This window comes from Elgaria multicarinata, chromosome 6 (genome assembly GCF_023053635.1).
Source record: "Elgaria multicarinata webbii isolate HBS135686 ecotype San Diego chromosome 6, rElgMul1.1.pri, whole genome shotgun sequence".
Lineage (NCBI taxonomy): Eukaryota > Metazoa > Chordata > Lepidosauria > Squamata > Anguidae > Elgaria > Elgaria multicarinata.
Genome location: NC_086176.1, coordinates 56,731,607 through 56,799,090, shown reverse-complemented (window position 1 = coordinate 56,799,090; position 67,484 = coordinate 56,731,607). Strand labels below are relative to the sequence as shown.

The window sequence follows — 67,484 nt, the reverse complement described above, 5'->3', positions numbered from 1 at the left end:
AGGACATGGGGTGGGGATGTCCCTTCCTTTATTGAGAATAGCAATTGGTTTGGGCAGCTGCAATCCCAAGGTTTGTCTCCAGATACTCACTGCACCTTCAGATTCCAAGAACACTCACTCTTTCTGGGTGTTTTCTTTTTCTGGTGGTATACTCAATTGAATTTAAGTGGCATGTGCACCTGTAAATGAAGCCACGTATTGATAAAAGCAAACTACAGGCAAGCACTATTTTGGACAGTGTTTGTCCATAGTTTGCCTGTATAGTTTGGCCGCCCTGAGATCCTAGTGATATAGGGCGGGATACAAATGTTTTAAATAAATAAATAAAAATACAAGGATCATTGCTCCATTTGTGGAGCCTATAGTCTATAGCAAGACCCTAGCTTCCTTAGACCACCTTTCAGCATGAGGGCCAAATTCCATATCAGAGAAGCTCTCAGGAACTGCATTCCGGTAGTGGCTGTGACCAAAGTCAAAAGAGTCAGACTAAAATACATAAAGTATGGAAAAATACTAGGGATGTGCTCCGCTCCGATTAGGAGCGTAGAAGCAGTAGCGGATTGGCCTGCTCCGCCTTACCCAGAGGCGGAGTAGGAGCGGACCGCGGACCCCCTAGAAGCAAGGCGAAGAGAAGCGCCCATTTTTCGGAGCTCCGAGTTCAGGCGGAGCGCTCCGGTCGCCATCTTGAAAACATTTCGCCATAGGATTGCATTGCGGCAAATAATCACGCATAACTAGGTTGTTTTTGAAGCTATCATTCTGAAAATTCTTGTGCACAGAGAGTCGTGGATGGGGGTCATTTTGAGACCACTCTCACCTCTCTGCGTTGTCTGGGTCGCGTGCTATATTTTTGTGAAAATCGGGTCAACCGCGCGGCTCAAACGGCGTTTGGCTTTTCGCCCATAGGATTGCATTGAGGGAAAGAATCGGGGATAACTGGGGGGGGGTTTAAGCTATCATTCTGAAAATTCTTGTGCACAGAGAGTCGTGGATGGGGGTCATTTTGAGACCACTCTCAACTTTCTGCATCGTACGGGTCGCGGGCTAGAAGTTTTTAAAAAATCGGCGGGAAAAATACCTTTTTCAAAGGGCTGAGGGGCAGAGTCAGCTCCCGGTCATGATGATCCCAAAGTTGGAGGAGGGCATAGGCAAAACAGGTAACTTGGGATTCTGGGAAACTTCTCTTTCTTCATCTGAACGGGCTTTTCCCCGTGTTTTTTAACACAGTAGCCCCACCAAATGCACAAACACAACCTTAAATCATATACTAAGCCAAGAATAAGAGATAGAAACACAGCACTGCTCCCCACCCTAACCTTGGTGAACAACTGAATCGATGTGGTGCAAGGGGATGAGCTCCCCTAGGGCATCTCATCGTGGACGTGCCCCCACTCTCTCCTGCACTGGAAGGCCATTAGAGCCTTCCAAAGAGAGTAAAACGGTGGAGCAATGCCTATCATGAGTTGAAGTGAATGGTCACTTTTCAGTGGTGGAGCAATGCCTGTTATGAGTCGAAGTGAGCGTTTTACTTCTTCTCAGAGCTGTTGGTGGCTGTCAGTGTCTTGAACTGGCAGCTACTTCCCCCTCCCCCAGGCACGTCCCCCTATTGCTGGTAAAAGACAGATATAGCCTTTTTAAAAAAAATCTTCTTGCTGTTTATTCAGCAACACTGCTGCTTTTAATTCCACCCCTCCTTTGTTTATTGATTGATTTATTCCATTTTATATGCATTACTGGCTTATCCTTGGCTCACTTCTTTATGCCCCCAGAAATGCCAGCTGCATGCCTGCCTGCCTTCCCTCCCTCCTCCCCTGCCCACCTCGCAGGGATGTTGTGTGTGGGGTACCCGATTTTCAAAAATTCGCCAAAAATCAGGGGATGATGGGATTGCTTTGAAACTTGGCGTGCGTGTGTATATCCCCATGAGGTGTCATGGTGCCAAACATGAGGTTTCTAACTTGAACAGAAAAAAAGTTGTATATTTTTTTAGCTTTCAATGCAAGCCTATGGGGGGGGGGGGAAACGGAGCTCCGGATCCGGATCCGGAGCTCCGGGCGGAGCGGAGCGGAAGTGGGCGGAGCGGGGGCGGGGCGGAGCGGCCCGATCCGGAAAATGGCGGATCTGCAAGTGAAGCGGAGCGGGGGGTCCGTGCACACCCCTAAAAAATACTAACACGTTTTAGCTTAAAGTTCTTACTGACAGAAACTAAGCCTTAGGAGAGGCATTTTTAGAATGGGGCGACACCGATTTGGAAAACCACCAAATGAGAGGTGGACAGGAAAAAGAGGATGTGGCTATTTGGAGAAGTCTGGAGGGGTGGGCTGGGATTCGGGTTGGGCTAGGGGCAATTTGTGGCCCACCAGATGTTTTGGCTTTCAATTCGCATCAGCTCTAGCCAGCATTGTCAATGGAGAGGGATGATGGGAATTGCATGCAAAAAACTCGAGGGCCACAAGTTGCCCACCCCTGGTATTATGTTTGCCTCACTTGTGAGAGTGGTGAGAAGTTCTAGGGATACAGGACTTATTCAGGTTTAGTTTCCTTTGGAGGGAGGGTGCTGGAGGAAGGATGCATGGATGTTGTTAAATCAATTCCATTTGTGTTTCATGGTTTGTCAGAAACTTTTGTTTTGATGTCCACTCAGAACAAAAGTGATGGATTTAGTCCCTGTTTCATTTGCGAACAGCTGCTGTTTGCATTTAGTTCCTGTTTGCAAGTGCACATTTACGCAAATGAGTGCATTTACGCAAATCACCCCCAAAAGTAGCCCCCCCAAACAACCCCTGGTTTGCAACTCTGCAGAATCTGCATAACTTGGAAAAAGCCTATTGTGGAATCTGTTGTGGATTTCTCTGACGGCCCTAACTGGAGGCCTCCTATGGCACTTTGTAGTACTTCAACTGATTTATAAATATAGAGGTTGAGAATTGGTGGAGGCAAATAGCTTAAAACCAAATAGCCACACACCCTTTCCCTGACATTTGAAATTGAGGGAGATATGTAAGCAGTTTGTAATCAGACATGTTGGGGGAGAGGGGACTACTTCACCTCTTGATATTTTAGCATTCAAAAAGTATCCATTCAATCTGTTTCCCTCCCCCCACCCCAAGAATAATGCAAAAGGTAGTCACAAGCATGACATATGTGGGGGCAGGGGGACAAGCCACATGTGTGACTACCATGCCACGTTTGTCCAAATGTGCTTGATGTCGGTTTATTTAAGATCACAATTGGTATATCAGCCGATAAATGGTGTCTTGAACCTCCATAGCCATTTGTAGCTCTAATGCTTGATCCAGGAGCACCATCAAATGTGAACCTGATCTTATAGTTGGATCGTGGTTTCCTACAGAACAGGTTGAACAGCACTTAGCTAAGCAAATGAATCTTTCACTATTAGTATCTCCATCTGTCTTGATAGTCTCAATTTATTGGCCCACATCCAGTCCATTAACATATCCAGGCACTGATTTAGAACACCCATGGTCTCACCTTGGCTTGATTAAAGGCATACAGATGGGTGATGTAGTCTGCATTTCTGGTTTCATGTAGATGTTAAACAGCATAGGGAATAAAAGAGAGCTATGTGAAACCCCATAACATAACTGCCAAGGAATAGTGTATTAATCCCTCAGCACTACTTTCTGGAATGGATCTCCCAAGGAGTGGAACCACTGCAGCACAGTAGCTCCAGCACCCAACTCAGCCTATTAAGATGGCTACTGCAGCTAATTGTTTAGAAGGCTGTGTAGAAGTCCAAGAGAATGAACAGGGTCCCACTTCCCCAGTCCCTTTCTCAGCAGAGGTCATCCAACAGGACAACCAAGGCAGTTTCTATTCTAAAACCAAGCCTGAAGCTTGATTAAAATGGATCTAGAAAATCAATTTCATCCAAGAGTCCTTAGATGAATGGATAGTTTTATCAGTAAAGTAAATTTCTCCTCATCTTTCCATTTGCCCATCCTTTGGCTCGTATTGCTAACCACTCTCCACACTAGTTAAATAACCCTCACATATAAAACCGCCAACCCAGAATATATATTTTGGTTTAAATCAATGGAACTTGGTTCTAATGGGTGTTCTTAAGCCTGGGATATTAACAGCCTTAAATCCATGTCATGTACCTGTGTGCTGGATATTAAAGTGTCACAAAACTATTACTAAAATTATGCTTTTGGGATAAACAGGATCTAAAAAGGTAGAAATCTTAGAAGAGAAACGAAAACATTCTAACCAACACAGGGTTTATTTAGGCTTAGAAACTGAATGCTGCACTAAACAAAGAGAACAGACAATTTGAGGAAACAGATGCCTTTGAAATACACTAAAGAGGCAGGGTGCCAAAGGGGGAATGCCATGTGTGCTGCTTGTTTATGAATGATTGATAACAATTAGGGAATATGTTTCTGTCATAGCATTGTTTAAACAAAGAAAACAGGAGAAGACATTTAAAAAGCTTGAAAACAGGATTGGGAATGTCATTCCCAAGGCAATAAAATATAACTGAACACCACAATAAAGAAGAAAACTGCACTGTTATACTTCCATGGCAAACATCATCAAATACATCCAATACACAAAAGCTCCAGGTAGGTGGTATGTTACTGAGAACTTTCATGAGCATACCTATTCGAAAGACAGCTCCTGGAGCCCACTGATAATAAGAAAAAAAGAACCAAGAAAGTACAGTTTCACAAAGGCATTGAATTTACACACTGTGAGATATGCATGAGTGGCTTCATCTGAAAAGCAAGGACTATGACTCAGAGAGTAAGCATTTCTAGCGATTACACATTTTAGAGGCCTTTTCTCTTTTCAGTGTCTATTAACATAATGTGTGTTCATTAAAAGAAAGAATTATAGCCGTGTTGGCCCCAAGTGCCATTGACTGGAATGGAGAAAGCTGAAGAGTCTGCAACTATTAAAAAAAGAGGAAGAAATTGAGGGGAACACTTGCCCGTCTCCCCAGATTTTATTTACCTGCTTCACACAATCATTTTCAGCCACCGTGGTTTCTGGCAAATGCTGGCAGACACCTGTTCTGTAACCCAACCCTCACTTGTAGGTTGCCATGGGTTAATTGTAGTTAACAAACCACCCAGAAAACATGAGATGTTTTAGGGTTGTGGATGGTTTGTTAACCACACCAACACTTTGCCCTCACTGGTTCAGGCAACAAGACAATCTACGAGTGGCACATGGCACATGCCGCAAACCATGGTGGCTTATTTAAGTCACCATGATGGACAATGAACGTGTGAATCTGCCCATTGTTTTCAAAGCCCAAGATGGGGGTAAGGGTCTCCTCAAATGATTCACTCAACTTTCTTGATCCTGCTGCAATTGTTCCCCATCACAACTGCCCCCTTGGCTTTCTGTCCCTCAGTGATCACATCAAAAGATCCTCTTAGATATAACAGAAAAGGTCTTCTTTAGCAGCCACCCTTCTCACCTCATTTGGTGGGGGCACCTGGCGGAGAGCATCTGAGGACAATCTTAGGGTCCAGGTAGGTACTTATCATGCTTATTGGATCTGTTTTGCTGTTTAGTATACTGCATGATTGGTTTTAAACTATGGTTTTAAAGTATGCCATTACTAGCCACATCGGGCATCTCATTATGAGCTGGAATGGCAGGAAAAAAATATATTAATTAACAAATAAATACATAATGTAGGATTGTAGGTCCTTGAGCTTAGGGAGAAAATGGGAAATGTTTCATTGGCAGGAGGTGAGCTGATCAGATGTCAAAATTCCTATGTTCACTTAACAGGGATGAGTGAGTGGGAGAAAGGATGAGTAGCAGTTGGAACAGAACATGACAGGGAGTTGCATAGACTTTAACTTTAATTTACAAGCCACATGACAGATATATATTTAGCCAGCAAACTTTCCTGTTACTGTAGCAATGTGACTTGGACCTGCCACATGCCTTTTTGCTGAAATAATTAAACATCTTCTTGGGTCAGGAGCTGGCAGCTCTAGTATGGGCACCTGTGGTTTCTATAATGCTTTAAATCAATTTCCATAACTTTGAAAGTATATCCAACAAATTCATATTCAGTTCTTTCTGCTATTCTGGCTCTTAAAATGAGTGGGATGAAATAAACCACATTGAACAATGAAGGAGTTCTGTATATGGAAAACTTTGCTTTCATCCAAATCTTCTGACTCATACTTGAAATGCCAGTGCAAAGGGAGGAGTTGCTGGGCATTTTGAAAACTGCATTGTGACACTAAAAACAGCAACATGCAACAGGACTTTCCCCATGGATTATTCTGTCACAAAGAAAAGTCTTATTCAGAGAGAGAATGCACATCATTATCAAAAAAAGCTACGTATAAAATATACAATATTTGTTTTATTACATTGTTATAAAACAATTAATGCATTATTTATTTAATGTAAGTATAACAATTGTTATACTTACATTATATAAATAATGCATTAATTTTCTTAAATATTGCAATATTTTTAGGTGTAATGAATCTTTTATACTGTACATTCTTAGATGGATTTAAAAATGTACAATCCCATCAACACCAAACAAAAAGCAAAGAGAAATGGAAAGGAAGTAAAGAGTCCCATGAAAATCCATCAACTTTCTCACTGCATTACTTTCTCAATGTATATTCCTCATTTGTTATTGGGCAGATTAAAAATATAATCAATAAATACAATTCTGATCCACCACCCTGAACACACCCAAGTTTATTTCTGTGCAAAAGGCCAGATTTGCTCGGACAATCTAGCAGATGTCTATGTCTACCTTCTTTGCTTCCCTTCTCCAAGTGCCCTATCTGTCTCTAGGAATATTTGACAGTATCCAATGTAACATTATTGCTAACGATGTCTAGCACAACACCAAATGGCAAAAGCGTCTTGCATTGGATCCTCTCGACTGTAATAATAATAATAATAATAATAATAATAATAATAATAATAATAATAATAAATTAATTACTTGCCTCTACCTCTGGATCAAGGTGGGGAACAACGTTAAATACAACAATGCAATACATAAAACTGGTTAAAGGAGCATATAATAATAATACTGTCAATGTAAGTATGGCCACCAGTGGGGGAGGAAGCAGCAGCCAGGCACCTCTCCATCATGCCTGGATCCAGCTCCAGCTGAGATCCCCTTCCCTCCTGCTGCCAACTGTTTCTGCAGAGGCCACCAGTGGGGGAGGAAGAAGCAGCCAGGCACCTCTCTATCATGCCTGGGTCCAGCTCCAGCTGAGAGCCCCTTCCCTCCTGCTGCCAACTGTTTCTGCAGAGGCCACCAGTGGGGGAGGAAGCAGGAGCCAGGCACCTCTCCATCATGCCTGGGTCCAGCTCCAGCTGAGAGCCTCTTCCCTCCTGCTGCCAACTGTCACTGCTGAACTTTGTAACTAAGAATGTAGTGCCTGAATTTGCTTCGCTTTTCCCCCTTCCTCCCAATCCCTTTTCCTTTTGTGTCATGTTTTTTGGATTGTAAGCCTGTGGGCAGGGACTGTCAAGCAATATTTTTGTAAGCCACCGTGAGAGCCTTTTTTGGCTGAATGGTGGGATAAAAATGCTTAAATAAATAATAAAAAATAAAGTATAATTTCACTGTCTAGCAAGTTCTTAACCTTTTCCTCAGTAGCTGAACCAAGTCAGGGAGGCCTCATTTCAATATGCCAGAGCATTTACAGCCAATACTTAAGGAAGTTTCAAAGACTGCAGCCCATCTTTGAAGTTTCTTGTGCTAGAGTGCAAATTAGTAAAAGGGTTATTCTTCCTGAAAATATAAACACTTTGACCATTCTAAGGGCTCTTGTGGATTACCCAAAACCAGCATTGAATTTGTATGCATCTGACAAGTAGGATTTACAATAAATTGCAGCTTGGGAAGGGGCATGAAGGTGGGAATTTTCTTTCATATCCTTTCTTCCTCTTTTGCTCATACATACAGATGCTCAAGTGCATACACCCTTCTCCCATTCGATATACACTTTCTCGCATAAACAACTATGAATACATCTAATCTTACCTTTTATGAATGTACACGTGCATGCACACACATATACACACTCTGTTCAGAGGGAATTTCATAGCAAGCATCAGAGTACCATCTTCACCTGCTTGGTTGGGACCCTGGCAGCTTAGTGTACACCAGATTTTCTCAGGTCATCTCAATTTTGAGGTGCAATATGACACCCATGCTATTATGTTTTGCTAGAATAAGCAATGGACTGCTTTAAAAAAGTGGAAGTCTTTCCCAAGTAAGGAAGTAAGAAGGAATATAAACTGTGGCAAAACAAATGTAAGTCGAGAGTAAGACAAGTAGAAAAAATATGTATTTATATTTACAGCATTTATACACAGCCCTCTAGCCAAACAGGCTCTGAACGGCTTGCAGAGACACAATCATGTGTCCCTGCCCTCAGGCTTATAGTCTAAATGCAAGACCTGACACACAAGTAGTAAGAGAAAAAGAGGGAGGAGGGTTTATATAAAGACCATTTTTTTTTAATACAGCACAAACTGGAAACCAATAAGGGAGGTGGTTGGACCATTGGCCAAAAAACAGAGGGAAAGATTGCTAAGGGAGATTAGAGAGACTGCAGAGAAGCTGAGTTAGCTAGGACTTTATTGATGATAATATTAGAAGAACATCCATGCCTAGATCTTTTAAATTATTTTTGTTGGGAAATATGTCCAAAAAATAACAAAACCCTAAATGAAGTTGTACGGCTAATTCACAAATTAAAAATTAACAAAACCCTGGGTCTAGATGGTATACACTGAAGAGTTTTTAAAGAACAGAAATGTGACACTGATATTCCAGGAAAATTATGCAACTTCTCCTAAAATCAGCCTCCATGTGGGCTGATTAGAATGCAACTAATCAAAGGCCAGTTTCTTAAAAAAGGGAAACCAAGATGTACTGAGAATTATGTTATTTTGTTTATTCATTCCAGAATCAGTAGTAAACACTGAGGTAGCCAAGTTTGCAAATAACAACAAATTTTTCTGGATGTTGAACCCAGACTGTGAAGAGCTGTGAAAAGATCTGTCCAACTCAGGTGAATGGGCAACAATATGACAAATGAAGTTCAATGTAAGTATAGAGTTATGCAGATGGATGCGTTGAACACAATAGCAACAAAAATCACGATGCCACATATATTAACTTGAAAAAAGGTATTGAAATTATTTTGGTCGGGGAAAGACAAATTCATACTAGGGATAATTAGGAAGGGGACTGAAAATAAAACTTCCAGTGTCATAATGCTGTCATCTATGGTGTAGCCACATTTGGAATATTGTCTAGTTCTGGTTGCCACATATCAAAAATAATATCATAGAGAGCTAGAAAAAGCACAAAGGGAGTTTGATCAAGGGTTTGGAACACTTTCCCTGTGTGCAAAGACTAAGAGCATATCTATACCTTCAGCGTGTAGAGGTAGGTAGGGGGGAGGATCGCAGACTTATCTGCTTCCATGATCCTCCCCTATGTCTTGATGGCTGCATGATGTTCCGGAAGGATGTCAGGGCTGCCATTTTTTTCCCACGAAGAGGAGCGCAATTGCGGTCCTCTGCAAAACAAGGTTAAAAAACCCCAAAACCCGAACCCGCTCCCCACCCCTGATGGGCATGGACTGCCCCCGTGCAGCTCCATGCCCATTTTAAGTGCCCCGCAAGAAAGGGACAACCCGGGAACAGCAGCTACATGGCTCGCGCTCCACTGGATGGTCCCAGGACCGTGGAAAAATCAGGTTTTCCATGGTTCCAAATATCCTGGGGCAAGTCCCTGGTCTTCCCGGGTTGCCCCCAGGATCACCTGTGTGTCATTTGGATGCACAGGGACGATCCAGGGATGACCCAAGGATATAGGGCTTGTGTAGACATACTCAAAAGCGTTTGAGGAGTGGTTTTTTTTTTAACTCCACCTTGATTAAAGCTGCAATTTTATGCTCACTTACATGTGAGTTTATATAGTTCTGACTAAAAATCTGCACTATAGGATCAGAATACAAATGACATAAGAGGTTTACAGAATTATACATGTGGCCAAATTTGGGTTCACTCAAATTGATAAGATTCTGGACAGGCAAGAAGTGCTATTGTATACAACGCATAACTATCTTATAGAATTTGTTGCTACAAACTGAAATGGCTAGTGGCTTCAATGGCTTTAGAAGAGGCTTAGATAAATTTATGCAATGACTAATAGACATGAGAGTTAAATAGAACATCCAGAGGCAGTGTACCTCTGAAGTCCAACCACAAGGGAACAAACTGGGATTAGAAATGTTGCTTTCACATTGTATTTGAGATTCTCTTGCTCAAGATTCTGGATGACACTTGGGGGGAACAGGATGCTGGAAGACTGAATTGCTTGTTTTTCCTCCTAAACCTTCTCCTCATCTCTCATTCTCTCTTACTGTCAATGATGTTACACTTACTCCAGTCAAGGAAGCTCGTAGTCTTGGCTTTATATTTGATTCCTCGCTCTCCTTTATTCCTCATATTGAGGCAGTAGCTAAATCCTGTCGTTTTTTCCTGTATAATATTGCCAGGATTCGATCATTTTTGTCTGTCTCTTCTGCCAAGACTCTTGTTCATGCATTGGTTATTTCTCGGTTGGACTACTGCAACCTTCTTCTCACTGGCCTTCCTTCTTCTCACATCAGTCCGTTGGTTTCTGTTCACCACTCTGCTGCTAAGATCATCTTCTTGGCTCGCCGCTCTGACCATGTTACTCTACTTCTGAAATCTCTTCATTGGCTTCCAATTCACTTCAGAATCCAATATAAACTTCTCCTGTTGACCTACAAAGCTTTTCACTGTCTAGCTCCTTCCTATCTTTCCTCTCTCATCTCACACTATTGCCCCGCTCGTGCTCTTCGCTCCTCTAATGCCATGTTTCTCACCTGCCCAAGGGTCTCTACTTCCCTTGCTCGGCTTCGTCCATTTTCTTCTGCTGCCCCTTATGCCTGGAATGCTCTTCCAGAACATTTGAGAACTACAAGTTCAACCGCAGCTTTTAAAGCTCAGCTAAAAACTTTTCTTTTTCCTAAAGCTTTTAAAACTTGATTTTGTTCTGACTTTATACTGTTAGTTTTACCCTACCCTGTGCCTGTTTGCATTCTCTTCCCCTCCTTATTGTTTTATTATGATTTTATTAGAATGTAAGCCTATGCGGCAGGGTCTTGCTATTTACTGTTTTACTCTGTACAGCACCATGTACATTGATGGTGCTATATAAATAAATAATAATAATAATAATGGCTCTCAGGTGGCCTTCAGCAGAGCTCTTCATATGCACAATACAACTTAAACAAGACTGTAGAAGAGGAAAAGCAGGATGGATATATTTACAAATCTGAAAAAAGGCTTGCAGGGACAGAAAGAACCTGTTGTTGAAGATCATCGATTTATGGACTGAAATACAGGAAAGAACCTCCCCAGTGCAGTGGGACTTACCTCCAATGGTATATGTACTTGCTTTTGATAAGGTAGGGCTAAATTTTTGGTAGATTGTGTTCACATCCTTATTTGCCCATCCCTGCAAAAACGAAAGGTGTGTGCAAACAGCCGTGATCAGTAAATGGGTAGCTTTAAAACAACAACAACCCTGCAGAGGAAAGAGTAATGTGGGTCAGGACAGTGGAGTGAGTGTCCCTGATCCAGATCGCCCTCTCTACCGCTATTTGCAGCGGGAGGGAAGCGGCCATCGGTTCTAAATAGAAAAAAGTTTTTTCGTTTGTTTGTTTATGGTGTTAAGGTGGTCAAAAGACCCCCTTTCTGGGGGGAAAGTGTACACCAAGCACACAAGGCTCTGCCACCAGACCCCCTCCTCCTTTCCCTCTGTTCATTAATAAAGAGTCATCAGAATGCAGTTGGCCAATTGCTCAAGGTTGCTCTGCACTTTCTACCCCCGCAGGGCATGCCCCTAATCTGCCAGGTCAAATGTAGCAGTTTCCAAAAACGCAGTTGCTAAGGCTTGGATCCCGGATCTAAGTTGCCATTATCCCAGGCACGTTTGCTCACTGCTCTTTGTTATCACAAAAACCACTCCAATGGTCAGCAAAGTTAGCTTTGCCCGCCCTTGCATGGGGGGCTCATCTGGTACAGTAAGTTACATAAACAGGGCATAGTTGTCACAATATTATGTATTGTTAGCTGTCAGAAATAGTTTCATTTATGGAAAATGTATAACTCTGCAATCAATAAAGGATGGGAGGAGGGAGGAGCCATGAGCTCATTAGGAGGGGCATGGAATGCTATAAAATATGTTGTGGATGATGGGTGGAGAATCTCGTCTTTGATCCGTCAAGCGTGAGTTTCCTTCTACGCATATAGTTCAATAAAAGAAGTGGTCACTGTATCTGGATTTGTTTGGTTTTCTTGTTCCCTCTCTTCTGGTTGGGGTTTTTACCCTAACAATGGGAACAGGGAAGCTTAACTTGCCACTACTTTATTCTGAGTTTTGTCAAATTTGGCTTCTGAAAATTTCTTGAAAGAGGGTGGGGTGGGGAGAGAGAAGCTTCCACAGCACGGACTGTGAGTGCAATGCGCACACCTTCTTGCGAGGAAAGAAAGCTCCGTCCAATACAGTTGGGACTTACTTCCGCGTGCGCAGGAAACCTGTCAGGGACGCCTAGGCAAGCGCCACTTGCACATGGCAGGGCTTCTGGCTTTCCGCAAGGATTGCGAAGGACTGGTGCCCGGAGAGGCGCCTCGCCTTACTACGTGAGCGACACGCGGGCCAGTTCACCCTCGCCACCTCTGCCCACTCACTGGCCCGCGAGAGCCCCGCCGTGAAGCGTCGCAGCGTCTGTCCGTTGGGCTCTCGCGCTCGGAGCGGACTTCGCGCGCTGGGGGTACCACGTGCCCTTCCTTCCGAACACACTGCGGGCTGGATCCGTGCCGCCATCAGCCCACGGGGGGATCACGTGACACTTCGTTCGGGGAAGCCGGGTGGTGGCGGGGGGGGGGGGTGACTGCTTGGTTTGGCGCGCGCCTGTAAACAGGCAATATGGCGGCGGCGACAGCAGCGAGGACGGCTCTCGGCCTCCTTCAGCGTCGACGGGGTCTGGCTACGGGGGCGGCCGCCGCCACGGCCTCTATTTCCTCCTCCACCGCTCTGGGCCGCTTGAACCTGCGCGGTTTAGCGCACGGGCACTGCTTGGCCCTGTCCTCTGCCGCGAGAGGTTACAGCTCTGAGGCGAAAGGAGGGGAGGAGGAGTTGCGGGTTCGGTACTTGGACGACGAGCATAAAGGTAACGGCAGCGGCCTCGGAGCGGAACTTCTTATTATTATCATTATCATTTGTATATCGCCCCATAGCCCAGGCTCTCTGGGCGGCTTACCTCCCGGCGGGCACGTGCCCTGTTACGATGGGAGTCCCCTCCCCGGGGAGGGTCAGCCGCTATCCTCCGCCCCCCCCCCGCGCCCCAGCCTGTTAGAGGGAGCCGCGTCTCACCGGCTCGTCCTGTTTGCCGGCTGCGGAGACTCCTCGGCGTGACGCACCCGCGCTCTGTCAAATTAGCTGGCGGTTTCCAAAGAAATGGTGACGTTGCGCCCTTGCCCTTTAAATCCGCATTGAGCGAGGCGCGTTGCTGCGCATTGTCTCCAGTGCTCATGCCAAGGGGTCCCAGTAGATGTTGATTAGTTCTGTGAGGTTTTCTCTTACTCGCCTCGCTCGCTTGTCTAGGAGAGGGGCGAGTGACGGGCGAGTGAGTGGGTCGTGAGTCACGATGTTAGATATATTTGAAAGTTTAAAATGCTGCCTTTTATTTTATTATTATTATTGCATTTATATCCCGCCTTCCCCCCCTCCAATCAATGAACCCAAGGCGGCGTACATCCTCCTCCTCTCCATTTTACCCTCACAACAATAACCCTGTGAGGTAGGTTGGGCTGAGAGTTTGTGACTGGCCCAAAAGTCACCCAGTGAGTTTCCATGATCGAATGGGGACTAGAACCCAGATCTCCCGACTCAAAGTCCAACACCTTAGCCACTACACCACACTGGCTCTAATTTTATAACATTAGAAAGTACTGTATCTTATTTTGGAACATTAGAACCTCATTTTGCTTATTTTGGAAAATCGTCAACATAGTTCTAGCCTATGAGAATACAGTGGTTGTCCCTATTTCAAACATTAAAAAAAGAGTCTTGCAACTCCCAGCATTCCCCAGCCAACTATGCTAGGGAATGCTGGGAGTTTTTTTAAAAAAATTATTATTATTTCTAAACATGTACCGGATTGTGCCCTAAAACTGTAGTCCTTTCGAACTCAGTGGAGTTTAGTTAGGCTTGTATATAAAATCTTGATGGCATTGCTTATGTGTAAAAGCATGATCTGGAACCTGATACAAATATGTGCTTGTGAGAGTCTTTGCTCTGACAATGAATGCTTGTTGATTTCGTTTGGTCCACATTTTAAAGCGAACTAGCCTGATCTGTGCTTCTCAAACTAATGTGCCAATTGCAATGCAATTATCCTTCGGATTCAGATCCGTGAATTTTTGGATGCAGTTTTTGGCTCAAAAAACCAAACAAAAACAAAACAAAAACAAGGTACCAAACTATGTACTAAAATAACAGTGTATATTTTAGGATTAAATACATTTGAAAATGAGTACTTTGAGCGAAAATACATTTAGAAATAGGTATTATGAGAAAATATGGTTTAAAATACTTAAATACAAATTTAGATGTGTATATGTCTGGGGGAGTTAATTGTAGTTTAATGTGGAAATGAGATGGAATGGACTTATGAATGAACATGTGCAAAACTGACACAGACCAGATTGATCTGCACATTCCTATCCATAACCAGTGTGGTTGAACTAGGACCAAGGAGATCTGGGTTCAGATCCCTGGCCAACCATGAAACTCATTGTGAGGCTTTAAGACCATAAATATGACCTTCCTCAGAGGATATTCAACTATGTATGCCTTAAGCTCCTTGAAGGAAGATGAGAATGTTTAATAATAATCTAAGGCTGTGAGCTTCATGATTCTTTAGTGGTATTACTCCATTTCACCACAATATGCTCTTAGTTTTCTCCATATGGCGTAATGTATTCTCTTTCTCCTTTTAAATACTGTAATTGTTCCAGGCACCAGATTGAGGCAGCTCACGGTTCTGGGCTTATGCCATAGTTAAAAATTCTATGGCTTTAGTTTTCCTCTTTCCCTGAAAGACCAGACTACACATTTCTATACCACCCAATATACAAAGCTCTCTGGGTGGTTTAGAAAGTTTAAAAGCTTAAAAATGCAATATTGTATATAATGTAAAAACTGTTTACATGCAAATATATAAACAGACATCACATGCACACACATAGCTAAACAATTTAATAATCACCATTACAGGATCCAAATTAAAAACCTGATTAAACACTGCCAAATGCCTGAGAGTAGAGGAAGGTCTTAACCTGGCTGAAAAGATAATAGTGTTGGTGCCAGGTGAATCTTGCTGGGCAGATTGTTCCATAATTGGGGTGGGGAGCACCACTGGGAAGGCCCTCTTCCTTGTTGCCACATTCCAAGCCTCCCTTTGAGGAGTCCTAGAGGAAGGCCTTAGATGACAAGCATAGTATATGGGTAGGTTCGAAGAGATGCTCTGTCACGTACTACAGTCCCCAGTTGTGTAAGACTTTATAGGTCAAAACCAGCACCTTGAATCGGGCTCAGAAACATAGAGGCAGAGAGTGCAGTTGGGCTAGAATTTGTGGTATATATTCAGACCTGCTTGTCCTTGTTAACAATCTGGCTGCCGCATTTTGCTGCAGCTTCTGAAGCACCATTGCAATAATCTAATGTAGAGGCTACCAGAGCATAGACAACTGAAACCAGGTTTTCCCTGTCCAGATAGATACATAGTTGGGTCACCTAACACAGTTGGTAGAAGGCGCTTTGTGCCACTGAAGCCATCTGAGCCTCAAGTGTTGGCTCCAGAAGAACCCCAGTGCTATGAACTTGCTACTTCAGGGGGAGGGCAACCCCATCCAGAACAGGTTGAGCACCCTCAACAGGGAAACTCCTCTTAGTTGGTTCAGATTAAAATGGAACTTAATTCTCTTCTGTGAGTTGGTTATTCTGTACTAAAAAACCTATGTGACATAAAAAGGCAAGTGGCAGCATGCATATATAAGTGACCCTGCTCCATCAAAGCAACAAAACCACACTAGGGTTGGTGAGAAGATTTCAATGAATTTTTTAATGACTAAATAGATTGATTTTGCCTTTTAAGACTCATAGCCCAGTCTCTCTAGTCTTCCTGCATGTTTATCAAAGGCTCTTAATCCGACAAAGCCAGAAAAATGGGTGGGGGAATAGAATCACATCCACCAACTTTGCTCACTACTCAATTCAGTTGAGGAGTTCTCTTACAAGTCAAACTAAAGTTTCCATTTCTCCTGTCAAGTGTGACAGGTAGCTTTCATCAGGGAAGTTATTTGACATTAAAATACTTCTATATTTTAAAATAATGTGTACACATGTTTTATATACAACCAGTGTGTAGCGGTTTAATGTTGGTTTAACATTGCTAACAATACAATTAGTTCCTCTAAAATTATATGCCAAGTATCCTTGTCATAGTGATTTCCAAATCATTGGTATTTGAGAGGTATGCGCTTAAATATTTTTGTGAGCTAATTTGCAGTTCTTGCATATTCTAACTTTATTTAGTCCAGTAACAATGTGTTTACTTACTAGCTCAAGCAGCCTGTCTAGAGAGGGTGCACTGGCGGGGGCTGGGATGGGACTAGAGAAGCCACAGGATTTCTCATATCTTGGCCTTTCCCCTCTTCTCCTACCAGAACGCCCTCTTTTCTTTTCCTCCGAAGCCATATTTGCAGCTTTAGGAAGCAGCCAGCATGGTTCTTCCCATAGCAGCTGCAAGGGGGATTGGAACTCTGGAGACTCTCTCCCAAGGTTGTAGCAGTTATGGCCTCAGAAGGGGAACTCTGAACAATCGTTTGGTCCCTGGGATGTTCTCCCAGGGACCATAGGATTGCTCTCTCCAACTTCTTATATAGACAACTGATTTCTTGTTATTTTTCCTCCTGTTTATAGGAATTGTTGTACTTGGAATAAACAGATCACATGCAAAAAATGCACTTAATAAAAATCTTGTAAAAATGGTAAGTGGATGACTCTTTAACCTCTTATTAATCTGAAATACTGAAAATAAGCATTGATAACTTGCACTTCTTTTCTCTATAGATAACAAAAGTTATGGAAGCTTTGAAAACAGACAAAAAAGTACGGACTGTTATATTCCGAAGTGAAGTTCCTGGAATATTTTGTGCTGGTATGCAACTTTAACTTTTACTATGCATTTGGAAATCCATATTTTATCAAACTCAGTAGAAATGACTTAGAATCCAAAACTCATTTCAGCAAATAAATATAGATAACTTCTATATTTAATAAATATCTGTTGTATTCCTTAGAAAAAATAAAATGTTATAATATGCAGGCAGTTACATAGAATAAAGCAAGAGACCTGAACAAATAGTCATATGTGTATTGTGTGTAATTTCCAAAATTTGGTACTATATCCAAAATTAAGTTTGGTAGCATGTTCTGAGAAGATCTATGACTTGATCTTGAATGGTTCTAATCTAAGCGAATCACTCTTGATTGGTAATATCAGATATTCTACATCTTTTCTCCTGTCAAATTAACATGGGTAGGAGGTGAAAGGCCTGAAAGTTTAGCAGTCATCTGTCTGCTGTGGTGTTACTGAACAAGTCTGGAAGCTGTCATTTGCACAGTGTTTTGCACAAACTGTCCTTGTGGCCTTCGTTGCTTGAGTGCACAAAGAATATAAAAGATTTATACTCTACCATCTTTGTGGTACAGGGATTATAAATAGCCATTTGCAAGATTACTCTGAAGTAGATCCCCTTGTAGAGAGCATCTCAAAATGTATGTGTGAGTGTGGTTGCTTGTCAGTTCCATGGGATCTTTTCTCTGGGATCCTGCAGCATCCATTCTCGCACTTTTTCAATAGGGCTGTTGGGCAAGATCATGTGGCATTTTGGGGGACTAGTGGGGGCGGGGTGGTTATCTCAAGTATTAGGACATAGTTCTTTCACTTTTCCATCCAGTGAAAATCCTCCCATCATAGGGTACACCCAGTTTTGGACCATAGTAAGGTACTAAATTTGAGCTAGTTAATTGAAGGCTAATCTAGCCAGCGCTTGAAGTAATGATGACTGACGATATAAGAAGCAGACTGTTTCTCACTGCTTGTGTTAAAGGCGCATGTGGAGTAGATTTGCTATGGCATGAGCGGGTAGCTTATTATATTTTAGTTTTAATTTATTTTTTAAAATATTACCTATCCCAAGCTCCTGATGTGGGTATGATGCATTATTGAAAATCTATATAAGCTACTTTTTATTCAAGCTCTTGACACATGGCTTTAGTTTTATTATATATTTTTTCACTTGTTAAACATTCTTTTTATGTTCTCTTGGCAAAGGAAAAGCATACTTAGTACATCACTAGATTTTTGTCATCTTTGTTTTTTAATATACGTCTTAGCTATTTCTGTAATATGAGTGGGATGATTAAATGAAACGTTTGAGTCACATTTAATTATGCATACACGTGCATTTGGTCTACAAAGCATAACACTTTCCTTCTTTATGTAGACAAGTGGTTTGTTTTTAACTAGGTAAAAAGACTTAAATAGCTGGCTTTAATTTTCGTGGGTTCCTCCCCCCCCCCTTCATATTCGTTGTAGATATAGAGGTCTGTAACAGCTGTTATGGAGTCCTTTTCCTGAGGGAAAACTTGAAATGTGAGATTTGAAACAAAAACTATTCCGTTGTTGAATAAATTCTGCAACTTTGACACACACACACACACACATTCTATAAGAAAGACTTGCTCTTTCCCGTTTATATTGAAAACAAATTATTTTCTTCACAAGTATACTTTCTTACATTATCCCTCTACTGGGAATATATGGCTATGTTTATGCTATCAAGATACAGAGGTTGTTTTTAGGACTATACTGAATTAACAAATCTTGTCTATGTGAACAGCTGCACCTATGTGGTAACGAGCTTGGCTCTTGACACTTTCCCCTTCCCTCTGACTTGCCCTTGTAAAAACACAAATGTGAAGTGCTCTGTCTGGATGTCTTCTTTAAATCTGTCTCTCCCCTCTTAGTGCAGGTAGTAAGTTAGTTTTGAAATCTTGGCATAGGCCAACCAAAAAAGTTGGTGTCAAATAATAATAATAATAACTAGTAAAAAAGGGAAGAGAAGAAGGTATGACTTCTAATAACTATACTTCCTGAGTAGTACTTTTGGAACTGATATTGTTTTATAATGTAAGCTTTTATCCGACATAATGATCATTGTGGTCAAGAAGCATTAAAAGACTTGTATATTTGCTTAGGCCTTCCCCATATGATTTATCCTCTACCCCTTTTTCTTGGTCCAGTGTCGACAACATTCCTGATCTCCTTGATTGCAAACTCTGGTTTGAAGCTAATCATGGTTAGTGTTAACATCAGTGCAGGTGTAACGCCGCACTATGATTACCTACAAAAACGGAAGTGTGGAGTGAATTTGAGAGGGTGAAGTGGGAGGAGGAAAGAGTGCATGAAACAGGATGCTCTCAATATCCTAACCATGTTTAGGGGATTTGGGTTATTATGTCTGCACTAGGCCTTTTGTATTTCAGGTTTCTTCTTAGATTGTCCATTTAATCTCTCTGTAAGGTGTCTTGTATGTTTTAAGAGCTTGGCAAATTATTTGTATCACTATTTACTTACACAGTATGCATGTTTTTGTAAAAAGAAGCTACTCAGGAACTTCTTGCCAGATGCTAATCATACACTTACATTTTGCTGCTAACACTTAGGTTGCTCTTCCTGAAAGTATGAATGATACCATTAAGGTTTATATGTGCTGATACAACTATAAAATTTGTGTATGAATATAACCAGAAAATGCCATTTGCAGGTGCTGATCTGAAAGAAAGAGCCAAAATGCACTCAAGTGAAGTAAGCTCTTTTGTCTCAAAAGCAAGAGCAACGATTAATGAATTGGGTAAGTGAAAATCCCATTGACCATAAGCAAAATTGTATTATTAATAGTTGACCTCAAATCTTGGGCCAAGCAAAATATCAGCAGATTTATTTACCATTTATAGAAATTTGATTTTCAAATAAGGAAATAATGATTAGGACATTTATAAAGAACAATTAATTTAATTCAGTAGTAATTTAATTCTTTGAGAGCATGTGTTTATAGAATAAGTAATTATAATATGCATTAGGGAATGTGAAATACTTTGTTCTGTTTTCCTCTCCCATTGTGTTCAGTGCTCGTTTGCTAGTTCTTTCTTCCAGAAGCAGGAACTTTAAAAAAAAGGTTTGGTGGGATCTGTGAGGATGTAGCATTGGGTGTTTGCTTCAAAAAGGATGTTCAAGTCCTTCTGTCACTATGCTCCACATCTATCAGCCACCACTGTCCAATTGGACTTTCTGTGGCTTTGGTGCCAAATAAACAAAAAAGTCTTAAATTGTTTTTCATTCATCATTAACTCTCAGTCACTGCATCTATACTTCTGAAATTTTGCAGGGTTCTTTTCTATGGCCACCCTTTGCTATATGTAATTTTATAACATTCTTTTTTTGAAAATACCCAAATTGTAATGGTTCCTCCTCTACAAATCTCTGCGCATTTATTCATCTGAAACTTGGTGGGATTGATCCCCTCAGAAAGGGGCAATAACCTCTGCAGTTTCTGTCCAATTCTGCCAAGAATTTTTTTCAAAGTTGTCAACAGTTCTCTTAAATCAATCAATCACAATACAACAACTCCTGTATTTTCTGAAATTTGGCAGATGTAATCTCAATTTTCATCCAATTAAGATAAAGGCTATGTTCGGACAACACGATAGTTAACTGTGGGGTAATAATCAACTCAACAGTTGTTTATCTAGAGCATACTCCCCACATGACATGATAATAATCAACCATGGGGTGGATTAGGATAAGCATTGCGTTGACTATTAGTTCACACTGAGTTGACTCAGTCATCCCCCCTCGATAGGCTGATGTCATGTCATCTACCATTGCTGCCAAAAATCTATCCTGCCAGCTGGACTAGAGCGGCAGCCACCGTTTTGACTGCTCTTGCCTTGTGACTTTGTGGCTAACGAAATTACCAATGGTGGCCGAGGAAATAACCAACAGTGCCCTCCACACAGCATGATAACCAACAGTGGTTCAAATAATCAACTCTGCATAGCGTTGGTTATCTGCGTTGGTTATTTTGGCCAAATAACCAATCGGTTAAAAAACTCCCTCCACACAATGCAATAAGCCATGGTGGTTTAAATAAGCCATTAACTATTTAAACTACCATTGGTTATTGGGTTGTCCAAATCTAGTCAAAGAAAAAAGGGTTATAACCTTTTGTTTATTTCCAATAAGAGTCAATGGACGAGGTATGAAGGTTTGGCTTTCTGAATTCAAATTTGGATTTGGATCTGAGTTGAAGCATATGAACGCCAAATTGTTCTGTGCCAAATCTGGCTGTTTTCCAAATCTTGTGGTCAGTGCACACCCTTTTGTCTGAGTATACATGTATTGGATTAACAAGGTCGTTGTGTTGTCCAGACCCAGACTGCTTCCCACAGAGTGGCTTATTTTTTCTCAACAAGCAACCCTGACAACACATGGCTTGATCTAGGGGTTGTTTGATCTATGATGGATTGTCGTGTCCTCCGAACCTGGAAGAACAATTTGATCATTGGTTACAGAGATCAGCTACTGAGCCACTTGTTGAGGAAAAGCCACAGTCTGGATTGGGGTACCTTAAAGACCATGAAGTGCCCCCATGGGCTAGAAACTTTGTCAGATGCTGAGAAAAATTAGAAGAAATATTTCAGAGATAGGGTATTCTTTCTGTTCTTTGAATGGATCAATATTTTAAAATCAGTTTTAAAATGTATAATTCTGTGGTCTCTCCCTCTTTTTTCTTCTACGAATAAAGCTGCTTCTTAATGTATTGTCTTGGCACTGTGGTCAAATTACCTTGCAAGATGATCATTCTTGATGTAGATTAGAGTTTTTGTTTCATGCCTTAGTTTAATGCTTTTTGCCACCTGGTAAAAATTAGAATGGTATATATTTCAAAACAGAAGAGGATTTAATCTCAGGGTTTAAAGTTTTAATGTTATATTAAATAACCTATTTTAAAATTAGGAGGTCATAATATGACAATTTAATGGTTTATGTACAAACCTTTGAAGTTTTTTCTTTTAGGAATAGACCAGACTTTCAAAGCTATTTCAAAAGGTGCATTTAATAACACAAGCATAAATGGACTATTAAATGCTAGCTTTTTATTTTTAAAGGCTATGTTAAGACTGTAGAGTTATCAATTAACTTTTAAACATGTTTTAGAACTCGCTTCAGTACTGCCTCACCTGAAATGAAGCAGTTGCGAAGTCATTATTATTAGAATATACTAACATTAATAAATTAATATTAGACTATACTAATATTAATAGGGTATCCTATTGTCCAAGAATCTCTTGCATTTTGGTAGTGTCAGTCTAGATCTTTGTGTTGGATCAAATAAATAAATAAAAACTCCATATTCAGAGGTAGTATTTATCTGGATACCAGATGTTAGGGACAAGCAATAGAAGACAGCTATTACCCTGTTTGTGAGCTTCTCAGATTTACTTAGCTGGCTGCTGTTGCCAACAGAATGCCAAACTAGAGGGACCCTATTCTGATACCTTAGAACTCTTATTAGATTATTTTATTTTATTTATTTATATGATGTTTGCACCTTTCTACATCATAATGTACTCAAGGTGGTTCACAACTACTACAAAATAATAACAAATGAACAATAAAATAGAAAACATCAATTAAAACATCAGCAAGATCCATTAGTAGAATGCACTCTGATATAAAATTGTTTACACTGCCTGTCCTGAGGCAGGTATTGAGGGTGTTAAGCATATCTCCCTGGGTAAGCTGTTCCACAATCTGGGTGCTACAACCAGGAACTCTGTATCTCCTGTGCCCATCCACTGGACCTCAGACAAGAAGTGAACATTCTGTAGTGGAACAGAAGATAGTGATTCCAGAGTTACTTTGGGGCTCTGGCCATTTAGAACCTTAAAGGCCAAAGCTAGCACCTTGGAAATAAATTGATAACTGGTCCTCTTGGTGAAGGTTTGGAGTGATATACTTCAGCCCCCTGCCCCCTTGCTGAACTCTGGCAGCAACACTCTGGACCAATTGAAATTTCCAGACTACCTTCAAGGACAGCCCAGTCTAGAGCACTTACAGAAATCCAACCTGAAGGACATGAATGACCATGGACACTTTTTGAAGATAAGGCAAAACTGGTGTATGAGATGAAGTTGGTAAATGTGCATTCTTAATGGATTCATAGATATGCAGATTAATTGCAACAAAAGTGAGCAGCTAGCTTTATTGTCAAAGTTAAAATTAAGCATTTAAAATGATCCGATAATTATCAAATAAAAATGTTTGATTGTCAGCAACTGGAGGTTGTTGGATTACAAAACAAAGCAGAAAACTGTCTTGTACAAACATGTTTAGTTTGTCTAGTTTTATGTTTAATACAATCAGATCTAAATCTTGCATAAAACAGGGCCAGGTATTGTGTGCCTTTCAATAATTTTATTTTGTATATGTCGTTCATCTACTATTCTTCTGCTGTTCATAAGTGATGAAAATTTTTGAGTACTTCAGATCTAAATATTTTCTAGCAATCATAATTGTTTGCTGCTTCCTGCTTTTTGTGCATCGATATTTGACTCCATACCTGATCTTTGTTGATGTACTGGCTGAACACCACCACTTTAATATAAAAAATAAGCATTTGTACTGAGCTGGAAGCTATGGATTGTAGGCACTATGACTGAGGAAAATCATCAAAGCCTGCTATCTTTAGTATTGCTTTTTTAATTCTAAAAATAGAATTGCATGTTTGGCAGTGCAGAAACAGCAGTACAGAAACACGTCTAATTGTCTACTTTGGTATTTTAACTTGAGGTTTTTATTATTTATGCAGACCAATGTGTATATTAAATGTACTTGGCTAAAACAGAACATCAATATTTTGTTATGTTTATAAAATCCAGTAGGAACATATTGCTTGTTTGAAACTGGAGAAATAATTCTTCAGATCAGGCCCTCAGTTAATATAAACAGGTTAAAGGGCTATTCATCTCATATGAAGTATGTATTTTTGCATGCATATTTGTGCCATCGGTAATTTTAAAAATCCAGTGATGTGTGTTTTCTGAAAAAAATTGAAATAGAATTTTTGTTTTGTTTTTTGATGCCCCAAATCAATGGGGATTTGATTTAGCATGTTTCTTCCTTTGTTTTGTTTTCTAAATATATCACAGTTTTTTTCAGTAACCAATAATAGATGAACTGAAAAACCTGTTTAAGATTTTTTTTTAAAAAAAAAAACCCTAACCAAACACACTTAAGGGTGCAATCTATGGGGTAGTGCTCTTGTTAGATAGAAGCCTCTTAACTCAGGCTTCTGTTTATCCAATGCCATCTGGGCTGCTGCCAACCAGATGAGAGGAGCAATGTAGGTGATTTATGCCTCTTTCTACTCCAGCTATTTTGTTTTTTCTTTAGATAGGCCTTTATGCCTATCTAAAGAAGCCACGCTGCTGGGGCTTGGCTGGGGCAGCCATAGGAAACGTCATATCCTGGCCTTTCTTCTCCTCGCTCTCTGAAACACTCCCTTTTCTGACCTCTCCAAGTTCCTCCGAGGCTGCTTGGTTCTTTCTGTGCCAGCTGCAAGGGGGCAGAGGGAGGGATTAGATTCCGGAGTCCTCCTTCTGAGGTCATAGCAGTGTCTATGGCCTTGGAGAAGGTCTCTGAAAAATCATATGGTCCCTGGGACACTCTCCTGGGATCATAGGATTGTTGTTGTTCAGGGTGGCTTGTAATGTGCGAACCTGGCACACTGGCTTGTGAGTGACTTATCCTAAGCACTTACAGAGCTACCTGGAAAGAGCAAGGGGAAATATGGCCACTCCTCTCCATTTCTCTATTGCCACTTCATCCTCCCTTGTCAGTGCTGTATATTTTTCCACTGAAACTTCTTCACAACAATATTTTCACTGGTGCTTTGGAAGTATGTGAATGACTCGTTTTGGGTTTTTACTGTCCTGCGCAAGTGCACACATTTGCCTGTCTGCTATTTACATTATTTTGTCTTATCAGCAGTATAGATCAGTATTTCCTCTGTAAGTGTTGAAATCCTGCTTGTCAATTTCTTCCTCTAACTGTATGATGTCATGAACTCACACTTGTCAGTTTTCTTCCTCACTTTTTCACTTCAACGCTTCCCTTGACCTCGAACTCCAATGAGATGGAGCTATTAGGGTGGATGTAATTATTGCTGCAGTACGGGTGTATTTATTTTTCTTTTGTTCACAAGTACGTGAACATTTAAAACCCATTGTTAGAATGTAAGCCTATGCGGCAGGGTTCTGCTATTTTATTGTTTTACTCTGTACAGCACCATGTACATTGATGGTGCTATATAAATAAATAAATAAATAAATAAATAATAATAATACGTATGTGTGTTTGTAACTCTAATTTGCATAGGATCATTTGCATAAGGAAATTTTCTGGAAAAATTCAAATTAAATTTCTCCCAGAAAACCAATATCAGTGCTTCTCCATCTTAAGAAGCAAGACCAAGTTCTTGTGTAAAGAAGGGCTATCTCCAGTTCTCTTGGTTATATAGCTACTCTCACTTGGCAGGTTTAAAAGAATTACTTGCCTCACCGTTATATACATAAATCCAGGAATTCATAGTTAAGTGAAGACTGCTAAGTCTATCCTAAATTTCAAATCATCCTGCCATTTAGTTTTTAATCGCCATCAGTAACCCAGATATCTTTTTGTCAGAGTTTAGATTGCAATGAGAAAAAAAGCCAGTGTAATTTGCCTACAGAAAACAGTAATTTGAGGAAATCAACTTTGGCCTTAGCTAGACCTAAGGTTTATCCCGGGATTGTCCCGGGGTCATCCCTGTTCATGTAAATGACACACAGGATATCCCGGGAGCAAGCAGGGACGACCCCGGGATAAACCTTAGGTCTAGCTAAGGCCTTAGTGTTAGAAAAAATGCCTTGAGGGCTAAATGAAATGTACTAGACAAATGATTCCAGTATCTATGTGGTGCTAATTGTTGCTTTCCTTTTCAGCTAATCTTCCGGTGCCAACTATTGCTGCAATAGATGGTATTGCATTAGGTGGTGGCCTAGAATTGGCTTTAGCCTGTGACATAAGAGTGGCAGGTAAGGTGTAGTCTTATTTTACAGTTATAGCACTTGTAGTATTATAGAAAGCTTATCTAATTCTTGCTTAGGAAAGTGATTTTAATTTTGAATAGTGATTTCTTCTGTGTAATTTTTAACATATCTGAGGAAATAACACAATGCGTAACTTTCGCAGTTTTTCATTGGCAAGATACTTTTTAGTGAGCATGTGGAACAGATAAATCCAAGTCAAACTTAATGGTTTATAACTTTTGTCAGCGTAGGTGCAGGTACTGACATATAAGTTGATGTATTAGGGGAGTGAGTGCCTAGGTTACTGATTAAAAAAACCCAGGCAGTTGCCCACCAGACTTGCCACAGGTAAAGTAGTTGAAAAGTTCACACAACACAACAACCCACACTCAAGGTTGAGCATGAATTGAACTGTGGGTTGTTGAAATGTGACCTGTTGTGTTGTGTGAACACAGCCATGCTAACAAACCATGGTTTGTTAACTACGGACAGCAAAGAGAACCCATGGTTTGTTATTAGATTGTAAACTGTGGGTTGTTCTTAGATAACAAACCATGGTTTGTTAGAGTGGCTGGGTTCACATAACACAACAACCCCACAGTTCAATAACAACCCACAATTCAACGACAACCCACACTCAGCCTTGAGTGTGGGTTGTTGTGTTGTGTAAACCCAGTCACTGAGTGTTCTTGCTATTTCCCAGATATTCTTTAGAGGAGAAAAAATGAGGTAAATTGTCAGCACCAACATTGGCAACTCTTCATGTTTCAGCAGCCAGGATTGGTCCCTTTCCCCAATAGAGAGCCATTCTCACCTCCATTTATTGTATCTCCTGATATCTTCAGCTCCTTTATCCTCTCGTAGCAGTATATTTAGGTACCATATATACTATTTTAATTGAATTTTATTGGAAGAAAGTGGGAGACTTTTTAATAAAAATACATTTGGTGTTCTGGGGTGAAGAGAAGTTAAGGGGAAAATGTGTTTTGAGAGGGATGTATTTGAGAATGAGAATAATAGGGGAAAAGAAACTTCAGTGGAGAATAGAGCCGTCTGCCGCTTTGGTTCCGGATCCAAATTCCAAAACGAAGCAGTGTGAATTGGATCAGATCCAAATTGATTGGAAGCGGGGTGGATCGGTCTGAATCGCTTCAGATTGATCCAAATGATTCTGAAGGCCAGACAACTTGATTGGGAAATGTAACAATTTGCTTAAGATTAGGGAGGGGGAGAGGAGGAGTTGGAAGGGGGAAGCTGAGCCTTGGCAAGTGACATCTCTAGGTGTCAATAGGGCTGAACTATTTTAACCCAATCACAGTGGTAAAGGAGGGGTTGTATATAACAGGAGATTCTGTTTTCATTTCCCAGTGTGAGAGAGAGTTGGTAGAAGGAGGAGAGTTCTTCATTATTGGATTGTGAAAATGCAGCTTTACTTGTTTTGTTCTTCCCACAGTACCTAACTAGTCATTCTCAATTTCATTTCTTCCTCTTCTCTTTCCCTTAAATCCTTCTTCGAGATTCTTTAATATATACTTTCTCATCTAGTTGTTAGGTTTCAGTTTGTTTCCATTTATATTTGTTTTTAATCTCAAGTGATTAGAGAGACTATTTTATACATAGTTGTCCATTTTGCATAGGACAACTGCATGCATGCAGTCATGTAAGATGAGCACATGCATATATATTTTCTACATTTCATGCCAATTTTAGCTTCTCACTTTGTATGGGAATGGAGCCATGAATATGTTAAATTTAACAATACACACATTTTCCTACATCAGTGGTGGTTTTATGTTAAAACTGGAGGGCATTGTTACCTGCTGAAAGGCTGTATTTGTATTTTGTTTTTGGTCTTGCTTTCATAAATAAATGTCCCCTTTAATGGCTTTTATTTTTATCTTCAACAGGTTCATTGTGTTGGCAGGTTATTTTATATGTTCCTGTTTATTTTGTTAAAACAACTTGTAATTTCACAAGAACTAATGTCTTTTTTCTCCTTTTTTTATAGCCACTTCTGCAAAAATGGGTCTAGTTGAAACAAAGTTAGCTATCATTCCTGGTGCAGGTATGACATTGTCTCATAGTAATATAATAGCTTTATTGGTATTTGTGATTTTTATTGTTGATATATTAAAACTCTCTGCTCAGTACCCCTGTCCATTAGTCAGCAAGTTTTGAGTGTCTGCACCAAGTATTGGGTATACAAGACATGTTATCCCTGGTGCTTAACAGTCCCCCTGAAAGAGGTAGTTTCAGAAGTGGTGTTGGAATCCCAAGGTTTTTGCCCTTGGGGAGACTTTAACATTCATGACAGGGCTGTCTTTTGTAGTGCAGTTCGGAAGTTTGTGGCAACCATGGGCCTGTCTCAAATTATTTCTGGCCCAATGCATTTGGAGGGCATACTTTGGATCTGATTTTCTGCTTGGAGGTAAGAGTACAGGAACCAGTGATTGTTGTGTTGTCATGGACATGATCACCTGATTCTATTTGATTTTATGACCACTTGCAGCCCCTGCAGGTGTGCAAAACCTATTGGGATGGTTTGCCCCAGAGTCTGAAGGACCTGCATCTTCTGAGGTCTATGGGAGTATTTCTTGTAGAGGTTCTGCTGCGGCATTCTTTGTGATAGGCAGATGACTCAAGCTGTCAATATGACAGCCTGAGTCATCTGCCCCCCCCCCCCCCCCCCGCGGCAACTCAGATATTTAAAATGGCTGCCACTGCTGCAATGAGAAGCTCCGCAGGAAAATTCTACCACAGTGGCTTTTCATTATATGGAAATCAGATCATTTCCTTAGAGTCTTCACACCCACTGGCTAAGGAACTTGCAGGGGTAGATGGAAGGGGGTGAAGGAACTATTGGGCAGGTAAGAGGAGGGGGAAGATGTTGTCTTCTCTCTCTGTGCTCCATCTGTGCAGGTTTCTTGTAGGACCCACTTTTTTTTAATCCTTGTATGGAATGGAAATTTTCTTACTGAGTTTAGTCACTCTTGGTGCTGATGAATATGTTGATGTTTTATTATTATTATTATTATTATTATTATTATTATTATTATTATTATTAGCCTGCGAGCAGAGGCTGTTTTGCTGCTTGATTATAAGCCACTCCAGAAACATTTTTGGCTAAGGAGCAAGATAAAAATACTTCAAATAAATAAAGCGGCCATCTTCATTTTTTGGAATTAATACTTTGGAGCTTGTTTAACATGGATAATAGCAAACATGGCTAGTGTTGCAGATGTAGCAGTAAGACATACTTAAGGCAAACAAGGGAATGGAGGGGGCCGTTCATGCTAGGAACAAGGGGAAGGGGCATATGCTCCTGAGGTTGGATTCTGAATTGCAAATCATGGTTTGCAGGGAGCAAGCAATGTAACTCCTCTGGACTTCAATATTTCTTCCAGAAACCTTCAGAAATCTTTTGCTTTTTAGATGTCTTCTACAAGTTCAGAAACATTTTTTCACTTCTCACCCCATTACTACAAAGTTTGGGCATTCACCTTCATTAATAAAGTTGATGAAGCATTTGAGATCTTAATTTTTCATTTTTAAATAACAAAATAAAACTATATTATCAATTCAGTGTTTATGCTTTCAATATGCAACATCAAAATAACTATAATAAATATGACTCTGGCTCCATAATCAATTGCCTACTTACGATTAATATGAAGGCTTAGTTTTGTAACCAGAATATTTTTCAGCATTGTCATTATGTTGAAAACATGGTTTTATTTGCATTTTATAATTTTTGATAATGTTTGTTTTATGCTTTTTTAAATAAATAGCCACAGGAGAAATTGTTAATAGTGTAGAAACCAGATGTTTGAACAGCCACTCTTGTTTCCAGGTAATTAAACAAAGTATGTAGAGTGTTAAAGAAAATAGGTAGATTAGTTCTGCTTCTATAAATTAAGGTGAATTGTGATTTATACATGATTCCTGCTTTTTTTTTCTGAGCAAAAATAAGACATTTCAAATGAATTTCTCTGAAAGGACTTGATCATTTTTTCTAGCATCATAGACACAATATAGAAATTTTATACCACAAGCCTGTTCAAATTACTTTTGTATATTAGAAGGTCTAATACTTAATGCCTGGACTCTTCATGGACTAGAGTAACTTTATGCTGAAGTTGTAAATGCTTTGGATATTTTAATAGAAAAGTGGTAGATAAATATTTCAAATGAATAGATGATCTAGAAAAACAGGTATCTACAGTTTCAACTTAAATAGGCACCTGCAAGATCTGTTCATCAGGGCCATAGTAAATCTATGTAAATATAGATAAATATAATATAGTAAATGGCCCTGGCAGTAGCATACATCTCTTTCCCCTTAAGCACTTTTCCAAGCGTTCCTTTCAACTGGGCTTTCTTTTGGTATTGGGGTCCCAGCTGGAACAAAAGAACCTGGGAGGAAGGGCTTGGGGAAATATGTTACAGAGAGGGTTCATGCTTTCTATATGATTGTAGCAGATCTGATTTTAAAAATGTATCTGCTGCCATTGCTTTTAGTTGGAAGGTGGATCATTACCATGCTGGAAATACAGTGCTGGAAAGTAGATCATTAGCTGCCATAGTATTTCCTTAAATTTCCCCCCTAACCCTTCCTCCAATATGACTACAATGCATATGAAATTTCCCCAAAACATCGGCATCTTTTACATGATTTCCCCCATTTGTTTTGCATGGTTTTGATTCTTACAAATTAAAGTGCTTTGGCTTTTTATAGTCTGCTCCTTCTCTAATATATCCCAAGCATAACATATGAAACCTCTAAAACGGGGTGGGCAACTTCGGGAGGTCCAAGGACTCTCCCTTCCCCCATGCCCTGGTTGATCACAGTCTGCAAGGCGAACTTAAAAAAAAAGTTTTAATAGAAAAAATATGGCATCCATAACTGCTGCGGAATGCCAAAAGAGTCAAATTTAGCTTACTCAGCAGACAAGCAAAATTTGACCCTTTTGATACTTTTATCACCTAAGGAATGCCATTTCCTCCTCCCAAAATAACTTTTAAAATGCACCCAATTCAGCAGGAGGGGGGGGGGGGCGTTCGTATGTTGGCCACCCCTGCTCTAAAAGGAGAAGTGAAGTCTCAAACTGCTACTCGAAAGTAATTGACATGTGTAAGTAGTCCAATCCATTTGATGACTGCTACTGTATCAATTAAAACAATGCATTCAAAACATTATTTGCAGAATATCAAGACAATGGCTTGGATCTTAAGATAAGCTAACCTAAGAAACTTCATGGAAGGAACTAGGGATGGACAGACTCACCTGTATCTGGCTCTTTTGGACTCCTGCCAAGCTGCCGCCTGCTTTCGGCACCGTGCAAGCTTCTTTGCGGCCTGGTGAGCACCCAATGAAGCCATGGGGCTGCCCACCCTCATCCAGAGCCTCCATTGTGCTCTACAGTGGCAGTTCTGGAAATTGCAGCTGTAAAGGCCCCATTTATACAACATTTAAGGTGTGAATGCTCCATTCATGCCTTTAATGTTGTGTAAATGGGGCCTTTATAGCCACTATGTATGCAACTTTGGAAACATGCAATTTCAGGTGCTGCCATTGTTGCGCTCAGTGGAGGCTGTGGACAAGGGTGGGTGGCTTTGTGTAGTTGCCAAGACACATGGAGCTCGAAGAACGAGCTGGCGAACACGCCCCAGATCATTAAGCTGGGGCTGGGGGAGTCCGCTGGACTTCCAGACTTAGTTAGGCACTCGCAACGTTCCTAAGTTTCACTATCTTCACCTTCCCCCTGTAGCTACTTCTGTCCCCTGTAAAGCTCTCTGGAGAATTTGGTGTTGTCTTGAGCTATGTGGGATGTGATTTGGGTGGAGGGATGCTGGGAAAGCGGGAAAAGAATGAGTGGCTACAAAGTTAAGGAAATAATGAAACAATAAACTTATAACAAAAGCAATCTTTTATGTAAAAAAACAAAAAAAGGAATAAAATGTGGAACACTTTTTGTAAGCATACTTAATAAATATACAGACGACAATAATACAATAATAAATCTGCTCCACAATATCTGTAAGTGAAGGCCAAACGTGTTTTGACTTGCGATCTTCTTCAGTGGCCTGATAACATAGCTTGTTAAAGACTTTAGTTCAGGTAAGTTTGTTTGGAAAAAGAAAATATATGCGGGCTGACTCATTTGGTCCCAAATTCAGGGAATATATAAAGTTGTCACTCCCTATAGCATGGCAAGTGGTGCTTCATAAATCCATGGGAGTTGGGGCAGTCAGCGATTTATGAGGCACCACTTGCCATGCTATAGGGAGTGACAACTTTATATATTCCCTGAATTTGGGACCAAATGAGTCTGCCCGCATATATTTTCTTTTTCCAAACAAACTTACCTGAACTGAAGTCTTTAACGAGCTATGTTATCAGGCCACTGAAGAAGATCGCAAGTCGAAACGCGTTTGGCCTTCACTTTTGTGAACAGCCCAGAGAGCTTCGGCTATTGGGTGGTCTAAAAATGCAATAAATAAATAAATAAATAAATAACAGATATTTGTGGAGCAGATTTATTATTGTTTTATTGTTGTCTGTATATTTATTATCTTTGGTGTATGCTTACAAAAAGTGTTCCACATTTTATTCCTTTTTTTGTTTTGTTTTTACATAAAAGATTGCTTTTGTTATAAGTTTATTGTTTCATTATTTGTAGCCACTCATTGTTTAACTTTTGGTTAAGGTGAGCACCTGTTGTTCATACATTTCTGTATAAGCGGGAAAAGATTCAGATTTATAAGGCTTGGATGCTGGGATAAAATAACTTAAGTTCATGGAAGGAAAGTTTTCCATCGCCTACTTAAACCAGCAGTCCTCTGTACCCCATCCCACATTGTTCAAGAGGGTTCCCTGATTTTGGGGGGGGGGGGCTCAGGAGGCTACAAGTAGAAGCAGAAGTCAGGAAAGTTTTCTTCCTCATGATGACTAATCTTAGGATCCAAGCCAATACTTCCTCCACAGATTGCACCAAATTTGAGAAAAATATAATCTATGCAAAAAGCAGCACACAACACTTGGAAAGGTAACTTACCTGCATAAAGGCACTAGCTTTTTTTGTTATAGGAAGTAGAGAAAAGCAGTGGGAATTCAAAAGATGTCTACACAAAATCCAGTGAACCCAGACAATTTAGAAAGAAGCAGTGAAAAATGGCATTACTGCAAGATTTGTGTCCATAGATATTTGTAAATGTGATAATGTAGCCAGATTTTATGTGTGTTTTCTTGCTGAATTGAATGAGGCATACTTCCACATCAATATATGCTTTCATCTCAGTACAGATACCTTATTTTTCCTGTTGTACTTGTCTCATTTAAAAAGCAAGCTTCCTACACAGGAATAGACCTTGAGATACTATGTTTTGCAGTTGTTGAACTTGTCAACACTTGATGTGTATTTGAAGGAAAGCCAAGGAATTTGTAATCAAGAAAGTTTACCAAAATTGCTGTATGGTGATTTTTAGCTAGAATATCTTTATTTCAATTAAAACGGTTCTGGTTTATTTTGGCAATAATGTTTATATAGAAAAAGATGTTTTAAAACAAGCTATTATAACTAAAAGTAAAATGTAAAATATTTGCTTTTTGATACTGAATTGTGTATATTCTATAGGGATGCAAAAATAACATTATAAATCTGCTTTTATGAATGTATTTATTAATAGTATTAGCAATATCTCTATACTGCTTCTCATTTACGCAGACTCTGAAATGGTTTACAGAAGAATATAATAAATACAGTACAATAAATAGTACTATATTAGAGACTGATTCACAGCTCATGGCTGGGAGCAAACCAAAGTAAAAAAAAATTACCTAAAACATGCCAGCATTGGGGCCTGGCGTACCACAAGGGGGGATCTTTCAGATTTTTCCATGGGGCGGTCACTGCCACAGAGAAGGCCCATTTCCATGTTGCCATAAACAGAAATCTGTAGGCCACAGGTCAGACAATAGGGCCTCCCTGAAGATAGTAGTAATCTGGAGGTTGGTATTGCGAAGATGTTCCTTGAGATAACCTGGTCCCCAGTTGTACAGAGCTTTGTATATTAATACCAACACCTTAAATCTAGCTTGTTAGCACACTGGCAACCAGTGGAGATCCTTTAGCACAGGTGTAATACGTGCATGGTAAGACACTCCAGTTAGTAACCGAGCCTTCTTGTCCTTTAAGCACGCAGAGTAGGAAGCTTTTTCTTTTTGTTCCAAATGTTGTTTACAGGATGCTAGTATTTTCCTACGTGAAGTTCTTAAACTAATCTATTATCATAGGACTATTTGCCATTATTTTCCCATCTCATTTAAAGTAGGCTAGTGGTTTGGGGTAGTGGTCCAAGCTGTGAGATTTATTTGGTGGTCAAAACACAACCATAGAAATAACGATGCACTGTCAGCAAGGCCACCTCTTAGTTCATGAACGTAATTTCAAGCTCCCTGGAATTTATGTAATTGTTGACCTGCTACTATCTGCAGTGCATCACTATTATTTAAGGATATAAAAAGTGTCTGGAAATAGTCATAGTCTCCTGTTTAGATAATTCTGATCAACAGGTTTCTGGCAGCTTATGAAAACCAGCTAGCCATTTATGCAGAGCACAATCCTTGTAGTTGATAAATATAAGGAGACGATATATCTCTTGAAAGAGAATTCTTGATACTTTAAAAACATAGATGCAATATTGAGAGTTGCCAGATACCCATAGATTACTTTTATACAATTCTGTATCAAATTACACAAAACTTAGTTTGTGAAATTACCATAAGTTCTTCAGTAGTCTTTGTATTTATTAACATGTTAGAAGCTGGATTTATTTTAAGCATTTGCATTGTGCTTTTCAACACAAGGCTCCAATTGGACCTCTCAGCGGCTTTCGATACAGTGGACCATGAATTGTTGATTAAACGGTTGAAGGCCCAGGTAGGACTGGAGGGCCTGGCTCTTGCCTGGTTCCAGTCTTACCTGGATGAAAGGGCTCAGTTGGTTACCATGGGCACTTGTGCATCTGCTCCCACAGCCCTTCCCTGTGGAATTCCACAGGGTTCTATCCTCTCACTTTTCATGTTCAATGTGTATGTGAGGCCACTGGCAGAGTCAATTAGAGCTCACGGGCTGAGGTACCATATGTACGCCAATGATACCCAGCTTTATATCTCAGTGGGCTCAGACCACAGTGGGCCAGTTGCTGTTCTGTCTCATTCCCTGGCTGAGATCTGTAATTGGATGTCTAGAAGCAAGTTGAAGTTTAATCTGGAGAAGACTGAGTTGATGGTGGTTGGTCGTGGTCAGCGACTGGCAGATTCAATGCAGGAGCTTGCAGATGTTTGATTTTCAGGAATCTGACCGAGGATTGTGAACAAGGCACAAGACCTGGCTGTCATTCTTGACCAATCCCTAACTATGTCATCACAGATGGGGGCTGTTGTCTGGAGCTGCTTTTATCAATTACACATGCTCCGCCAAGTTCACCCCTTTTTGTCAGAGGCCGATCTTACCACCGCAGTTCATGCCCTGGTCATCTCCAGGCTTGATTATTGCAACTTGTTGTATACAGGGCTTCTCTTGAAGCAAATCTAGTGCCTATAGGCTGTTCAAAATGTGGCAGCCAAGTTAGCTAAGGGGCTTCCAAAATGGTCTTATATCACTTCGGTGCTTCAAGAGCTTCATTGGCTGCCAGTGGCTGCTAGGGTGTGCTACAAGGTTTTGTTAACTATGTATAAAGCCCTACACTACCTGGGCCCTGGTTACTTGAGTGCTTGCTTCACTCCTGTGTCTCACACTGATGGTCCCCCACTACAATTTGGAATGTGCGGGGGTCAGGGCTTTTTCAGTGGTTGGTCCCCAGTTGTGGAACAGTTTGCCACTGGAGATTAGACAGGCTCCTACTGTCAATTGTTTTAAAAGCCTCTGTAAGGCATTTTTACTTTCACAAGTGTTTGGGGGAGGGGTGGTTTAAATTTTAATGTTGGTTGAGAGATTTTAATGGAAATTGTTTTATGTTTTATTGTAAAGCGCCACAATGCCAGAAATGGCGAGGTGGCACTATAAATATTTATTTATTTATTTATTTATTATTTATTTATTACATTTTTATACCGCCCAATAGCTGAAGCTCTCTGGGCGGTTCACAAAAATTAAAACCATCATAAAACAACCAACAAGTTAAAAACACAAATACAAAATACAATATAAAAAGCACAACCAGGATAAAACCTGGTTAACATATTATTTAAATATGTTTTTAAATAAATAAATTTAAATATAAAAACTCTAAACAATGGCCAATGCAAATCTTTGTATTATTTAATGGAGGTGATATAACCCACTAAAGTAATAGGCATGCAGTATTCACTGAAGCAACTCCTCAAAGGTCATCCTTGTACAGAATGGCTAGATTTGCAATATCAGGGAAGGAAAATAAGCCATCATAGCTTATTTTTCTGCCCCACACATGGTGGTTTCATGCAGCGTCATTACCATAATTGGTCTCACCGAGCATAGTTTGTCATGTCGTCTGAACCTGGTGAGGTTGTACAGCAGAGGTGAATGACAAACCACCCCACAACCTTAGAACAAGCCATATGTTGTGGGGTGGTTTATAAACATACCCACCATTAACCATCGCTGGATCGCAACTACCAAGAGTAATTTTGGTGATGATGCAGCACACGACTGGTATGCGCAGGGTGGGAAAATAAGCTACGTTGGCTTATTTTCCTTCCTCGATCGTGTGGACCCAGTGTGTCAAATACTGTTTTCCTCACTATAGTATCTGAGGGCTCATCTATACCAAGCAGGATATTGCACTATGAAAGCGGTATATAAAAGGCAGGAGCCATACCAAGCAGGATATAGCAGTATGGAAGTGGCATATGGTATGTGTCATTGGGCCCCAACAGTTGCCAGTGCACTTCAATACCGCTATAAAGCTATAGTGTGGCTCTTGCCTTTTATATACTGCTTGCATAGTGCAATATACTGCTTGGTGTAGATGAGCCCTCAGTCTCATTGTTACCCTCTTGTCTTAAAGATTCAGTTAACCATTTACTACTGCTAAGAATAGTATGCTTGAGAACATTGTAAGGTTCTTCACCAAGAAGTCAACATAGTGACAGACATGGGGGGATTTAAATCGTTTCTACAAATGATTATAAGTAGAAATTAGAGAGGTTTGAATTGCTTTACTAAAGAATGTGAGAAGCTATTAAATAGGCATGTTTAAAATAGAGCTTTCAGTACACACAAACTAGAATACTTATACTTTACATTTCAAACCTTTTGAAGCTCATTTTTGTCCATTGAGTTAAATGTTTAGAGCTCTGATTAAATATTCTGGTATTTAGAATACAGCCAGAACAAGTAGTTATTTAAAAACAATAATCCTAGATTAAGGCAATGGTGGCATTGTCTTAAACGATTTCCAAAGCCGTCTCATCTGTACTAACATCTGATTTAAGTTCCAATAATTAATATCAGTCATCTAAATTGCAACACAAGCCACGGTGGTGAAATACTGGAGGTCATTTTCATTACAAAAACCAAAGCTTCAAGTATGTATATAGAAATCAAATATTTCCAAGAACTAACTAAATTAGAATACCAGTTTCAGTAAAATATTTCCATATGCTTAGTTCTCCATCTGCCTTTCTGATACCATTTCTCATCCCTCTTCCATAAACTAGCTCAGGGTTGGATAACATGTGCCCCCTGCACACACACCTCTGTGTGCCCCCCCCCCCCCGGTTCAGAAATTCCCAAAGTTTCCTATCCCTGGATTACTTGGTTCAGTGGCACTACTTCCTGTGTTTGCATGTTCATGAAACATTTGCTAGCAGTACTTGGGTTTAAAAGGGAATGATTTAAAGTTTGTGATACGATCTGAATTACAATTTACATTGCTTGAAAATTAGTGTTTCTGTTACATCCTTGTTTGTGCTTATTTCTCTGTGTTTTGAGTTTTGGACAGGATGGGATTTAAGCATTCTTTCATGGAGAATAATTTGAGGCAATTAAAAATTGTTCTTATGTAAATTTTCAAAGTCAGTGTGGTCTTACACAATCAGTTTAGCCTTACAAAAGTACACAGGCATTTATTAGATTTGAACAACGTCATTTGTAGGGATGTGCAAGTTCTCAGAACTGATCAGTACTCATTCCAAAGTACTCCCAATTATTTTAAGAGCCAATCCAGGGCTCAAAAATAAATATCCTTCCCTTGTACCCCCTTTACTTACTCAGCCAGCCTAGAGTGGTGGCATGCAGAGACGCAAGGGACTGACCCTTTGCCCCAGTCCATTGCCTTGGGAGGTGGGAATGCTTCCTTGATTCAAATTTAAATCTGAGCTGGGAAAAAATTCAGGGTGTTTTAAAACACCCTGAATTTAGGTTTTCTTTTAGGTTTTTATGAGCCCTTTATGTTTTTCTCCAAGTCTCCTTTGGGAAAACTTTGCCAGCATATCAAGGGGGGATCCGCACATCGCTCCCAGAGCGCTTCTATGTGACCCCAGAGCACCCCAAAAACGATAGTCTGACTTCCCTGTAAAAGAAATGAGGAAGAGCCGTCCATGCCGCCACCGCCGACGAGGAGAGCTCCGCCAGCGAGGAGAGCTCGGCAAAAGAAGGCGGGGTAGAGAGCTTTTTCCACTCTTCACCCCGCCTTCTTTTGCCGAGCTCTCCTCACCGACGGAGAGCTCTCCTCGTCGTCAGCGGTGGCGGCGGCATGGACGGCTCTTCCTCGTTTCTTTTACAGGGAAGTCAGACTATCGTTTTCGGGGTGCTCTGGGGTCTCATAGAAGCGCTCTGGGAGCAACGTGCGGATCCCCCCCCCCCCAGTCATTACTGGGCCTTTTTATTAGTAGCCTATGCAATACTCTCAGTAGTATCCCAGTGATAAAATAGATAAAATATACTACTAAGAGTGGAAGGGTATCCAACAGACCTTTCCTTGGGCACCTGTAATTTCCTTGGCTGCCTGCTCTAGCTCCTACCAGTATCAGTACAAACTCTCTGGCAGCCTTTTCCAACCTTGTGTCCCCCAGATGTTTTGGACTACAACTTTACAGCATTCCTGACTTTTGGTCATGCTGGCCGTGGTTAATGGGAGTTGAAGTTTACACATCTGGACGACACCAAATTGAGGGAAGCAGCGATTGCAAGATTGTAAGGACTGGCCCACGCTGTAAAAGGATTTGCTACGCTTGGCTGGGAGAGAGTGTATCCATCAGAGCTATCACTTGTCATTTCCACAGCTACCAACCTTAGCTTCTCCAAGAGAAAGAACTGAATGAATGTGGGAGTGGCCTAGCCTGTAAAAACAAGTAGTACAGAAGAGCAGGGAAAAACTTAAGAAATACTTCACTTCTGGCAACCAACGTGGCCTTTTATTTTCAGATATTATAAATTGTAACAGAGGACAAAAAACTTGGGACACAAATTTTCTGTCCTTCCCTGAGGCCAGTATAAGCCATGTCAAATCTTTATAGGTAAAATTATGTGTTTGTGACATATAGTGTGTATTATACCATGCTCTAATCAGCTGAGCATGCACATGCATACTCTATATACAATGCCACATTTCCTAGTATCTGAATATTATCACTGTATTAATCCACAAATTGTGTAAATTTGGTGCTATTCTGAAAAAGTGCACAATTAGTGTACTAACTGGTCCATTTTAATACGTACTATTAAAAGCGTTAACAATTGTGTTTATGCTGTTGGTATTTATGTTTAAATATGCAATAAAATTGGTACTATGTGTGTAATTACATGCACATAGAAGATACTGTTTAACAATGCTGAAATGGCAAAATTATGTTTTTGTATGGACAACATGACCAAATGTGTATCTTCCATATGCCAAGATTGATTTATGACTTACTAGTTGTTTTGACTGTGATTGCACAAGAGGATGCGAACTCACACTCATTTCAAAACACTCCCCTTGGCACAAAATTTGGAGATAAAATTCCTTGGTATACGTTGAACAGCCCCTGAAAGTTAGGTTCGGTTTAGATTAGCCAATTTAGATTTATAAACATACAAACAGATTGCTTTACCTATATAGTTTTGACATGGCCTATATTGACCTCAGAGGTGGTGGAGAAAATTTGTGTCCTGGATTTTTTGGAGTCTTGCTTATCCAAGCACCTGAAAATAAAAAGAAGGGCATGTTAGTTGCCAGAAGATGCCTTGGTCTCCCTACCCCATTAAAAGTTCTTCCTGCTCTAGGATGAAAAAGTATGGAAAGGAGAGAGAATACTGTGTTTGGTTAAAAAAAAAAAGCAAGGTTAAAATAATAAAGGGGAGAAGTAAAGCCACTAAAATTTAGGCAATTTGATGACTCTCGCTCAGGTTTTAAGATAAATGAGAAAGAGGATAGATAGTAGTGGAGGAAAGGCAGTCAAGAGCTGTTCACTCTTTCTTCCATATCTCTTCTATGCGGCATTCATCAAACCCACTCACCAACAGTCCAGGGATAAGAAAACCTTTGATCTTGGCATGCACAAATGCTCAGGAAGGAAGGTTTCATTACAGCAGTTAAGTTAGGGTGCCATAGGCAGTATACAATGGCACTGCTCTGCCTCCACAGTTTCTGTTGCACTCATGGGAGTCATAACTTGTGCCATGGGGCTTTGGCGCTTCTAAAATTAACCCCGGAACCTAGTGTAAATGCTCAGTTCTGGTTTGGAACAGGTCAGTGGAGCTCCCTTCTCTGACCTCCGCTGTCCTGCCCCGTTCTGGAAATGAGCATTTCCTCTCGTTTTGGATTATTTTTAAACATGTCAAAGCCCCATGCAATGACCGGTGGGTCCTGCATGGCACAGACACAGTAGAATACTACCCATGGAGGAGATTTGGGGGAGGAAGGCATCAGCAAGAGTTTCTTCCCTTCCCCTTCTCTTCTCTCTCTTGGAATACTACAGATCTGTTTGCTGGGCTGATGTGGGGTGGGGGAGAAGCATGCCAAGCCATTTTAAATCTCTCTTTGGTGCTGCTCAGTATTGTATTTTCGTTTCTTTCCACCACCATGCAGCCCCTTTTTCTCTTCTCCCCCAGCACTAGCTGCTGCTGAATTACAGGAAGATAAAAAGTGATTGAAAGCTTAACTTACTCAGAATATATTCATTCCAAATATCTCCCATTCAGCAAGCTCCTATGTTGCTTTATTCCAACTGCTTCCAACAGGAAAGTTTGCTTTATACCGTGACTGGATAGGGGAAGGGAGAGGGTGATTTCAAATCTCTTTGATTCCTGTAATTGTTTAGTGCTTGCTTTCTTCTTTCTGTGTCTCTTACCTCTCCAGCGTTTCTGTATTCCCAAGCCCTATTTGCATTTGGTTTCTCTCTCTGAATTCCTCTTTGCACACCAGAAAAGACCAACTGCCTTTGTTGTCCTCAGGAGGGTGATTAAGATAAGAAACAAAACAACAACATCAACAAAAAGACTGGGTTGTGAAGGGGAGCTGCTTTAGGGAAGGAAGAAAAATCTGTATTTCTTTGGGGAAGAGGGAAAGACAATGTCTCCTAGCCTTTTTAATTCTGGTTTTGAAGACAGATGCTGAATGAGCTTAGGCTTGCCAGGAAAGTGGGGGCAATGTTTAATTTTAACAAAGATTCCTGCAGCGGGCATAGGCTTATTGGAAATAATACCATATGAGCTATTAGCCCTTAATTCTGTGGGACAGGTGGGCTGCCCCTTGCTTGGTGGAAAGAGAAAGGTACTCTGCATGTTTCAGAGGCACTTTTGCTATATTCTTGCTGGGTAGTAGAAATAATTGTGGCTATTAAGCATGGCCATAATTTGTGGACCCCTGCTTCTCAGTCAGAGTTATGGCTTTGGCATCTATCTGTAAACATCACCCCCTGTTCTAGTGCTTTTTCATGCAAGGTTTGGGGCTTGCAAAACAACTTTTCCATGATTTGATTCTAGGAAAGGGTGTTGACCTGCCTATATTACTTCAGCTGGACTGGATAATACAGGAGAGCTGTTAGCATCCCAGATTATTCCATTTGTGTATTCAGTACAACACCAGCTCAATGCATTTTGCAGCTAAAATTACTTAATATGTACCATTCTGGGCACTACAGTGCCTGTTTCATGATTGCCTTTCTATATACCATGTTGTTTGCTCTTAATATTTAGAATAATAAAATGAGGATACACAAACTCCATCAGTAACTAGGCCTATTACTTATTTTTGTTTATGATTCTATGCATTGCTTTATCCCTCTGCCTCCTTTCAAGGAGCTTTAAGGTTTTGAGTAGATACTGTGTGGCTTCCAGACTTAATCATACTTAAGAGTAGATCCATTGGAATCAATGGGACAAATTGGTTGTGACTAATGTAAGTTCCATTGATTTTAGTGGGTCTACTCTTAAGTATGACTAAATCTGGATCCAACCCACTGTTAGAGAGTTCTAGAGCTTTACAGTAGAAGAAAAGAAAAACATAGGTATAAAAAGTTAGGTTCTCTACATTATGATATTGATATCTGTTGATTTAACTCCTCATTTTGAATCGCCATACAAACTTCAGCATGTTAAACTTTTTATTTCTTGGCACTAACTTGGATAGTACCAAGAAATTATTGTGTATAGGCCAGTGGTGTGAATTATTTATTATTTATTTATTTAGAATATATATATACCGCTCCCCATTGAAAAATTTTGGAGCAGTGTACAAGGTAAAATGAAAATAGGATTGCTCTCCTTCAGCTGTTTTTTTTTAAAAAAGGAAAGCCATCTGGTTGTTAATCATTGCTGATTCTTATCTGATTTCCTTGCCCATTTTCACCTTTTGGAACTGTAAAAGATATATAATAAAATATTTTAAATTTCTTGCATTGCTGTGGTTTTGGACTGAATTTTTATTACTTCTTTTAAACTCTTGAATGTGAGGAAGCTGATAGGAATTATAAGAGCCCTGTAGCAACTTTCATTATAAGTATATCTGCTGGATGTAATCTTTACATTCTTTTATCTAGTTGATAGTTGATGTTGCTTTTCTTATTAATCAGATATGCACAGAAGCTGAATATCTTTTTATAACATCAAATACAAATAATTATGAAATACTTTACGGCCCTGAGACAGATGAAAATAAGTGAAACTTTTAAATATTAAAAAGCAGATGTGTATTCCTGGTTCATATGTGGATGTTGAGAAATTAAGAATGTATTCTTAGCTTCCTGTTTGTAAAAATGTGATATGATATCTTAGTTCTGATCCAATATCCATTTAAGTTAAAAAAAGGAAAGTGTGTAACGCTTTCTGACAGAAATGCTTTGACTATTGGGCACTATAGAAATGTAATAAATAAATAAATATCATCCCTCCACATCCCACCAACGCAATACATACACTATGGTGGGACATGGGAGAGGGCTTTGTCTGCTGTGGCACCCTGACTGTGGAATGCCCTCGCCTTGGAGGCCTGACTGGTGCCAACGCTGACTTTATTCTGGCGCCTAGTAAAAACACAGCTTTTTAACAAAGCATTTAATGGTTAAATTCACCTGGCTTGCACATTGTTTTAACTGTTTTAATTGTTTTTACTGCTTTAAAATAGGGTGACCATATGAAAAGGAGGACAGGGCTCCTGCATCTTTAACAGTTGCACAGAAAAGGGAATTTCAGCAGGTGTCATTTGTGTATATGGAGAACCTGGTGAAATTCCCTCTTCATCACCACAGTTAAAGCTACAGGAGCTATACTAGAGTGACCAAATTTAAAAGAGGGCAGGGCACCTGCAGCTTTAACTGCTGTGATGAAGAGGAAATTTCCCAGATTCCTCATATATACAAATGACACCTGCTGATATTTCCTTTTCAATACAACCATTAAAGATACAAGAGCCCTGTCCTCCTTTTCATATGGTCACCCTATTTAAAATTATATACTGGTTTTAACTTGATTAATGGTTTAATTTGTTTTTAGCTGTTGTATATTTATTGTTTTATATTGTATGATTTTATCTGTATGCTGCCCTGAGATCCTAGTCATATAGAGCGGGATACAAATGTAATAACTAACTAAATAAATAAATATCATTATTGAGGGTAGTTTTGAGTCAGATGTCAGGGCATGATAAGTGTCTGTATAAGCGTCTTGCATATTGTGAATAGAAAGAAGTCCCATAGTGTGTTTTTATTTTATTTTAAATGTATATATACTGCCCTTCAATTAACATTTCCATGGTGATTTACAGTAGGTAATAAAACACAACAACAATCAATAAAACAGTTTACAACATAAAAGGGTAGTCTAAAAATAATCACAGTAGAGATAAGAAATAAATAAATGGCTAAAAGCCTGGGAAGATAAAAAAAGTCCTTTGCCCGAAGTGTAGAAAACAGCAATGATAGCAGGTGAGCCTGGAAGTTACCAGAACATGGATAACAAGTCAGATTGTCTGTGTTTGGATGTCACTTTAAGCCATGATGGGCTAATAAGCTACTCACAGTAGTTTATTTTGAAAATAAGCTACTCTTATCCTCACACGATCAAACAAATAGCTTATTTATTTATTTATTTATTTATTTTAAAACATTTGTAGGCTATTGTGTGTAATTTGATTTAGCCTCCTGCCCGAGCAATGTTTCACCTCTGAAGCACTGGAGGTTTGCAGAATTGGGACAAAACTTCATATACAGCCTCTCCTAGTTGGGAGGTACCCGATGCACCAGGAAACCCCTGAGCATTTACTCCAGAAGAGCAAAAATCCCACAGGCACCCAAAGGGGGAGATGCTTAGAAAACCTTGGGGGGCTGCAGCATCGGAACCAGAAAACAACAGAAAGCTCTACAGTGGTTCCTCTCCCAAGGTTGGTGTCATGACCTCAGTAGAGGAAAAAGGGGGCATGCCAGTAGTCGGGGAAGTGCTGTGTCTTGTGGCTTCTCCAACCCCGGGCCTACCCCTGCCAGCGCAACTCCACTAGACAGACTCAGAGACCTGTCTGGTGGGAAGAAAGGTGAAAATAGTTTATGTCGCTCCTGCCACCCTATTGGCACCAACCAGCAAGGCATAAAAATCTCAGAAGCCTCCAATCTTGCTGGCAGCAACCCAATAGGATTGTGTCCTAAATGGATTAAGAATGATTAGAAACTTGAATTGTTTTATGTTGATGTAATACAAATGTTTGTTACACTTGGAATTATGTTTCATTTAAAATATTTAAATACAGTATTCCTACTCTATTAAATAATGTGTAAATTTCAAAATATGTAGCAGTTCTCTTCCATTATATCTTGATAGAGTGTCTATTTTAAGTATTATTATTATTATTTTAAGATTGGGTGTTATTTCCTATCTCTGATTATGACTGACAAGGAAGTACACACTTCTTGTATATTATCATTGCAGAACATCTGTCAGGAGTGTACACTATCAGTTTGTGCTTGATTGAAGCTGATTCCTAGTTGATATGACTTACTGGTCTATTGGTTCATAATAACTTGAATTGGTGTCTTTATCTATTAGACCCTGTACCAGCTTTGATGTTTCTCTAATGATTGATGATAGAGCTACTTATTTCATAAAAAGATGAATATATGAATTCATCCAGAGAGGCTTGTTCTGACATAGCAAGTTATATTATATTTTAGTAGCTCCTGTGTAAGTGTATGTATGTCTGTGTCATCCCATTCTGTGCTACAATATTGGTTGTTGGATAGAGGTGACCTTTTAGAGATGGATATGTGTGTCTGCAAACTGCTATCTCATACATATGGGGAAGAGAGAAGTACAAAAATGTGTTGAGCACATCCAACTTTAGAGGACAGAGATACAGTAAGTGCTGTCTCTCTTTCCAGTCTTTTCCCCAAATAATAAAATCCCGGAACAGCCCCCTTGGCTTTCATATGCTGCTGCTGAATGTCATGTGAATTAAATGAAAAAACCTCCTCCATCCGGGATCATCCAGAATGAGTTTCTGACCTGGAATGTATTATTAAGACCTTACTGAATAGAGCTACTGGGTTAGTCTGTCCCAGATATGCCTGTCTGGTTTCTTGGTAGAGCAGTAGTTTAGATCAGCAGGCAAGGTAGCTGTAGTCTATCAGAATACCATCTCCATAGCCAGGGGCCTTGTCCAGTAGCCCTGATTTTTTTAATGTACATGGTGGGCGTTTGAAAAAGAATAGGAACTGTATTGATGTACCGCCCACACACTGCCTAAGTCTCCCTACCTGAGATGGCAACCTTAATCTCATGTGATTATATCATCATCCTCATCCTCATCCTCATCCTTCTACTGCCTGTAGTTTCTGCATTTCATTACCTTATGATCTTGCTGTTTACAATTCTCTCCCTTCCTCAACCATATGTAACATGTAATATCTGATTAAGTGAACTCCAATTCACAAAACCTTATCCAATAATAAATTTGGCAGTCTTTAAGGTGCCATAAGGTTTGTGGAAAGGGGGGGGACATGCAGATTGCTTACATGATGCTGGATTTAACCCCATACTTCTAGGCCAACCTGGATATATGAAGGATTGCCTCCTCCTGCATGAACTTATCCATGCATAGAGATATTCGGAAGAAATCCTTTTTCATATCTCTTTGCGTTGTGAAGTGTGGAAGTTTGGGATGCATGACTTGGCCTTTTCATTAGCAGTGCTCAGACTATGAAATTCTTTACCCTGACAAATTTGGCTCTCCTCTTCTCTCAACATATTGTCTGAACATGCTTTTTGTAATCTTGTTTGAGAGTTCACATCCCTTGCTATTTTTGGTTTTGGGGTGGTTGGCCTCAGGGCAAGATGGGGGGATGTTGCTTCATTATTTCAGTTTTTCTGTGTTATGTATTTTATATTATTGTAAACCACTTGGAGGACCCTTGGGCTAGAGAATGTGCGATGCAAATAATAAATAAATATTTCACTGGCTTATGGGACAATTTGGTCAGGCAAAATGCAGAATCAATGTCTGCCATTTCTTTCTTTCTTTCCTAAATTACAGGAGGAACACAAAGGCTACCTCGTACAATTGGAGTGTCTCTAGCAAAAGAACTAATATTTTCTGCACGTGTACTTGACGGTGAAGAAGCAAAATCAATAGGATTGATTAGTCACGTGGTGGAACAAAATGAAGCAGGGGATGCTGCCTATAGAAGAGCTTTAGCCCTGGCAAGAGAATTTTTACCTCAGGTATAATCCAAATGGAGGGAATACTTTAACCTGTCAAGTTTATTGTGGTGGAGAATAAGGAATGAGTAACTAAGAAAAGAATTGGGAAAGCTAAAAAAAGAAGTGATTTTCACAAATTATATGTAAAGACATTCTGATTAAACAAATAGAAACCATCCCCCATATTAGTTACTAGAGGTGCTATTTGGCCGAATCTTATGAATTTTTTTTTCCTGTGTGATATGATATCTTTTTTAAAAAAATCTATCTATATCTTTTGTTATAGCTGTTATAATGTTGAATTGAAGCTACCCCATTAAGGTTTCTATTATTGCTTAAGCTTAACCCCTCCAAATATGGCATTCATGCGTAACTCCATTCATTTTTATGTGGCTGTCATTAGAGCAGGGCATGCCTTATTGAATTCTCACCATTATTTCTTTGTCTCTAGACTTCCCAATTCAGTTTTCCAAACTAAAATCTACAGATTCTCTGCATGATCAAAAAGTATTGAACAGGCACTTTGTAGTTGGAGGCCCAAATTCTAAACACAAGCAAATTCCATTAACTGATGGGATTTGTATGCATGTAAATGTGTTTAGGTATGTAGCTTTATATATTCTTAAATTGTTCTTCTATAAATGTTTATAATTGTTTATTTGGTTGCTCTCTGATCTAGGTGTATTTATAATACCATTGTTTTCTCACACTAATTTGGATAATATTACAAAATTACATTATATATACAATTAAAAGATAAGGCTGAGAAAATTTGAATGCCAAAAAGCAAACATAGAGCAATAATAATGTGCTGTCTGAGGTCAAATGCTTTTTGTCATTCATGTGGCCTGAACGAGCACATGTTTAGATTCGTTTCAGTGATCAATTTGTGGATGATAGAAATCCGTTTTGTTCTTCTTCGTGGTCTCTATGCATCACACATATGGGCTTTGCGCCTGTGCAGAGACCGAACTGGAACCTACTATAGCTGAGTGGAACATTTTTGGTGGGAACCCCTCCCCCACGCTACCGCGCATGTCCATGGAGTTCCCGCCCTTACCTCAGTTCTTCGTCGTCCGCCATTGTGCTTAGACATAGAACCAAAACCTCTTAGCGTTTTTCTCTAAAATCCTTCTTTCGCTCCAAATCTTCGTCTTTTTCCTCATTCTTCACTCTTTTTCTTCTATCTGCCTAAAAAAAAAAAAAATTGTTATAGTTAGATTCTCCTCAGCGACTTCGGTCGCGGTGCCTAATCGCATGGCAGTAAAGGCCCCATTTCGCAAGTGTGTGAAATGTGGAGCTAAGCTCCCTCCAACTGACGGGCACTCTCTGTGCGTTCTGTGCTTAGGTGAAGGCCATAAAGTAGAAGTTTGCCATCATTGCATGGCCTTCACCAAACAAACTAGGAAAAATAGAGCCGACCGTCTTCGCTCTATTCTTTGGGAAAAAGCCCTCAGGGCCACAGAAGACGCCTCCAACACCACAAGGATGGACAAAACGGCAACCTGTAAGTCCGTTGATGACCGTTGCACTGAGGTGCACGAGCAATCCAGAGCGACTAATAGGGCTCAGATACCCCTAACGCCTGGACGGTCACTGGCGAGTTCCACGGCAAAATCTCCAAAGAGGCCCGGACTCCCAAATCTTCTTCGGAAATGGAGAAGAAGAAGAAGAAGAAGAAGAAGAAGAGAGATGCGGAGAAACCCTCTTTAGGGTATTCCGAAACGTCTGAGCCGCCTAGGAGTCACTCTACTCCTCCCACGGTACCGACCGCTTCGGTGCCAAGGCCTCCCTCGGTATCGAGATCTCAGTTGTTACCGACGGCTATGTTACCGACGCACCCTCCCAGCCTATCGGAGGGCAAGCTGCGTGATTCGGCTTCAGCAGCCTCTTTTCGAGAGCCTGCCAGGCCTCAAGAGCCCCAAGGATTAATCCCTTTACCACCCTCGCCAAGGCGCACACCAGGGCGTGAATGGGACAGAGTATCTCAATACTCTGATCCCCAATCAAGATATGGATACTATGAGTGGGATCGCTACTGACCACAACAATATTTCCGGGGAGACCAAGGTCATTACCCGCACGAAGAGGACTATGCGCACCCTCCACCAACATCGAGAGTATGCCATTTAGCGTTGCCTCCTCCTTCCGCCCACCAAATTTCTACGGTGTTGACCCCTCGACACCGTACACAGCCTGCAGTGCCAGCCGCTATGGCTACAACGGTACAGACGCAGGAAGAACACCACGACCTGCAAGTGGTTACCTTATCCTCACCGGAGGATAACTATCCCTCCGACTCCGAATCTGGACAATCGGTTACTCTGTCGGCACCATCACCGGACGATGCCATCCATGACAGGGACCCTTCTTCGCCTTCGGATGATATGGTTAGATTCTCTGACCATATGCTCAGAATGGCCCAGGCATTAGGACTGGACATCCAGCAGACAGATGAATCGGTTGTCGATCCAATTTATGTTTTCCAGTCCACAACCAACCAACGACTGGCCATTCCTATTCCGCACGCTTTGAAACAAACGGCGTAATTGTCTTGGAAGACACCAGCTGCTACGCAAGCGACATCGAAGAGGCTAGAGACCCTCTATCGGGTTAGAGAAGAGGATGCACAGTTCTTGGCCCAGCACCCAAAGCCAAATTCCATAGTGGTAGAGTCAGCGCAAGGCCAGTCACAAAAAACCCATTCTGCACCTGTGGATAGAGAGGGCAGGAAGTTGGACCATACGGACCATCTACTCATCAACTTCCCTTGGTATCAGGGCCTCAGCTTACCAGGCTACCATGGCCCGATACCAGCTTTTCCTCTGGGAGAAAATAGGATCGCTATGTGAACATCTCCCAGAGGACAAGAAAGAGCTAGCTCGGGTTTTTCAAAATGAAGCCTCAGCCATAGCCAAGCAGCAATTATCCACAGCACGCCACCAGGTCGACTGCCACTCAGAAAGTATGATGGGGGCCATATCGTTGAGGAGGCATGCCTGGCTTAGGTCGGCTAATCTGACTTATGAGACCAAGTCTAGAATAGAAAATATGCCCTTCGATGGCGAAGGTTTATTTAATACTAAAACCGATGAGACGCTGGATTCTATTTATAAAGCACAAACAACTGCTAAAAAGATGGGATTTACTGCTCCTCCAGTGCAATACAAACCAAGAAGATGGACGAGGCCACCTATGCAGCAGCAACAGCAACAGCGGCCTCAGTACCAACCTCAGCCTCGACAGCAGCAACATCAGCTCCAGAGGAAGAGACCTTATCAAAACCGCTTCTCGCAAGACAAACGTCAACCCGACTTTAGCAAGAAGCAGCGGGTTTGACCCCAGATCCACCTCCCTTTGCGAACCGCCTAGCACCATATTGCCATCAATGGGAGTCAATAACATCGGACTCCTGGGTGCTCACTATCATCAACTCGGGGTATGCCATCGAACTCAATGTCCTCCCTCCTTCTTCGGGGGTGAATGTAACAGCGCCATCCCCTCCTCTGCTTCTCGAGGTACAGACCCTCCTAGCGAAGGGAGCCATCTCGCCCGTACCCGCAGAGGAACTCAACCAGGGATTTTTCTCGCGCTACTTCACGGTCCCGAAGAAGGATGGGGGTCTTCGACCCATCATGGACTTAAGGCAATTAAACAAATTCATCACCCTGAGGAAGTTCCGTATGACAACGGTTACTTCCATTCTGCAGCTCCTACGCAGAGGAGTTTGGTTCGCTGTGGTGGATCTGAAGGATGCGTACTTCCATATCTCCATCAGGAAGTCGCATCAAGCTTACCTACGATTTTCAATCGGTGCGTCCCAGTTCCAATTCACCGTTCTTCCTTTCGGCTTGGCCACGGCACCGAGGGTCTTCACGAAGGTGATGGCGGTGGTGTGCGCCCATCTAAGACAGAAAGGGATTTACATATATCCGTACCTAGACGATTGGCTTCTGGTAGCGGACAACAGCGACACGCTCCAGAAAGACATTTCAACCACCCTCAACCTGTTGGACTCGTTGGGTCTATGGGTCAACGAGGAGAAATCCATCTTGACCCCACAGCAGAGACTGGACTTTATAGGGGTAACCCTATCGTCTCGAGATGGCAGGGCATACCTGCCTTTGACCAGAGCGAGCACTCTTCAAGATCTAGCCATCACTACCGAAAGCTGTCGAAAGGTCTCGGCGTGGACGATCCAAAGGCTATTAAGTTTGATGGCAGCAACTACAGCAGTCATCAGGTTCGCGAGACTCAGGATGAGGATTTTGCAGGCTTGGTTTCTAAGAACATTCGACCTTCGACACGATGCTCGGCGAACTTACCTGTTGATCCCGAAGCAGGTAAGAGCATCTCTGAAGTGGTGGTTTTCGATGGCGACGTTCCTAGAAGGAGTTCCCTTCCAGCAAGATACTCCTTCGGTAACGATCACGACGGATGCATCGTTGATCGGATGGGGAGCACACTGCGACTCCCTCACTGCTCAGGGCCGCTGGCCTCCTTCTCAAAGGGAATATCACATCAACCACTTAGAACTTTTAGCGGTGGAGAATGCAATAAAGACCTTCGGACAGATCATCGAAGGCCGAAACATCCTGATTGCGATGGACAATACCACCGTAGTGGCATACATCAACAGACAGGGTGGAACAAGGTCACACACCCTGAATCGATCGGCACTCAGAATTTGGAACTGGTGCATAAAGAGAAATACTTACCTGACGGCGATCCATGTAGCGGGCAAGGAGAACATCATCGCGGACGCCCTCAGCAGGTCTTTCCACGTCGACCACGAATGGGAGCTCGATACCGAAGTCAGGACCGATCTCTTTCGGTACTGGGGCCGCCCTGCTGTCGATGTCTTCGCTACCAAAGAAAACGCAGCTTGTTCCAGGTTCTGCAGCAGAACAGGAAAAGGAAAGCACTCTCTAGGAGACGCTTTCACCAGGATTTGGAAAGGAAATTTTCTTTACATCTTCCCACCTTTTCCACTGTTAACCAAGGTACTGGCCAAGATCCAGACGGACAGGTCGGATTGCATCCTCATCACACCGTGGTGGCCCCACAGACGTGGTTCTCCCATGCCCTTCGACTGTCGAAAGGCGATTACATCAGGCTCCCGTCGATACCGATGCTGTTGTCTCGACACCAGGGCAAGGTTCGACACGCAGATCTGTCGACCCTCAAGATGACAGCGTGGAGGATAACGACCATTCTACCTCTCGAATTAACAATTTGACTGTAGACCATATATTGTTGGCCTCACTAAAACCTTCAACAAGAAAGTCTTACATGACGAAGTGGCAAAGATTCCAGAAGTTTGCCTTAGAGAGTAATCAACAATCAGAATCTTGCCCTATATCATTGATTCTTCAATACTTATTGACTCTCTATCAGCAAGGTCTCAAACTCACCTCAATTAGAGTTCACTTAGCTGCTATTACTGCTTATCATCGTGGCATGGATGGTTTTTCACCATTCACACATCCAACAGTCAGAAAATTTCTAAAGGGACTTAAGAATACGATACCGACAGTGAAGGATATCGTTCCACCATGGAGCCTGTCAGTTGTGTTACAAGCACTGACAAAGAAGCCCTTCGAGCCCATGGCCTCATCTGACCTTAGGCTTCTGACGTTCAAGACCGTCTTTTTAGTAGCCATCACTTCTGCTAGATGTGCAAGTGAGCTTAGAGCTCTCAGGATAGATGCTCCTTACACTATCTTTCACAAGGATAAGGTTGTGTTACGCACAGACCCTGCCTTCTTGCCTAAGGTAGTGTCAACTTTTCATCTGTCCCAACATATCACCCTACCAGCTTTCTTTACATACACTTGATGTAAGGAGAGCTCTTGCCTTTTACAAGGCTAGGACAGAGAATTTTAGAAAAACAAAGCAATTGTTTATTTGTTATGGAGGGCCTTCTAAAGGACTCCCTGTTTCATGCCAGTGATTATCACGCTGGATTGTAGAGACAATTGAACTTGCCTACTCTATCTCGAAGCTAGACCTTTTAAAGCCGGTGACAGCTCATTCTACTCGAGCCGTCGCTACATCTGTTGCTTTTAGCAGAGGTGTTCCTTTGACAGAAGTCTGTAGAGCCGCAACGTGGTCCACTCCGTCCACGTTCGTTAAACACTACAGTTTGGACACCCGTGCGAGGCAGGACTGCTCGTTTGGAAGGACAGTGCTCTCGGAGATCTTCAGATGATGCACCAACCCACCTCCAAAGGTATGTCAGCTTGCTACTCGCCCATATGTGTGATGCATAGAGACCACGAAGAAGAAATGCAGGTTGCTTACCTGTAACTGTAGTTCTTCGAGTGGTCATCTATGCATTCACACAACCCACCCACCATCCCCTCTTGGTGGTGTGAGACTTACAAATGACACAGTAATATGTGGAATGTTTCTTTATTTTACTTTATACTCATGTTTATGGGGGCACAATGTCGGACTCCTGTAAACTGAGGTAAGGGCGGGAACCCCATGGACATGCGCGGTAGCGTGGGGGAGGGGTTCCCGCCAAAAACGTTCCACTCAGCTATAGAAGGTTCTGGTTCGGTCTCTGCGCAGGCGCAAAGCCCATATGTGTGAATGCATAGATGACCACTCGAAGAACTACAGTTACAGGTAAGCAACCTGCATTTACCTTCTATTGATGACTTTGTGCCAGACACATCTGATTCATGTATCAAAACACAGTAGTCACTATTTGTTTCACTTCAGTAATACTTTTCCCATAATGCATGCAAACTAAAGCTCATGTTTAATTGATGGCTACATTTCCCATTTCCTGTTCTTATTTCTTATCTGTTAGAATTATTAGTCTGGCAATTTTTTGTTGTTGAAGCTGTAAATGATGAACTTGCCCATGCACCATTTCCGTGTTCCACTTCAGGAGTGGGAAACCTCAGGCCCTGGGGCCAATTCTGGCCCTCCTGGGGTCCTAATCCAGCCCTCCAGAGTTCCCCAGATTGCCATACCCCCTTCCCCATGGCTTTACCCCCTTTGCTTCGATAGTGGTTTCCTGGCATTTGTGCAGTTTTCCCCCCTATTCTAAAAGGTTGAAATGCCTCCCTTAAGGCTTAGGGCATGTCTACTCCAGTGGAGGGGAGGGGGAGGATCTTGCGATATAGTGATGGTGAAATCCTCCCCCTCAGTCCACACGTTGTGCACGATGTCCTAGGAGGAAGGAGGACATCGAGCCTGCCATTATTATTATTTATTTAAGATGAGCGCACGAGTGCTCCAACAATAAAGGTGATAAAAAAAAGAAAATCCTGCTCCCCCCTCCCACCCCCGCTGGGCACAGAACTCCTGAAGAGCTCCGTGCCCCATGCCCAGTTCCCAGCGCACGAGGAGCTGGGACGGAACCAGGATGGTCGCCCTCACCTCCCGCTTTCTCGGGACGATCCCGAGACCACAGGAAAAACTGGGCTAAAAGCCGTCCCGGTAATCCTGGGGAAATGGAGGGATCATCCCTCTCCTCCTCCCCCCCCCCAGGGGATCCCTGTGCATCATGCGGACGCACAGGGATGATCCTAGGGTGATCCCCAGGATAAGCCATTGTCTAGATATGTCCTTTGTTACTGGCAATAAGAGCTTTAACTTACAATATGCTGGCATGTGTTGTATCTTGGCCCCATCCCTTTTGCCTTGCTACCTTTGGCTTTAGCTCAACTTCACCCACCATGAGTTTATGTGACATTGAATCTGTCCCTATTCTACTTGAACTGTCTACTTCCTATGTATATCTATATGTGGGTACTGTGCTATTTTAGGAGTGGGATGGACTAGGGGGAATGTTACTTTTATTTGGTGCAGTTGTACAAATACAGCAATCAACTGGTACACTCAGAACGATTGTGGAATAACCTGGTCTAGAACCTAGATCTTTCAATACCTCCTCTAGATTTTGGCCAGGTGAGGGAAACAGTTACAGCTAACACTCAAGTAGTTCTAGGAAGTAATTTCCAAAAATATCTGTCTCTTATTTTATGCTCTTTCCTGTCAGATAGTGTTTAATGAAATTTTGCACTTGTGCTAGCATGCAATATAAAAAGATACGCATTGCATCATGTTAGGGTATTACGAACACAGGAATGAATTGAAGGTGGTAAAACACTATGAAACATACCCACTTTATTGAAAACAGCTCACTCATAGGGAGAAAAAGTGGACATTTGGAGAGTGATATTTGAAATCCATTGATAGTTCTGGACAGTGTAAGCAGAATGAAAGAGAATGTTGCAAGTTAGTACAAAGAACCACCACTCTTGGAAATTATCATGTGGAAGAACCCTTAGTTTTAAATTATAAAACGTTCACTTCCTCTTCATTTTAGAACCCTTTATCCATCCGTCCCCAGTACTGTGTGTGTGTTAAGAAGTTCCACATCGGTTTGTGTGTGTGAAGATTTATAAGTATTGCCTATCTGAAAATCTGCCTGTTCTTGTATCATATACAAGAACATATACATTTAATATAGCATGCTCCCATTAGTGCTTTTTAAAGTGTTGTTAATATATAGAATATTCTTACCCTGTTCCTCTATAGCAGTGATTCTTAAGTTGTGATCCACAACTCCCTTAGAGTTCAAAATTTTGATATATACCAAATTAAAGCTAACCTCCTTTATCACTTCAATACAGCTATATTGAAGGGAAAGGGGAAATGGTCATATCTGATCAACAGTATTTTCAATGACGAATATTGGCAATACTTTAGCTATTGGCAATACAGCTATTTCAGAGCCAAGAAAAAATTGAGTTTAACAATGAAAAACATGTCTTTGAAGAAAATATGATACAAACAAACAAGAATAGTGTACGCTTTCTGAATAAATAGCAGTATTCAGGTTACCTGGAAGATTGCCTTCTCCCATGTTTGCCAACATGAGTATGTAGCAGGTGGCTACTAGACAGAAGGTTTTCTTGGTAATATCATCCCAACTATGGAAGCTGCCTTCCCAGAAAGATTTTCCTGGCACTATGTTTATTTTCTTTCTGGTTTAGGTAAGCTTTTAAAACAAACCTTGTTTTTTAGATGTTGGTGTCTTAATTTATTATTAGTATTTTTATTATTATTATCTGCATTATTAAATGTATTTCTTCCTCTGCTACAAAGATCAACTTTTATGCTGCTTTTTAACGTTTGATATTGCATTTTAATGTTGTATGTTATTCTTTTTAAATTCTGTGAGCTACCCAGGGAATGTATGTTATTGAGTGGTCACACAAATATAGTTAAATAAAACAAAATAATGCTGTAAGTTTAAAAATTGCTGCTCTATGGATAGGCAGGGATTTCTGAAAAGACGTTGTTTAGAAGCTTTTGGGGGATAAAAATTGGAGCCCATCTGTAATGTAATTTAAGCATGCCTGATGTCTAAATATCTTCTAAGTAGTTCTTATTGTTCCACTGGTGGAAGAGTTTACATAAGTTTCTTAGGAGCAGAAAATTGTTTTTGGATTTAATTTTACTCTTCTCATGTAAATTAAAGAAAGAGTCCTTCTCTCAGTGGAAAACGCATTCAATATACAGAACCACATTTTTTAAAAAAATCAGCATGATAAAATGTTTTTCTAGATTAAGGCCCCAACTCTTACCCTAAAAAGTGGTATTTTTTCAGACATCTAACAAACCAGGAGAAGTTTGGCTCCTGTCACCTTAATAAATACTATCAGATTTTGGGAGTGATAAAATGAGACGTTAACATTTGAACATGTTTTATCGTAACCCTGCTTTGTGTGTAGAAACATATCTGTTTTAATTCTAGGGTCCAGTAGCAATGAGAGTTGCAAAATTGGCCATCAATCAAGGAATGGAAGTAAGAAAAATGTTTGTGCCTGCTATCTAAACTTATTTTTATTATTGCATTTATATCCCGCCTTTTTTCCTCCAAGGAACCCAAGGCGGCATACATAATCCTCCTCCTCCTCTCCATTTTATCCTCACAACAATAACCCTGTGAGGTGGATTGGGCTGAGAGTCTGTGACTGGCCCAAAGTCACCCAGTGGGTTTCCATGGCTGAGTTGGGACTGGAACCCGGATCTCCTGACTCCCAGTCCAACACTTTAGCCACTACACAGTAGATGTGAGAGCAGCAGAACCTGATATAGGTTATATCAAATTTCTATAAGCAGGGGTTGGGGAAATTATTTAAAGCACATTAGAGTGAGGCATGTGTTCTGAATCTCTCCCTAGCCATTGTTTCTCCCTAGTCATTTTTCTCTGGCCGGGTTTTATTGTAGTCTCAGAGCCCCACCGGGGAAGTGTTTTTTGCAGGGAAGTTCTTGTATTACCCTGCTGCTCACCTATGCAGCAATTTAAATGCTGACCTGCAAATATTTCATAGGGATTGGGACTCAATTCTAATGTGCAAATATGCCATCACCTCTAGTTTGGTCCTCAGTTTAAAAAGGTGTAACATGAAGAATCATCTTTTTGCCCATAGCTTCACCTTCCTGAGAAAGCAAGATTTATTAAACAAAGCACAACCTGCTGAGTTTAATGCCCTCGAGTATGATTTCTTTTTAAATTCAAGAATCACGTTTTTGTTCATAATATATTCTTATAAAGGCTTACAGACATTGGGCAGTATCCTATGCTGCTGCTGTGTCTCCACTAGTTGTGTGGGACTTGCTGCTAGTGCAACAGGAACGAGCAATTCCTGAAAGAATCCCAGAAACAAACAGAAGGACTTGTTTCTGGATCGGACCAGGTCAGCAGAGTTCACAGAAGAGAACTGCTGACCTGCCCCATTCCAGAAATGAGCATTTCTGGTTGTTTCAGAAACTATTAACAGTAGGTCCTGCTGGCTTAGGATACTACCCTTTGGTTTCACTAAAGACAACTTAATTATTTTATTTATTTTACCCAGTTGTGTTGAGGATGGCATAAGGGACTCTTTATATTTTATACATAATTAGAGTTTAGATATGGTGTATTTAGGCCTAAGAATTGGATATCCCAAACATTCACTGATGAATATCCTTTTCCCTACTTCTGGAAGGCAGTTGGGTCAAAAGCCAGTTTGTTTCATTTTCTGAAAGTTTGGTAATAATCTATATTGTCTCATATGAATACTTGGGATGGATTTAAAATAAAAGAACTTATGAGTCATTCGGAATTCAAGAGTTCTTAATTGATATCAACCAGAAACTCACAAGTGCTCAGCATAATTATTGGTCAGATTTCCTTAAATGTCCCTAGGTTTAAATGGAGACTGCATCCTGATATATGCACATACTTGTTTTAGAATGTTTATTATTTTTATTATTTACAATACTTAGATACTGCTCCATCTCTACAATAGAATCCGGAGCGGTGAACATAAGACGTAAAAAGATAAAATGTTTAAAACAGCATATTAAAATTACTCATTTTAAACAGAATACCAGTAAAAACTACCTGGAATGCTTCCTGGAAAAGAGCTGTTTTCAGGAGGCTTCAGAAACTTTATTACAGTAGCTCCAGAGTTGATTCCAGAGAATAACATTGGGTGACCATTTCTTGGTCCCTTGGCAATTGAACTATGGGGTATCGCAGGTTACCATCTTGTCTTCAATGTTATTTAACATCTACATGAAGTAGTTGGCACCTCCATGACCTCCAGGGCCACCACACTAAATACTCTTCTCCTGGTGGACTCCAGTCAGGTGAAAGGTCCATGTGGAACCACCAGGAGCGTGCCTTCCAATGACCTCAGTGACTGGGTAGGTTGGTAAGGGAGAAGGTGCTCTCTCAGATATCCTGGACCCAAGTTGTTTAGGGCTTTGTACACTAGTACTAGAACCTTAAACCTGGCCTGGTAGTGAATAGGCAGCTAGTGCAGTTCGCTCAGCAAAGGTGTTACATGCTGAAAAGGGGCAGCTCCTGACAACAGCTGAGCTGCTGCATTCTGCACTAGTTCCAGCTTCTGGAGCAGCCTTAAGGGCAGCCTCACATAAAGCACATTTCAGTAATCCAGTCTTGAAGTTACTAGTGCCTGTACCATTGTGGCCAAGCTGTGCAAAAGAGGCCATAGTAGGCATGCTAGCCGAAGCTGGTAAAAGGCACTCAAAGCCATTATTGCCACCTGGGCCTCCAGCAACAATGATAGATCCTGGAGTGCCCCAGACTACGAATCAGATTATTCAGAGGGTGTGCAACCCCATCCAGATCAAACAGTGAGCCTATCGCCAGGACTCAGGAACCACTTGTCCACAGGGCTTCCACCTTGCCAAGATTCAGCTTCAGTTTATTTCATCTCATCCAGCCCATTATAGAGTTTAGGCTCTGATCCAGAACTTGCACAGCCTCTCCTGATTTAGACATCACAGTGAGATAGAGCTGTGTCATAAGTGTACTTATGGCACGTGGCTCCAAATCCCCTAATAACCCCTTCCAACTACTTCATGTAGATGTTAAATAACATTGAAGACAAGATGGTAACCTGCGATACCCCATAGTTCAATTGCCAAGGGACCAAGAAATGGTCACCCAATGTTATTCTCTGGAATCAACTCTGGAGCTACTGTAATACAGTGCCTCCAATGCCAATCCTATGGAGTTGGTCCAGGAGGATACCATGGTCGATTATATCAAAAAACAATGATAAATAGAGCAGAATTAACAGGGTTGCACTCTCTCTGCCCTTCTCTTGATAAAGGACATCCATCAGGGCCATCAAGGCTAATTTAGCCCCATAACCAGGTTGAAACCCAGATTGAAATGGGTTTAGATAATCAGCGTTCTCCAAGAGTACTGCAGTTGTTCCATCACAACCCTCTCCAATACTTTCCCTAACAAATGCATATTTGCAACTGGGCAATAGTTGTCTAATATCATTGAGTCAAGAGTGGGCTTCTTCAGGAGTGATTGCACTACTGCCTCCTTAAGGACAGCAGGGACCACCCCTTCCCATAGAGAAGTTTTCACCACACCCTGGATCCACCCAGTTTTCAGCTAGCTTTTATTTGTAAGGAGGGACAAGGATTGTGAGGGCACGTGGTTGGTCACATTGCTGCAGAATTTGGCACAAGGCTTGAACTGCTTTTTGAACTTGGAGAAACATTCGGGTGCACTTTAAATTCCAGCATTCTTACTGCATTTCACTTCACTGTCCCTCACTTTTATTGCTGTAGTTCCTGTACATACCTTCTAGTACTGGAATAGTAGGCTCAGAGTTCCCTTTCAATTTAGTTTTTTTTAAATAAAATAGTACTTAATTTATCACTGAACACACACATTTATACTTCAGTAAATTGGATGCAGTATGTAAAAAGAGAGAGGAGCCATGAAATTACATAGGATCATAAGATAGACAGAATACAGGATCATAAAGTAATCTGTTTAGGTTCTGCTAAATGTAATTTGAAGAACTTAACAAGATCCATGTGTATTTGCGCAATTTCAGCATAATAAACCACTGAAGATTTTTTTATATATAATGTAATGTTGCAATAATAAAGAAAATCAGATCAATGCCAAAATTTGGTATGTCCAAAAAATGTGAAATTTGGTCCTAAAATACTTTGGAAGTACTTCTCAAGTTTGATTATTATTTTTGCTAAGAATTCATTTTTTATTTGTGGAGTGTTTTTGATGTATTTCCCCCACTCCCATTACATTTCATATTTTTATTTCACAGGTGGATCTGCTAACAGGTTTAGCCATTGAAGAAGCATGTTATGCTCAGGTATGTAACTCAGATTATGCGAAACAAACAATAGCCCTCCCGAATCAAAGATTATGAGTATTCTTCCATCTCTGATTATTGTTAATGTATAACTTGCGATTTCATTGCTATACACCTAATATCAAGCTAGCTTATGCTGTCGATAGTGCACAAGTTTGCTAACAGAAATTTACAAATATGTCCTTCGAGCGTTCTATATTTTTGTGAGGATAAAGCAGACCTTGTTCATGCTTTATGCTTTAGTTGTTAGATGATGCATCTTTTGATTTAGTGGATTCAAGTTAAAGTGAGTAGGATATATTCCTATGACTTACTAAAGTAATTTAAGAATGCTGCTATGCTTTCACTAGGATCAGCAGCATTGTGGGTGCCCAAGACAATTCTGGGTTCCTAATAATGTCTCAGAAATTCTGGGGAACTACAGTTCCCAAAGATCTTAGCACCCAGGATGCTGTTGCTATAGTGTCCAATTTCATCACCATTTCCAGATGGGTTTTGGAGGAGAGCAGACAGGAAAAAGAGGTAGATTGGTGCGAAGGCAGATCTCCAACCATCTTTTTGTATTCTTGATGGCATTATCAACTTGGATTGGGCCAGAGCTTCAAATGTGCCAACTTGGCCCTGTGCCAAAATATACTACAACAACTACTACTACTACTACTACTAATAATAATAATAATAACAATAAAAAATTTTACTTGCCTCTCCTTCTGGATCGAGGTGGGGAAAAACATTAAATACAAAAATACAATACCTAAAACTAGTTAAAAGAGCATATAAAACTGATACAATATTGAGCCCAATTAGTTTGCTTTAGGCACAGCCATCTCAAATAAAGCCTGGGAAAGCTCACCCATTAGTAGTCAGGTGCTGTATGAATGTTTAACTTTGCTGTGAGTACTAGGTTTAGGAAGCTACAAGTATTTTCCTTCATTGTTCTTCTCACTGAAGAAAGATCATCATAACTGAGACTGTCTTCAATGTGCTAGCTCTTCCACTGGTATTCAGCAAAAGATTGACTACAAATGATTGATTTACAACAGCTGCAGAGCACTTTGCTATCATAGTTCAACTTACATTTTTTCTTAGATTTCTCTGTGTATATTACAAATGGAATTTAACAGCCCTAGAGAGTGAAGGTCTCTATGGAAATGTCACTAATTTGTAATGTAGGCACTGAAAATGATTTTCTTCATTGCAGACTATTCCAACAAAAGACAGAATTGAAGGTCTTCTTGCTTTTAAAGAAAAAAGACCCCCACGCTACAAGGGAGAATAAAAAAAAATGGATGCCTTTTAAAATACAAATGAAATAATCACACTGCTAGAAGGACTTTTCAGCTGTGCTTTTTGCCTCAGAACATGGAATATTGCAACCATGAAAGTAAAGTAATTGTAACCTCTCATACTTTGGTATCTATAATGCACTCAAATGTGTATATAGGCTTATGGTTCCTGAGGGCTTCTCAGTGTATTTGCAAGGTCATTGAGTTGCATAGCACCTTATTCCATATCTTATCAGTTAAAAATAAAAAATCCAAATGTAGACAAACTTAAAATAATCATTAAATGTATAAGCGTTCTGTTGTCGGAACAAAATAATTTAATTATGCATAACAAAAACTGTGAAATGTACTGCATAAGTTTGCTAAATAAATCTGTAAATCAAAAAGATCTTGTATATTCTCATTGAATGTATAAATTTACTAATACAGTTAGCTGGATTGATGAGAGTGAGAGTAACTAAACGATCATTTGTTCATATATTCTAAAATCCATAATCAGTGAAAAAGTATTAAATTGTGGTGTTACATAATTGTAAATGATTATGTACTAAATTAATTAACTGTGCTGAAGTTCAACCTTGACCATTAATAAGATTTTAACAATAAAATAGACACTGGCAGTGAAGCATAGTGTCATTCCGCTAACACAGATTGTGTTGCACTAACATAAGGGACCTCTAGCACAACACCAATAGCTTTAGCTTGCTCAACAGAATTCCCCTGGAAAATCCACCATGCAAGCTGGTGCTATTACTGTTGCACTAGAGGATTCTTTACAAATGGATTCTTCGTCCTTAAACTTCTCAGAAACAGCACCATATGCATTCTCTCATATGACATGGAAAAGCTTAAAGATTGTATTTATTTATTTATTGTATTTTTATACCACCCAATAACCGAAGATGGGGGTGGGGGGGACACCCACCATTTTTATGTGGCCAACTCCGTGTTGGAAACTGGATTTTCCAAAGTAGCTCCACATCTGATACCTTCAATACTGCTAAAGGGACATTCTCACAGTAATTTACCATCTAGCACCCTAACTATTTTTCAGTTTGTTTAGCTCTTTAAAATTATTGGGTCTTCTGTGATTCTTTTATAAGTTCTAATATATTAAGAATGTAAGGTTTAACCTCAAGTGTTTGTATTGCTCTCTCCAAAACCTGATGCGGCTTCCAACAATGTCAACAATAAAACAATAAGAATGTTGCAGCTAATAAACACTTTCAAAAGTGCACTCTATAGGTACAGTACTACAGTACAGAAATGTCTGCCCAACTGCCACAAGCCTCTTGAAAGAAATAGGTTTCACATCCTCTCTTAAAGGCTGCAAGGACTGTACCACTTCAGGTTTCATCAGTGAGGTTCTTTGTATATCTTGGAGTCTGGGGAAGCATTGAACTGGGCCTGCCCCACAGTACGTGCGTGTGTGTGTGTGTGTGTGTGTGTGTGTGTGTGTGTGATGTAACAGCTGAGTTAACATGGGGAGAAATGTTATCGAAGATACGTGCACTTCTGATCAGGGAGGGATTAGTGTTTAAGAACTGGCATCGTGTTATGGGTCCAGAGGCTTTTAGGCAGCCAGTGTAATAGGCTACAAAATAGGATGAATATGTTCCTATATTCCTGTATTTGACAAGAAGCATTATAGATTAGCTGAAGTTTCCAAGATCTTCAAGGACAGCCCCACAGTTCTGGAGGTTACAAAAACATAAAATGTGAGAAAATCTTCCTCAGCAAGGGGTGTGGCATCCTTAAAGTTGATAAAAGGTGTACCTGACCATCACCAAACACCTGCCTATCATGGAAAGAAATTGGTACTCTTGTGCCCCCAACCTCATCAGATAGTAACGTTACCATTCCATTTTCCTGTCTAGACCATTTCCTCCAGAGCATTGGGATTATTTACCAGCTCCTTATCTAGATTCAGGTTTAACCTTGTTATCCTTGTCCACTTATCCACAATCTCCAATCATTGGTTTAAAACTGGGACAGATGCTCCTGGTTGCTTAGTTTAAAAAACTGTATTACTGGATGTAAAAGTATCAATAAAGCCCAGCTCTAAAGTGAGATGGTGCCTCAGGATGGATGGATGGATGGATGGAGAGATATATGCATATATCCATATCCCTTTGGTTATTAACTAAAGTTGGATGCTAAACTTTTGAAGTGAGGATAATACTGTACTCACTGTATGACTTTGCATAGTAGACTGACATTTCATTTATTAATACAATGTATTTTAGATCTTTCAAATAACCTTGTCATGTAGCATTGTCTGCTGTCACAGCAACATTACATATGGTTACACTCCAGTTGTAAGGTAATAAAAGAGCTGATCAATATGAAATAGCAAGAGCTCATTAAAATTAACTTTCATATATTTATATGAAAATTGATTATATATGCTGCAGCAGGTTTATCACTTTGCTGGCTAATAAACCTGGCAGGATGATCATTTCATGGATTATAATTATTTATGGGAAAATAAGAACAGTTTTGTCTCTAAAAATGTTAAAATGCTATTTTTATTGTGCAAGATGTCGCTTTTACTATACTCCTGACTTTTGTTATGCATGTTCAAGTGCATTGACTTCAATGGGACTGAGTACACCTAATTGATGCAGAAAATAACAGCAATAATATTAATTCTGTGTTGAATGCCACAGATTACTTCATGATCATTGGTTGTAGAATGCAAAAATACTGTCTAGAAACTGAAATCTTCTGGCATTTTCTGAAGTCTTGTGTTATAATTATTACTAATTCTGACATAAGGAAAAATCTTTACATCATGGTTCTTGTTTTCTTGGGGGAAGATATTCTGGTATTTATCTGCAAGACTCTTTAGAACTGTTAATTTTATTACAGAATATAAAATATTCTGATACTTAAACTGTAACTAGTTTAAGAGGAAAGATAATTCAGATAACTAATATTCTTAAGTTTCCACCTTTTAATCTTTTGCTTGTCCAAATCAGACAGTAGTATCTCATATCCCTTTCCCTCATTTTCCTTGATTTTATTGTTGATTTCACATTTCTTGTGAAAAATAGAAATGATGAATGATTGCCATAAAGTTCGTGTTTATAAACTGTAGCTTGGATACAGTGATTCTGTTGTGTGAGTGGAAGGCGCTTTAAACAAGCAGGGCGGGGGGTTGCTGATTCTCACTCTCTGCTGCCATTTGCAACAACCATTTCCCCCTCAAACCAATCTAAGGGGTTGCCCAGTCCTCTTGGGGAGGAGTCAGACAGTGGAGGAAAATGCTGTAGTCCTTGCGTCATTGCCCTCACCTCAGGTGTATGCGAAGGAGCTGCCTGGGCTCTGATTAGAGGGAGAAGGTGCTTGGTCGCAATTGTTTCAATTGTCCTAGTCATCTCTACATTCTACAAGTTAATCCTGTATCAATTTCCCTTGATACATAATTTTATAATACATTACATTATTTCCCTCTAGATTGTCTCAAAAAGAATCAGAGTATGAATTATTCGCCACCATAGATAGCTGCATTTCTACAGTGAAACATCTTATAATGGAAGGGAGTGGTGCTCATTCCATTCATCCACCATGCAAAGCTCAGTGCTGGTCCATGAACCAACCCACAACCAGGCCACAAACTGAAAAATAAATAAAGACTAGAGAAACAATCCTGTAATGTCTGCTTTCTCCAAAGCCATAATTTTGAAACCACCCACATCAAAGCAGGCTTATTACAGTCTAAAATTGATTTACTCAGAATTAAGTACATTGAACTCAATGGACCTTTAGAATAAGTATGCATAGTATCAAGATGCTTGCAATAAGCCATCCCCAACCTTGTGCTCTCCAGGTGGTGCTGGACTACAACTCCCATCAACTCCAGCCCACAGGGCCAATGGTCAGATATGATTAGTGTTGTAGCCAAATACATCTGGAGAGCATCAGTTTAGAAAAAGCTGCCATAGGATGGGCATCTGTTATCATAGCAAGTAATATGTTTTTAACTTTTACAGTTTTCTTTTAGGAAAAAAGTTCCTTTCAGTAAAAATTACTCTTACATCTACAGGGAAAGTTGCAATTCCACATTAGTTTGGCCTAATGTGAAGTGTAACAAGCAGTGCTATAATAGTTCAAGACCATAGTATCAAATGTCAATTTCAGGGCAAGTGTAATGGTCCACTGTAGCATATAACACTTGGACATGATGCTCATGCTTGAAATGTATTAAGAAAGGCTTATAAACAGATTATGGAAAGGCTTATAAATAGATTTTAAATGAATGCTCACAATAAAGATGCTCTTGACCTCATTAATCACAATTTCACCACAGCTACTTGCAACAGGCAGCAAATGCTAACTCCTACTGACTTTAAAAAATACTGATTTATTTTAAAAGGATAGGCACTTTTCTTTAAAGGTTAGGCTTGATATATGTGGGAGTTGGGGGTGCAAGCTAGCACATTTCTGATCTGAAGCTCAGTGCACTTCAGACATGTTTTTCAGTATCTACATCACGAAATTAACCCCCTCCCCCCACATATGCTAGATATATTTCTGTTCCCTATTTTCAACTCTCAAACTTAATTGTTTCTGATGTTGCTTCATATTTTGCCCCCCTTTAAACCAATTATCCGTTACTGCAGCCTTCCTGGTGCCTTTGAGATGTTTTGGACTCCATAGATGAACACATGTTGATTCGGGAAAGAGCTAAAATTGTGGGAAATCCACCATGACTTGGAGGGATTCCCAATACCCCCTAACCCAATTAGGGGAATATCCTATATGAACCCAACCAGCTAATGGAATAGCTAAAAAAAAAAAAAAAGATTGAGAAAGTCAACTGTGCTGATGAGCTCTTCATAAAAAAGATTTGATGCCATTTGTGTTACTGGTAAATAGTCTTTAAGGGGTATCTATCAAAGGTTAAAATAAGTGCTTATACACACTACTGCAAGATTGATCTTAACTTAAGATTGCTCATGGATGTTTAAAAGACATTGCTTTCTTTGTTCCTGTGAACTAAGCCATGTCT

At 40.5% G+C, this 67,484-nt stretch overlaps 1 protein-coding gene across 4 annotated transcripts; it reads left to right on the top strand.

Moving 5' to 3' along the window:
- Positions 1 to 12,998: 12,998 nt before the first annotated feature.
- On the top strand, positions 12,999 to 62,858 carry AUH (AU RNA binding methylglutaconyl-CoA hydratase). 4 transcript variants are annotated; one of them, XR_010025595.1, is made up of 10 exons: positions 12,999 to 13,256; positions 17,072 to 17,139; positions 17,222 to 17,309; positions 19,984 to 20,070; positions 26,264 to 26,356; positions 28,359 to 28,415; positions 47,333 to 47,520; positions 47,951 to 48,101; positions 57,281 to 57,331; positions 61,137 to 61,160. XR_010025595.1 is itself a non-coding variant. In XM_063129447.1 (10 exons), exons 1-10 carry the CDS (start codon positions 13,013 to 13,015, stop codon positions 62,461 to 62,463), a joined length of 1,002 nt encoding a protein of 333 aa, XP_062985517.1. In that variant the 5' UTR covers positions 12,999 to 13,012; the 3' UTR covers positions 62,464 to 62,858. The 4 variants fall into 4 exon arrangements, 3 of the variants coding, with proteins under 3 accessions (XP_062985517.1, XP_062985518.1, XP_062985519.1); XM_063129447.1 differs by lacking the exon at positions 47,951 to 48,101 and adding an exon at positions 62,386 to 62,858 and having other exon boundaries at positions 61,137 to 61,184; XM_063129448.1 differs by lacking the exons at positions 26,264 to 26,356; positions 47,951 to 48,101 and adding an exon at positions 62,386 to 62,858 and having other exon boundaries at positions 61,137 to 61,184.
- Positions 62,859 to 67,484: the final 4,626 nt, after the last annotated feature.

Coding starts and splice junctions, on each gene's coding strand:
- AUH (XM_063129447.1), top strand. CDS start 13,013: ATGGCGGCGGCGACAGCAGCGAGGACGGCTCTCGGCCTCCTTCAGCGT. Junction 17,310..19,983: donor TCCTGGAATATTTTGTGCTG/GTATGCAACTTT, acceptor TGCCATTTGCAG/GTGCTGATCTGAAAGAAAGA. Junction 61,185..62,385: donor AAGAAGCATGTTATGCTCAG/GTATGTAACTCA, acceptor TCTTCATTGCAG/ACTATTCCAACAAAAGACAG.